This window comes from Leucopleurus acutus (genome assembly GCF_964270905.1).
Source record: "Leucopleurus acutus genome assembly, chromosome: 7".
NCBI classification, from domain to species: domain Eukaryota; kingdom Metazoa; phylum Chordata; class Mammalia; order Artiodactyla; family Delphinidae; genus Leucopleurus; species Leucopleurus acutus.
This window is the reverse complement of record NC_139150.1, coordinates 87,298,570-87,359,517: the sequence shown is the minus strand read 5'-3', so window position 1 is coordinate 87,359,517 and position 60,948 is coordinate 87,298,570. Positions and strand designations below refer to the sequence as shown.

Genomic DNA, 60,948 nt, shown 5'->3' with positions numbered 1-60,948 from the left:
GCTGCCATTTTTCTTTGTCCAGCCTTTATCTTTCTTTATGTCCACTTCTTCACCAACTCCCCTGTGTCACAAAAGCCCAACAGTGCTGTAAAGATATTAGAAACAATATTTTATTCCGAAGCCTGTGAATCAGAGGATTGTGTAAAGAAGTTACTCCAATCTGAATGCCTCGACACAGTGACGCGTTGGAATGTGCCCAGTGACTCCAGAAGGGGACTGACTGACACTCCTCCGGAGGAGTCACGCTCGCGCCTGGAGGCTGTGAGGGCCCCAACCAGGTCCCAAACAGCATCTGCTGCAGTGCCATCATGGGGGAGGTTCTGGCACAGTTCTTCATTTTTGTAGGGCTGCTGGTGTGCCTGGTCCACCTGGTGAAATGCGTGAGATTCTCCAAATGTATTTTCCTGCACTTCTGGAAAGTTTCACCAAGGTCTTTCTTGAAGTCCATGGGACAGTGGGCAGGTAAAGAAAGTTTTCCATCTCTTGTTTTTTTTGTTGTTCTTGCTTATTATCACTTAGGTCTCAAAAGATATATTGCATCTTTTCCTTTTCAGAGCAAAGATGTAATTCCTTTGGGTTATTTTCATTTGGGAGACTGGAAAGCACGAATGAAATTAGGATTGTCTGAGAAATGAGATGTGGGGCATCAGGAGGATAATTAGGGAACAATGTGACTCAGTCCTTGCCTGGGTGCTTCTCCTCTCATTCTCACTAGTTGGGTTTTCTTATTTTTGGAGTTTCTGATGATACAAGTAATAGATGCTGCAGAAAATTATGTATCCTCTTCTTCAGATTTTCAAAAGCCCAGGGTGCTTCCATTTTCTTAAAGGGTGTTTCAACCTTCTGAAGTCCAATAATTTAAATTCATTTTATTAAAAAAAAATTTCTCTGAGTCCTTTCAAGAAGTGAGGGTAATACAAAATCAAGGCAATAAAGATCTCTGTGGAGACATGTTTTTAAAATGGTTATATATGGAATCTGGGTCTGGTTTGTGTCCCAAGTAGACTGATTAATTGCTGCCTCTCAATGGGATTTAGCTCCTGGAACTGCCATGCAGAATTTCAGCTCCATATTGAGTTTAAGGTGAAGGACGTGAGGCTATGGTTTCGGCATCTCCTTGAACGAAATGCTAAGTTTGCATCTCAAAGTTGGTGTTATGTGCTGGTGTCAGTCTATCAATAACCAATACTGTGGTCGGGCTGGCCCTTGTGGTTCTTACTGTGATTGCAAGGTGGTTTTCAGCAATAACCATCAGGACACTTTAAAAAAATAAAAGGTTTATTACTTTCAGGACCTGGAAATTATGTAGGACACCTGGTGCCACATAGCAAGGTCATGGGCGCAAAGAGAGAGAGAGAGAGAGAGTGAATGGGCCTGGAGTTCTGCTTTTATTTTATTCTGGGGTGGGGGCCTAGGGTTTCACATGCTCACTCTTTAATGGTGAATTTAAAACATAAAAGCAGGAATTTAAAGCACAGGAAGAGAAAAAACAAGTGGTCCAAATGGTCAGTTATTGAAATCAATCAAGATTTTTAAAACAAAGGAACCTCATTTGGGGGAGATGGCCTGGCTCTTTACATGATCGTGTGGCCAGCATAGCTTTTATTAGAAATCACCATCTTTAAAGTTGATGCCTCTTTGAAGCTGATGCCTCACTGGCAATCAAAGTCAGGCACTTGCATTACAAAAAAAGAGCGAAAACAAAACCCAAAACCCACTGTCAGGTTTTACACTACAGCTGGGCACCAAGAAATCCAATGATTTAAAAAAAAATAAGAATTTGTGTGGCTTTAGAAATACAATGCCAGGCTAAATAGGAAAGATTGTAAACAAGCTTATAGGGCTGCCAGGTAAAATACAGGATACTCAGTTATATTTGAATTTCAGATAAATAAAGAATCATTTTTCAGTATATGACACCCCCAATATTATGTGCGACATTCTTATACGAAAAAATTATTTGTTGTTTACCTGAAATTCAAGTTTAACTAGGCATCCTGTATCCTTATTTTCCAAAGCTAAAAAAATGACTATATGAAAATTGTTTGGCATGAATAAAATGTGTTTTTAACTGTTGCTTGTTAATCTGGGGGGAGAGAGAGAGAGAGAGAGAGAGAATATGTGTGTGTGAGCACTCCCTCTCAGGGCAGTATGATGTCTCCAGTGAACTTGCTAAGCAGTTTGAACTTGAATGTTCTGGATCCAAATACTCTGCATCACACAGATCCAAATGCCTGTGCTCTGAGGGGCTTAGAACTCTGCCCATCAGTGTACGGCAAAGCCCTTCTGAGGACACACATTCTAAAAGAAGTGCATGTGTGGTCGTATGTGGTTGATTTCCTAATTTTGTCACTGGTATTCTTTTTTTTTTTGGCTATGCTGGGTCTTCCTTGCTGTGTGCAGGCTTTCTCTAGTTGCTGCGAGTGGGGACTACTCTTTCATTGCGGTGCGCGGGCTTCTCATTGTGGTGACTTCTCTTATTGCGGAGCACGGGCTCTAGGCATGCGGGCCTCAGTTGTTGCGGCACGTGGGCTCAGTAGTTGTGGCTCGTGGGCTCTAGAGCGCAGGCTCAGTAGTTGTGGTGCACGGGCTCAGTTGCTCCGCGGCATGTGGGATCTTCCCGGACCAGGGCTCGAACCTGTGTCCCCTGCATTGGCAGGTGGATTCTTAACCACTGCGCCACCAGGGGAGTCCCATCACTGATATTCTTTATAGATTTGTGACCCTAAAGTCAGAGCCTGGGTTCAAATCCTGTAGTCATCATTTTTAGCAGTGTGGCCTTGATTGGGTTAAGAACTTTCTCTCCCTTAGCTTCCTCAAATATAAACTAAGGAAAATGATGTTCCCTGAATTATAGGCTTGTTTTGAATATCAGATGAGATGTGGCTGTGGGGTTGCCCATCCACATGCTCTTTCTGCATTTCTGTAAGCCGGACATGGAAGAGCTTTATTGGACCTACAATGCCTATTCCACTTTCTCCCTGAATTCCAGCAGCCTCATCTGTCACCCTCACCTAGACAAACTGATGCCTTCACATTCCCACCACCCGCCATGGAGAAGCTGCTAGTGGGAGCCCTGGTGCTCTGGGGTGTCAGAGCCAGAACCTCATTTCTGGCTTGGAAGCTGTGTTCCGAGGCCTGACCTAGACACTGGGGCAGAGGCAGCACTGAAGACTTTGCTACGCACCGCGGAGGGGGTGGAGGTGGCCAGGAACCTCAGGAGCCAGCTTCCTCCCCTCTTCTCCCTCCAGTCCATCTCATGCTGTGTAATTTAACTTGTAAATAATAAGGTCTAAGTGACTAAAAACAAAACCCAAAAATATAATGCACGGCAGAAAGTAAACGCTCAGTAGGTACCAGCCACTTATTGACGTTATCTTGACTATAGTTCAGGCCTTGTACTGGGTGAATTTGAGGATGCCTGTGATGGAGGGGAAGGTGAGGCAGAAGCCAACAACCCTGAGCAAAGTACCTCTGCAGAGTAAAACAAGTCATATACGCGGAGTCACTTAAAAGTACCCAAATAAACAAGTAAAATCACTGGTAATTATTACAATGAGGGTGCTTCTGCCTGAAGCATTGCCTGAAGTTTTTTAGCTTGGTCTGCTCTCCCTCTCAAGTAAACTAAATGTATACATAGCTTTTGTACACACTTTTGGAAAGCATATCCTCCGATTGTTGGTGCAAAGGTAAACTGCAGATATGTATGTACTGAATTGTACTGTGTTTTGAAATTGTGACATTCACACGAATGAAGTTTACCCTAGAGCTCAGTCATTAAATATGTATGTGTTGTTGGCTATAAAAGGACTAGAAGGCCCATCTCATTGTTATCTATTAATCAATAGATCCAGTGAGCACAAGTTCTTTAGGTTCCTTCATGTCACTGCATCCTCTTTTTGTATTTCTGTATTTTCGTCTTTGTTAAGTTCTCTATCTTCAATGGGCTTTGATTGCTGCTGTCCTGTGAGAGTGAGGATAGGAAGTGGGGAGAACTCAGCTTTTAGTAGGAACCTTGAAATGTCCTTACAGTGATAACTGGGTGTGTGGGTAGAGAGATAATAGCATACACTGCTTGTCCTTGATGAATTAAGGCTTAGAAATGTCTAAACCCTTCTGGGGTCTGAATAAAATGTTCGCTGGCTAATGTTCTTTGTTTCATTTTGGAGCATGTTTTTCATAGCCTCACCAACCCTTCCCCCCAGACCCCATCCAAAAAAAGAAAAAACAGGTTCATTTTGAACATTTAGTGAAGGGAGTCAAGGCTGGAAACTTCACAGTTGAGCGGAGTAGGGCTGGAGAGCAGAAGGGCAGTGCTTTGGAATATTGTGTCCTAGAGAGTAGGCCTGCACAAGAACATGTAGCCAGCAAGAAAGAGGTTTAAAGATTAATTCTATCCTTTAAAACCATTTCTGCTTTTTGCAGTGATCACTGGAGCAGGAGATGGGATTGGGAAAGCTTATTCATTCGAGGTAAGTTGTGTCCCTGGAGACTTTCTCCTCCCCTTTTATTAAACACATCATAGTCACATGACTCCCACCCCAAACACTAGTTTTCTGATTATAAAAGCAATGGACATTCCCTTATGAAGGAAACTATTTTCCATAAAAAAGGAAATTTAAAAATCATAATCTCACCGCCTGGCTACCTTTTAAAAAAAATACAATGATATTCAAAGGTGGCAGTATCTCCCCTTAGGAGTTGTTTTAGGAATTTATGGGAATTTATTTCCTAGGGTAATTGTACCATAAGCATTTATATACTTAAAGCAATAAAAAAATTATAAACTACTTTCCTTTTATTTACCCTTTACATTATAGCTAGGGCATATGTTGATTTAAAAATCATTCGTGTAGGTAGGAGATATATATATATATATATATATATATATATATATATATATATATAAAACTTTCACTTCAAGAAGATTAATGGGCATTAAAAAATATAATATAAAGAGAGAATCTGATAGGGCTGAGAGTCACTGGAGTGTGATTAGAGTCCTTGAGTGTTTCCTTACAGGGTTTTTGTTTCTCTGTAGATAGATAGATAGATAGATAGATAGATAGATAGTAGGTAGTTACAATTTTCTAAAAATGTGTTTACAGCATATGTAGTTTTGTACGCCATTATTATTAGTATTATTACAAGTTCGACATTTTCACTAATGAAGTATTGTTTCCTGGAATTCCTATATATTTTCTTTCTTCCTTGTGCCTATTATACTAACCTCTAGCACCATGTAAAATACAATAGAAGAAATAGAATCCTAGAAATTATGAGGACGGCTATTAAAAATCAACACCTTAAAAACATAATGAAAAGCACTTCAATTATGAAAACTACATTCAACAATAGTGTAGTACTCATGTGTTTTCTTGTTCCTAAAGGCCTGTGTCATGAGAGAGGTCAAATCACCTTCTGTGAAATGAACATTGCAAGGTATATTGGAGATACCTGATAGATACTTCTGGTTTTCTTTTTAGTTAACAGAGCTGAACTATACCACTTAAAAGCTCCTAGTGCTGGTCTTTTGGGTCTACCCCCATCCTCCATGCTCTGAAGATAATTTCTTTGGTACTGACATTCTACTTCAACTCTGTTTTTGTTTTTTTCTTCCAGCTAAAGAGTTCATCTTTGCTCTTATCCTAATTTGTATATAGCAACTTTCTGATGATCAGTAGTGCCCAACACTCAGTACATGAGTGGTTATATTTGAGTGTTGAGGTTGGAGAGACCATGTGCCAAACCCTTTCCAAAGTCTTGTATCTTCCATACCCCAAATCAGAAGGAAAACTTTTCTAGCTATTTGTGTTAAAACTATATCACCTCTTATATAACTGTTTTTTCACCTTAGACCAGTTTTCTGGAAAGGGTCTTATCTTTCATCCACAAGATCCAAGGCCTTACCTCTCAGTTCTCTGGAGAACTCAGGTTATTTCTTTATGATTTTCCAGATTCTTTCCTCAAATTCATGCTGACCTGATATACCTATGGCCCCCTTGATATCTTAAGACTCAGACACTTTTCTTTCTTCTTAGAGGAGACCCATGTGCGGATTCCCCTTGGCAATTCATTTCCTTACTCTTTCCAAAAGCAATGGCCTGCGAGTCAGGAGCTATGAGTTCCAGTCCTCATTCAGACACTAACTGTCTGCAGATTTTGGACAAGTTACACATCCTTTCTGGGCTTCCAGGTCTTTATGAGCACAAAAGATGTCTCCTAAGAGCCTTCAAATTCTAAACTCTGTTTCTCTTCTAGACTAATTCTTGCTTTGCTCTTCTTGTAGAATCTTATTCTTTGTTTCCTTTTGTTCTTTTCTAAGGCTGTGTTAAACAATTTTCTGGGATCCCTACCTTTCTTTCATGCAGGATTCCCTCTCTCCCAGAGAGCCTGCTCTTGTCTCCCTGCTAATTGCTGCTTCAAGGAAAGCAGTTCAGAGTCTGGAATGCTATGGATTGTAATGGTTAAGAATTCGAGGTTGGGAATGGATCAGATGTCTGTTCAAACTCTGCCTCCAATATGCTCACTGCAGAGTTTCCACATCAATAAACTGGAGGTGATGATAATTCCATCTGGGCTTTTGTAAAAGTTAAACGGGATGAGACGGGCAAAATGCTTTGCATAGAGTAAGCTCTCCAAGTTTAGCCACTATTATTATTGGATATTTAATCTGTGTTTTCTTTCCCATATATTGCTTTTCTCTTTCTCTTTTTGAGAAAGAATATGTGTTGTACTTACCCATATTTTTACTCTTTCTATTGTTCTTTCTTCTTCCCTGATGTTCCAAGATTTTTTCTTTTGTTATTTCCTGTCTGTTTAGAGAAGTTCCTTTAGTTGTTCTTCTACAGTAGCGCTCTGCAGGTGACAAATTCTTTGTTTTCCTTCATCAGAGACTGTCTCCATTTCCCCTTCATTCCTGAAGGATAATTTTGCTGAATATAGGATTTATAGTTGACAATCCTTTCCTTTCAGCACTTGAAAAATGTTGTGCCACTTCCTTCTGGCCTCTATGATTTCTGATGAGTCTGATGTTATTCAAATCATTTTCCCCTATAGGTAAGGTGTTGTTTCTCTTTCATTGCTTTCAAGATTTTTTTCTTTGTATTCAGTTTTCAGGAGTTTAGTTATGTTTCTTGGTGTGGGTTTCTTTGGGTTTATCTTGTTTGAGATTCACTCAGTCTCTTGAATCAGTAGGTTTATACCTTTCACAAATTTGGAAATTTTTCATTCATTCTTTCTTCAAATATTCTTTCTGCCTAGCTGCCTAGCCCTCTTCTCTTCTTCTGGGACTCTAATGACACAAATGCAAGACCTTTTTTATAGTCTAGTGGGTCTCTGAGATGCTGTTCATGTTTTTTCAGTGTATTTTTTCTCTGTTTAGATTGGGTAATTCCTGTTGTTTTATCTTTAAGTTCATGGATTCTTTCCTTGGTCTCTCCATTCTGCTATTGAGCCCATCTGTTGAGTTTTTAATTTCACTTTCTGTATTTTTCAGTTCTAAAATTTCCATTTCATTTTTCTTTATATCTTCTATTTCTTTGCTGAAATGTCCTATTTTTCATTTGTTTTAATTGTGTTTGTGATTGCTCTCTGAAGCATTTTTACGATAGCTGCTTTAAAATTCTAGTCAGATAATTCTAACATCTGTGTCATCTTGATGTTAGCATTTGTCCATTGTTTTTATCTTACTCAGATTGAGATCTTCCTTATTCTTGGTGTGATGAGTGTTTTTTTTTTAATTGAATCTTGGACATTTTTGGTTTTATGTTATGAGACTCTGGATCATATTTAAATCTTTTGGTTTAGGTCTGTACTGACATTGCTTCAACAGGGGGAGGAGAGGGTGCTTTTTCCTACCAGGTGAGGTAGAAGCCCAGGTTTACTACTTGGCCTCCTTTGGGGGCTGCTGCCTCCTTGTTACTGCTGGATGGGTGTAGGAGTTCTGGCTTCTCATAAGCCACTCTGGATTTTCGGGGCAAGAGTGCATCCTTACTGCTCCCCACAAGCAGTACTTGGAGGAGGTGGTCTCACTATCACTGCGGTGATGGTATAAGTCCTGAATCTCCACTAGGCTTCCTCTGTCATCATCCCAGGGGAAGGAAGAGGGGAGAGAGCAGAAGGGGTGCTCTGGCACTGTCAGGTGGAAGTGGAAGTTCAGGTCTCTGCTGACATGGTGGGTGGGGTGGCTGGGATGAAAGTTCCAGCTCCCTGCTCATCCTTCTCTGATGCCAACCTGGCAGGGGGTTGGAGTCCTTGTTAGGACTCAGCCTCACCAGAGTGGAAGTGTCAGCTCCCCACTCAGGCTTTGGAGGCAGGGGCGGCAATAGGAACATAGATTTTATTTTTTTGAGTTGTTTGTCTGGAGTACGTCAGTTATTGTCTAAAGTTTTCTGCCTTGCTAGGCTGCCAGTTTTTGGTTCTTTGGTTAGAGAGAGAGCAGCCATTCTTCTTTTAGCACAGTGCCTGGCAGGGAATTCCGGGAGAGGGCGTGCTTCTGGGGCTTAATTCCCTGAAGGGGGGTGGTGACAAAACCCATGTATGGAGCCTGTCAGCCTGGACATTCTAGAAAGAAGATTGAGCCCTGCTCAAAAGGACAAAGGGAACATGCTGGCCCAGACAACCAAGTGTTCTCCATGCCCCCGTCCTGGCTCAGACCACTTCACATGGAACCTTTAAAAAGTCTATGGCTCTTGGGCTTCCCTGGTGGCGCAGTGGTTGAGAGTCCACCTGCCGATGCAGGGGACACGGGATCGTGCCCCGGTCCGGGAAGATCCCACAGTCCGCGGAGTAGCTGGGCCCGTGAGCCATGGCTGCTGAGCCCGTGCGTCCGGAGCCTGTGCTCCACAACGGGAGAGGCCACAGCAGTGAGAGGCCTGCGTACCGCGAAAAAAAAAAAAAGTCTATGGCTCTTGAGATAAATGGCACAATTCAGGAGAGGCTGGAAGCACACAAGGCAGAGAGCATCCTTTGTGTTGAAAATGCAAATTGTTTTCCATTTAATGGACAATCTCCCCCTCTGGAGGCTGATGAAGTGAATTGTGAGACGAAGGTGCTTAATTCTTTAGCCATCCTTTGATAGATTCCCAGACTGAAAATGAGGGCTGGAGGTGGGGGTGGGGAATTTTCCAGGAGAGAAAGAGAAGACTTCATGATATCACTGGCCTTAAAATGGGACAGTTCTTATTGTTTTATCTTTTAATTTTCTATTTATTTTTAAAGTTTTAAGATAGACTTTACTTTTTAGAGCAGTTTTAGATTGACCACAAAATCTTGCAGAAGGTACAGCGAGTTCCCATATACCTCTGTCCGCACACACACCCCAGAGTGGGAAGTTTGCTACAGTGAACATACACTGGCACGTCATTATCACCCAGAGTCCATAGTTCACCTTGGGGTTCACTCTTCTTGGTTTAGTTTTTCCGTGGTGGTTGTTTTTCAGGGGAAAGTGTGTTACGGGCCCAGCTGAAGATGAGTTTCTCTTAGAGAACCTGCTTCCCACCTTCTCCTTTGCTCAGTCTGGTCTGAATGAAGCTTTCTTTACCTAGGGTCAGTCAAAATTGACACAAAAGTCTTTGAGACATTTTCTGTGGCTTATTACTTTTCCATAACTGTGTTCCAGCCAAAATGTCTGAGTAAACTTCTTTTTATGTCATTTAAAAATATACTAGGAAATCAACTATTTAAAGGAACAACAGATGCAGAGTATCACCCCTAATTATATTCTATATATGTCTAGATATTGATTGATTGTCTTTTTACAAAGTGAAACCTCACTAGATAGGATCCAGGCCCGGGGTGGGACTTGTTATAATACTTTATGGCTGAAGATCAGCTGTTAGATTGAATATAATTTACTTTAAAATACTTCAGCATGCATGATATGATATGCACGTGAATCACTTTTTTAATTTTAAACAGCTTCTTGAGATATAATTCATGTACCATAAAATTCACCTGTTTTAAGTGTATGGTACAATGAGTTTTAGTAAATTAACCAAGGTTTTCACCATCATCACCATCCAGTTTTAGCACATTTCCATCATCCTAATAAGATCCTAATGAGATCACTCACAACTGGTCACAGTCAATCCCCCATTCCCATCCCTAGTCCTAGGCTGCCACTAATCTTTTCTGAACACTTCATAGGAATGCCACCACACAATATGTAGTCTTTAGTGCCTGACTTCCTTCATTTAGCACAGGATTTTTGAGGTTCATCCATGTTGTAGCATGTGTCAGTGGTTCTTTCATTTTTATTGCAGAATAATATTCCATTGTATGGATATACCACAATTTGTTTATTCATTTACCAGCTGATGAATGTTTGGGTTGTTCCCATGTTTTGGCTATATACTATGCTGCTGTGAACATTCTTATGTGCTTGTTTTCATGGACATGTGTTTCCATTTCTCCTTTTTTTTGGCTGCATCAGGTCTTCGTTGCTGTGCGCGGGCTTTCTGTAGTTGCGGCGAGCGGGGGCTACTCTTAGTTGTGGTGCACAGGCTTCTCATTGCCGTGGCTTCTCTTGTTGGGGACCACGGGCTCTAGGCGCACGGGCTTCAGTAGTTGTGGCACAAGGGCTCAGTAGTTGTGGTGCACGGGTTTAGTTCCTCCACGGCATGTGGGATCTTCCCAGACCAGGGCTCGAACCCATGTCCCCTGCATTGGCAGGCAGATTCTTAACCACTGCACCACCAGGGAAGTCCCTCCATTTCTCTTGGGTAGATTACCTAGGAATGGAATACAGCACCACACCTAGAGGTGGTGTGTGTTGAGTTTCTTCTACTTGCCCCTCGGGATTCACCCTCTGCCCTTCTTCACCCTGCTATGTGCCCTAGGAGGCTACCCTGCACCAAGGGCCTCAGATGGCTTCTGGTTTCAGTGGGGTTTGGTGGGGCTTGGGGGATAGTGGCAACAGGTAAGAGAGAGAGAGAGGAGTGTGAGGTTGGGTTCCTTTCTGCTCTCTCCCCGTGGGCTGGCTGTATCCCTCTGCTGAAGGCCGCAGCTCTGTCAGGCAGCCCTCTCCACCCTCTGGTTCTGGTAACTGTTCATCCCCCAACCCTTTCAGGTTCACAGGTGACAACAGCTCTGCCCTTATTAGCTCCAGAATCTCGTGGGTCCTCTACACATTAGTCACACTTTGTAAATCATCCTTTTATTAATCTCTCTTCTAGTTACCCAATTTGAGTGTGCTGTTTTTGCCAGGACCTTGGCTAAATCCAGGTTTTAGTTAATTTTTAAAGATGCTAAATTAGAGCTCCTCAATATCTGTGCTTTAGCTAACCTGACTTTCATGAGAGGGTTTGCCCCTTAGCCTAAGAGACGTTATAAATAATTTTCCTGAGGAAGTGCCTTCCAAGATATGTGGATTAGCTAGAAATATTGTACAGGTACTTCTGCCCTCCTGTGAGCAAGGATGTAAAATCTGTGCGCGTCGCAGAGTGGTGTTCTTGGCCTTTAAATGATTTGGTCCCATGTTCTGCTGATAGTGGGGGATTCTCTCACCCTACCCTGCTAGAAGTTTGACTGCCCCCTGCCCCCAGAACATCATCATATCTGCCTGGGATGAGCCTTCCCAGAGTGCCTAAGGGACAGAAAGCTGGGACTCCACTGAGCTATAAGAATAGGTTCATGACTATCTTGACACCAGCTTACTAATGAATGTTTCTGTTGGTAGGATTTGGTCTGAGGCTTGTTTAAATCTTATAACACAACATCTGCTGGCTGGTTGTTGGGGAGGAGATCTGTAGCCAAAATCTATCTCTAATTACTGGAGGCAACAAGAAAACCCAGTGATTATGAACAACCAAACAGGCTTAGGTCAGAGAAAGACATAATATTTAATGCCTCCCAGGGTTCCAGCCATTCAGGGTTCTAGTCAGCTCTGCCCAGTCCTTAGGAGCATGTGCAGCTGCTCTGGTCTGTACAAAAAGCAGCCCAGCTGGCCCCAAGCAGCGCCAGCCCCTCTGGCCTCCCAGCTCATCTCAGTCCCAGCTAAGCACAATACAGCCCCATACAGCATCTACTCACTTCACATCCCCAATTCTCTTTTAAAAAGCACTGTTACCTAATTTTCCTGTATTTATTTAGCTTCCTTTAGCTTCGTTTTTAAAATTAAACTTTTAATTTTGAGATAATTATAGATTCATATGCAGTTGTAAGAAAGAATACAGAGAGATCCCATGTACCCTTTACCCAATCTTGCAAAGCTATTCTACAACATCACACTCAGGATATCAACATAGATACAGTCAAGATACAGAACATTTCCATCACCACAAGGATCCCTTGTGTGGCCGTTTTATAAACACCCCCACTCCCTCCTTCCTTCTTTCCTCCCTCCCTCCCTCCCTACCTCCCTCCCTTCCTCCCTTCCTTCCTTCCTTCCTTCCTTCCCTCCTTCTTTCTTTCATTATTTCTTTCTTGACGTATAGTTGATTTACAATGTTGTGTTACTTTCTGCTGTTTAGCAAAATGATTCAGTTATACATATATATACATCATTTTTATATTCTTTTCCATTATGGTTTATTACAGGATATTGTTTCCAGTTTTGGGCAATACTTATAAAGCTTCTATAAACATTTGTATATAAGTTTTGTGTGAACGTAAGACTATTTTTTCTGGAATAATTGCTCAGGAGTACAATTGCTGGCTGGTATGATAGTTGCATGTTTAGTTTTTTAAGAAACTGCTAAACTGTCCCCCAGATTGTTTGTACCATTCTCACCAGCACTGTATGTGTGGTCCATTTTCTCCACATCTTCACCAGCATTTGGTGTTGCTATGTTTTATGTTAGCCATTCTGAGAGCTGTGTAGTAATATCTCATTGGGGTGTTAATTTGCACTTCCCTGATGGCTAATGATGTTTATGTATACATTTTTAATTCAAAGAAGTATAAGGAAGAAAACAGCAAAAAGGCCATCATCTCTTTGCCCAGGTAATTCCTGTTAAAGATAAAATAATACAGGCATAAAATGAGAAAACTCAAGCAGCACAGAAAAGCATACAAAGGGAAATAAAGACCTCTCCTCCCTCACCCCTGCCCTTACCTGGCCCTTCTCTGTAAAGGTCACCAGTGCTCACAATGTCTTGAGATTCTTTTCAGAAAAGGTAAAGGAAAACCATGGCTATATTCATACTTACCTGTTGACATGGATGTTGATAGTACAGAGTAACTTCAGCGTAACAATCCAGAGACTTTCCTGATTAGTGGGTGGCTCTGTCCAGTTCCTTCTGTCTTGCTTCTTGTCTATCTTATAAGCCTTTGCACTACTCTTCAAGGTTGGAGCTGGGTCATAAGCATGTCTGTGCCCTGCAGCCCACTGCCAGCACTCAGTCCTATGGCCAGACATAGGGCAAGAAAGGCCAGGAGTGTCATCTAGTCACATGCCCAGGAAGAAGGAAAGTAATTTATAGTCTCCTAGCAGAATTTACACCTGTATGTTTAGTTTTTGCCCACATGAGCACAGATGGGATCCTGCTTCACACAACCATAAACCCTCTTCTAAACTTTGCTTTGTCCATTAAATTATGTAATATGGAGATCTTGCCACAGCAAAGGCATACAGATGGCCTTCATTCTTTTTAATGGTTTCAGGGTTATCCTATCCCAGGGATGTACTATGTCTCTTTTATCGGCCTCTTAGGGATGGGCACTAGGGTTACTTTTGGTTTTTGTTGTTACAAATAATGTTTCAAGACACACCCTTGAAGATAAACTTACACATATCCAAGTATACATCCCTATCAGTAAGATGGCTGGCTTAATGGGTATGTGCATTTAAATACTGGATACCATCGCCAGATGGTCCTCTATATGATTGAACCAATTTTAACCCATCTTATATTACTATAAATTTTAATACTTATATACATATATATGTAAACATTATAAAACTTACTTTTTGTCACTTTAATATATATAAACATGCATTCTTGGCTATTAATGCCCACAGAATGCTAGAAGCAAAATATATGACTAAAGATTGTCTGGTTTAATTGCTCCATATCTGGGCAATTCTAGTGCCACCCCCAACGTCTGGGATGGTATGGATGCTACAAGCTCCAGTGTGACAGGCAAGGCAGTTAGAATGCTTCTCAAGACAGCGCTCCTGTCAGTTACAGGTAATGACACAGTGTGGCCCCTTGCATTATAATCCCTTGCCTTAGCCCAACCCAAGAAAAACCAACTGCTTTGCTCTATTCTTGAATATTATCACAAATTTGCTGTCAATATATGATGGTGTCTTATGCCATTTCAGCAAGGAAATTCTTCTTCCTAATGTCTAAATTACCCTAGTCTAAATTACTCCAGCTGCACTCTAAGCTTATTCTCTTTCATCTTCCCATAAATGAAAGCATCAGCTTTTAATTATTTTTATGTTTCCTTGAATTCACTGCTTTGTTCCTGTGTGTCTTCACTTCAACCCTATACTTTCTGAACCAGGCTTTGAGTATCCTCAATTCATTGTAGTATGTCATGGTTGTGTGTGCGCACGCGCACGTGTGTGTGTGTGTGTGAGACAGAGAGAGAGAGATGTATCAAACAAGAGTGTACATAATATCTAAGTGTGGTTACGAAAAAAATTAAAATGAGTACAGTGTCTCTTATCACCAAACTCAAGAAATAGGGCATCACCAGTTTCCTTGAAGTTTGTCATATAGGCACATGTCATGCCTTTGTGTTTCCCCTCCTCACTCCCACAGATGTAAGCACTATTAAGAACGTTGTGTTAATAATTTCCTTACTTTAAAAAAGTTGTTACACATGCGTGTATCCCTCAACAACATTTGGTTGCATCACTTGTTTTGAACTTAATATAAATTGATTCATATGTCTTCTGTAATCTGCTTCTTACTGATCAGTATTGTGCTTTTGAAATTCATCCATGCTGATGTGTGTAGAACCTGGTTCATTCATTTTCAGTATTGTATAGTATTCCATTATATAAATTGACCCAATTTTGTTATCCATAGTAATTTAATTCACAATGGCAACAGATAAACATAGGATATTGGTGGCAGGAACAGCTAAGTTTCCCCCCAAATCCCTATTCTCCCATTGTATAAAGTTGTAGCTAGTAAGTGGCTATCCAGCCAGGGAACTTCCCAGATTCCCTTACATATAGCTGGGACTATGTGACATTTTTCCAATGAAATCAGGCAGAAACGATGTGTGTCATTTCTTGGTCAAGGTGGTTGGGGGAGGGGATATATCTTCTCTACCCTCTTCTGATCCTTGCACTGGCTGGATATCAACAGCTAGGGCAATCTTAGAAACCTGGTGTTGAAGGTGGAAATGCCTTTCTCAGCTGTGGGTCATGAAGGGCTGTGTGGAATAGAGTCTGTTATACAAGACAAAAACCAAACTTCATTACGTGAAGCCACTGAAATTTTGGAGTTATTTGTTACAGCAGCTTAAGTTATCCCAACTAATGCAAACTAACAAGAAATGTCCAAGATTTACATGAAGAAACTTCTAAAAGTTTTAGAAGAATGCATAAGATCTGAATAAATGGCATAGTACGGATAACTGATTAATGCAAAGATGCAACTTTTCCCTTAAATATCTCTAATTTCAATATAAAATGTTAAAAAATATAATCTTATCATTTACTTGGAAAATTAAACTAAGAAGATAACACAAGAACATTTTGAAAGAAAATAATAAATCATAGGGACTTCCTGTATGAGACACCAGATATCAAAGCCTATTATAAGATTATCAGAAGTGGCACTGGCACAGAAGTTAACAAATAGGCCAGTGGAATAGAACAGATAGATTAGAGACAGATCCACGTACATATGAGAATTTGGCATAAACATTTCACATCAGGAAAAGATGAACAAATAGAAAATTGTTGCCAAAACAATGAGCCACCCATTTTGAAAAAAATAATGCTAGATGATTTCAACCTCACACTATTCTCAAAAATAAACAACAACAACAAAAAATTAAAAAACTACAAGTGTTACAGGAAAATGTATTTATGTCCTTGAAGTTAGGGAAAATCATAAAGGAAATTCTAAAAAAAAATAAGGAAAATATTCACAAACTTGGTAACATTAAAATTAATATTATGTAATGTATGGAAAGAACACCATAAACAAAGGAGAAAATAATTACTGCATATATAGTAGGCAAATAATTAATACCAAGTATATGTAAAAATAAAGCTCCTACAAACTTATAAAAAAATGACAACCCAACAGTAGAATGGGCAACGGGTATATTCTGGTTATATCCAGGCAAAACTATAATTCAGAAAGATACATGTACCTCTATGTTCATAGCAACACTATTCACAATAGCCAAGACATGGAAACAACCTGAATGTCCATCAACACATGAATGGATAAAGAAGGTGTGGTACATATATACAATGGAATACTACACAGCCATAAAAAAGAACAAAATAATGCCATTTGCAGCAACATGGATGTGTCTAGAGTTGCAACATACTAAGTGAAGTAAGTCAGAAAACGACAAATATCATAGCATATCACTTGTATGTCTAGAGTTGCAACATACTAAGTGAAGTAAGTCAGAAAATGACAAATATCACACGACATCACTTGTATGTGGAATCTAAAATATGATACAATGAACCTATCTATGAAACAGAAACAATCAGGGGCATAGAGAACAGAGCCGTGGTTGCCAAGGGGGAGGGGGTTAGGAGAGGGATGGATTGGGAGGTTGGGGTTAGCAGATGTATGCTTTTATATACAGAATGGATAAACAAGGTCCTGCTGTATAGTACAGAGAACTATATTCAATATTCTATGATACGTACCATGTCTTCTTTATCCATTCCTCTGTCAATGGGCATATATACAATGGAATATTACTCAACCATAAAAAAGAACGAAATAGTGCCATTTGCAGCAACACTGATGGACCTAGAGATTGTCATACTGAGTAAAGTAAGTCTGACAGAGAAAGACAAATATCATGTGATATCATTTATATGTGGAATCTAAAAAAAATGGTATGAATGGACTTATTTACAAAATAGAAATAGAGTCACAGATTTAGAAAACAGACTTATGGCTACCAGGGGAGAAAGGAGGGTAGGGAGGGATAAATTGGGAGATTGGGATTGACATACACACATTACTATATATAAGATAGGTAACTAATAACGACCTACTGTATAGCACAGGGAACTCTACTCAATACTCTGTAATGACCTATATGGAAAAAGAATCTAAAAAAAATAGTGGATATATGTATATGTATAACTGATTCACTTGCTGTACAGCAGAAACTAACACAACATTGTAAATCAACTATACTCCAATAAAAATAAAAAAAAATAAACATACTGGGAAAATTTAAAAAAGAAGATGCACTTAAAAGTTCATTGATGATGAATGAATAAACAAAATGTGGTGTATGCATACAATGCAGTATTATTCAGCCTTGAAAAGGAAGGAAATTCTGACACATGTTACAATGTGGATGAACCTTGAGTACATTATGCTTAGTGAAATAAACCAGTCACAAAAAGAGAAAAAAAAAACAAAGGAACAAAATATTCTGTGATAAACCATAATGGAAAAGAATATAAAAAAGAATTTATATATGTATAACTGAATCACTTTGCTGTACAGCAGAAATTAGCACAATGTTGTAAATCAACTATACTTCAACAAAAAATTTAATAAAAAAGGGTATATGCTGGTAATTCACATATAAACATACAAAAAAATCAGTCCCACTGATAGTTGGAAAAGTGCAAAGCAAAACAGTAGAGAGATGTAATTTCTTGACTTTTAGGTTGAAAAATTTGCTAATATAATATATGGGCCAGAGTGTGGAGAAGTAGAAACTGTATTTTTGATGGTACAGTTTTAAGGGAGGATATTTTGCCAATACTGTGAAAATTTAAAAAGCATGTACCTTTTAACACAGCATTTCCACTTCTCCTTGGCTATCTACTCTAGGAATTAATTCACTTGTATATACAAAGAGCAGTATTGAAGGGTTTTCACTGTAGCAATATTGGTAATAGGAAAACTTCAAAACAACTTAAATGCTCACCCAAAAGTGAACTATAGAGCACTATGAAGCAATAAAAATGTGGCTCAGCATGGACTGACGTAGAAATAGATACAATACTTAGAGATAAGACACATCATTAAGTTAAAAAGACAAGCTTATAATGCCATTTATAAAGTGTGAAAAGAAAGAAATCCCACAAAACAAACTTCTATTTCTGTATGTACTTATAGATGCATGTAGATGCAGAGAGAAAGTTAGAAAGGAGGATCAATACCAAACTAAAGACAGCGGGAGCCTAGCGGTGGTGGGGAAATGGAACCGTGGGTGTGGCTTAGTGACAGCTTTTACAGTGAGAATGTGCTTGTGCATTTAATAGTATAATTTAATAAATCAAAATAGAAAAAGATGTAAATACTGAGGCTTCAGCTCCAGAGATTCTTAATTGGATGGTTGTGGTGGGAATTGGTGTTTATTTTTGACGTCTTCCTGAATGATTCTGATACCACAGGTTTGAATATTGGCTATTGGAGACCATATGGTAAAGTCTTCAGTTCAGCTTCTTATGTGTTTTCTATAATAGAACTCCTTGTTAAAATCTGGCATAGTGCTTGTTTTGGCAACATATACAATAAAACTGAAGTGATAGGGCTTCCCCGGTGGCGCAGTGGTTGAGAGTCCGCCTGCCGATGCAGGGGACACGGGTTCGTGCCCTGGTCCGGGAAGATCCCACATGCTGCGGAGCAGCTGGGCCCGTGAGCCATGGCCGCTGAGCCTGTGCGTCCGGAGCCTGTGCTCCGCAAGGGGAGAGGCCACAACAGTGAGAGGCCCGTGTACCGCAAAAAAACAACAACAACAACAAAAAAAAAAATGAAGTGATACAGTGAAGATTAGCATGGGCCCTGTGTGAGGATGACACACAAATTGTGAAACATTCCATAATTGTCAGACATTCCCTATAGGTAAATTTTATGTCCTGTGTATTTTACCACAATTTAAAAATATAACAGTTTCATTTAATTAAAACCATAGAGAAGGATTTCAGTTAACTGGGACCTTTGTCACTAACTCAAATGTTGTCTGTCTCTGTTTATTTTATTTTATTTTTTTAAATTTTTTTTGTCTTTTTTTTTTAACATCTTTATTGGGGTATAATTGCTTTACAATGGTGTGTTAGTTTCTGCTTTATAACAAAGTGAATCAGTTATACATATACAAATGTTCCCATATCTCTTCCCTCTTGCGTCTCCCTCCCTCCCACCCTCCCTATCCCACCCCTCCAGGCGGTCACAAAGCACCGAGCTGATCTCCCTGTGCTATGTGGCTGCTTCCCACTAGCTATCTATTTTACGTGTCTCTGTTTAAATGAACATTGGTTTTTCCATTTGTCTTCAGGCAAAGCTCTATCTTTTCTCACCTGTAGCATTTTTAGGTGTGAGGAGTCTGGGCCTGTCCATGACAGCTCAGCACACTGCGTTTACCTGTCTCCTATGCTATGTTCAAGCACACCACTTCTGCACACTGTCGCTCGGCTCCCATGAGTCGAAACAGTGTCCAATCTGAAGAGAGTTCCTTCTGATCTCAGGGAAGCATCCGTTTACCCTCCAGTTTCCTATTCCATTTTCTGTCCTGTTGGGAGCCAGAAAACAGAAAGAAAGGGCTCAGGTCCATGACTGTGCCCAAGTGAAGAGAACCACAGGAAGAACGTTCTTGTGAATAGGAGGCAGCTCACAAGGTCGCTGCAGAAATATTGTTTTTTATTATGGGATGCTACTCTAGACCCTGTTACATAAATTATAGTATAAAATCCTCCAAATTCTGAATTCCACCACACATCTGATCATAGGTGGTTTAGATAGGAGGGCATTCAGATTGTGGATCTGTGCAAAAAAACACTTAGAATAATAATTCCTGGCACATAATAAACACATGCAAATAAACTACTGTTATGTCACATTTAGCCTGGCCCAGTGTGGCTGTTTTACTCATAACCCAGAAACCTTTGTCACATTCTGCATATTTCAACTCAGGAGAAGCATGCACATCACCCTGTGACCAACTGAGTGATGCCCCAACTCACCTTTAATGTAACAAGCCTTCCCTGTCTGCTTATCACCTCCTTTTTGGTTTTCCCGTCTCTACCCTCAGTTAGCAAGACAGGGACTCAATGTTGTGCTTATCAGCCGGACACCGGAAAAACTACAGGCCATTGCTGCGGAGATTGGTGAGTGACCCCAAGAAATAAGGGAGATGTTTGTAGAGCCCACCAGCCAAGTCTGCTCCTGTCCTGCCCATAGAGACATCTGTCAGCATCCCTACGTCTGCTCTCTGGAGGCTGGGGTACCAGCCTCCTTAGGGGAGCCCAGTTTACAAAGTTAAGTGCAGGATATAAGTGGCTTTAGTTCACTTCAGTTTAGTTCACCAGGGGTTCTTCAGGCTGCATGAAGCAGGGGCAGACTCACCCCACAAACAGGTCTACTCTCTTCTTTGGTCTAGCGTCTCCATATCTAGAATCAGACTCCCTCATCCAGAGGCCTCAGCTGTCTGATTGCTTCTGCTACTCCCTTCAAAAGCAGGATCTGGGCTTCCCTGGTGGCGCAGTGGTTGAGAGTCTGCCTGCTGATGCAGGGGACACAGCTTCGTGCCCCGGTCCGGGAAGATCCCGCATGCCACGGAGCGGCTGGGCCCGTGAGCCATGGCCGCTGAGCCTGCCCGTCTGGAGCCTGTGCTCCGCAACGGGAGAGGCCACAACAGTGAGAGGCCCACGTACCACACACACACACACACACACACACACACACACACACACAAAGAAAAGCAGCATCTGTGTTTGGGACTTCACTTCCCTATGTCTATGCTGTGCTCCTTGCAGTAGGGTGAGGGACAATGCTTACTGCTAGTTGTTAGATTAAAAAAAAAAGATTTGATCCAGGGCTGCCACGTATGGTTTTGAAAGTTGTACACTATACAACCCCAAGAGACAGCATTTATATTATAAAGCTTTATTATTGTGATCCACTCTGACATGTTCTTAGTTAATAATGATCATCCTATCCCTTTCTGGGCATTTGCATTTTAATAATAATTACTAATTTAGTAATTGATAAATTCCTGAACTCAAAGGAATGAGTTTTCAACTATGAAGACTCGTGAAGACCATAGCAAGCTGTCTGGGGGAGAGCCTTATTTCTCTGGAGAGAATTTGGGCTAAGAGAAGGCTGTGGGAGGTGTGGGGTTGAGCAGTCGCAACGAGGAGGCTCAGTGCCCTTGAACCAGTGAATTCTGCTTTTGTTTTCTGTCTGGATATCAGAAATAACTTTGACCCAGGACTAGGACATTCTTCAGTGTTTCCCTTACAGTGCTAAAGTGTACTTTTTATCGTCCTTTTGAAAAACAAGTAGTGTCTTTGAACTGCCCCAAACTTTGCCTTAAGATCACTTGCCCCAGAAATATTGGGTCTAATTCCAGAGCTAAGCAGGCAGCAGCTGGTGAGATCTGCCCGTTGCTTTTATATCTAAGAAAGAGCTCCTGCACAAGGCAAGTTCACATAAAACAGTGGAAAGAGGATCAAACTTGGAGGGAGCAGAGTTTGGGTGCCCTTGGTCAAGCTAGTAAGCTTCTCTGAGCCTTAATTTTCTCCCCTGAAAAATGGAGAAAATACCTACTTTACAATGTTGTTGAGAGGATTAAAAAATATATTGTGAGGGCTTCCCTGGTGGTGCAGTGGTTGAGAGTCCGCCTGCCGATGCAGGGGACACGGGTTCATGCCCCGGTCCGGGAAGATCCCACATGCCGCGGAGCGGCTGGGCCCGTGAGCCATGGCCGCTGAGCCTGCACGTCCGGAGCCTGTGCTCCGCAACAGGAGAGGCCACAGCAGTGAGAGGCCCGTGTACTGAAAAAAAAAAAAAAAAATATATATATATATAGTGCATGTAAATGTTTTATAAATGCTAAATCGTTGGACAAATACAAAGGGTTTCTGAGTGTATGTGACGAGGACCTGACACTCACCGAGCAGAGGCATTGCACTTTGCTCTTACAGCCCTTATTCCAGGGGTCTGAAACTTGAGCATGCACCACGGTCACCCCTAGCACATGTGAAAACAGATCACCAGGCCATCTCCCAGGGTTTCCCGGTTCAGTAGGTCTGGGGTGGAGCCTGAGATTTTGTGTTTCTAACAAGTTCTCAGTGATGCTGATGCTGTGGTCTGTGGACCTTGCTTTGAGAATCACTGCATTAAGTCTGTTATAATGTCTTTACTTGTCACTGTAGTAACTCTTAGTATCACACAGAAACCATCATTCACAAATCTTTTAACGCATCCCAGCATTTATCCGAGGCTATTTCTTGTTTCTAATTAAGGTGATGGGCTTGTGCTCTTAAGTGTCTATTCAGGTAGTATAGGAGCATTGGGAGGACATGGGCAAGAGGGGGATTTCTGTTCATTAAAAAATAACTGTTGTCTCTAATGCAGAGTGGACGATAGGAAGTAGTGTGAAGATTATACAAGCAGATTTTACCAAAGATGACATCTATGAGTATATTAAAGAAAAACTTAAAGACTTAGAAATTGGAATTTTAGGTAAGTAAATTATAAAATGCAAAGCTTGTTGTAATAAACCAGTGAAACAATTATCTTAGTGATACTTGATTATTCAATAGTAGCTTAAACTTACCCCATGACTATAAGCTGTAGCATTAAACCAAATATTAAAGTTCAGTTCTTCAAGAGGAATTACTGGATTAACAAATTTGTATATGACTTTGGAATGTAGCAAATCTACATATTTCAATCTTCCCAACCATATTTCCTAGTATTAAAATATTTTTCTTTCACTGAACTGATATTGACATTTGGCAGGAAGAGGAAAACTTTGGTCTAAAGGAATTAGTTTAGCAAACAAACATCGCTGCAATTGAAATAGTGAGTCAGTGTGGTTATCTGAGGACTGATTTTCTCATTTGGGAAATGAGATACAATTTTTTTCTGAGATAATGTATAGACAATCTGTTTTGTACCACATCACAGTACCGTGTTTGTATTGTACATAGAAAGAAGATTTTGATTTCTAGAATAATTACATTTTTACTGATAAAAGTGTAAAACATGTTGCAGGAAAACTGGAAAGAACAGATGAGCATGTAAAAGAGCTATGAATTTCTTGAAATCCTGACAGCCTGAGATAGCATCTTGGTATATATCCTTCCAGATACATACACACATATTTTCAAAATCAGGATTAAACGTATGTACTGTTTTGCAACATTAAAAAAAATCATACATCACTAATGTTCTCCCAGGTTTTTAAAACTCTGAGCAGTCACAGTTTTGAATGACTCCATTGCATCCCACCCCCATGATTCATTTTATGTGCATCGTATTATAGGACCACAATTTCTTTCTCTCCAATTTCCTCACTGTTACCAAATGATGTTGCAACGCACAACCTTGTCTATAAATCTTTTGTACACGTTTCCTTGGAAAACTTCCCAAGAATTCCTGGGTTGAATATGACAATTTTTAAGGCTTTCAATAGACATGTGCCATGGGCTCTTCTGACATCTTTTTGTTTTGCCTCTTTTGGTCAGTCAACAATGTCGGCATGCTTCCAAACCTTCTCCCGCGTCATTTCCTTAACACGCCGGATGACATCCAGGTAGGCCTATACTCTTCCGTGGATGTTTTCCTCTCACGTGGTCCTGAGCACCCTGGCTGGGTAATCACCAGGGTCAGGAGGGGGTAATGGGATTGTATTCTGTATTCCAGGTGGATGACTGGAGGTCTTCCTTTCTTTTCGCCTGAGTACTTGATACACAGTCAAGGGTACTGCTGTTCATGACTATCTCTAGGATAAGGACATCTTCCCTTTTCTCCACACACCAAAATTTACCTGTGCCAGTCTTTCGGGGATCTGCACTTTGCTTTCTAAGGGGGTAATTCTGCCTAACAAATTCATAGCTTTGTATTCATGGCTTTCTTTGTCTTCCCAGGTAATAAGATTCATTCCACTTTCAGTGTGATAGAAGCCCCTCGCACAGACTCTGCGGTTGGGGTTGTTGTCAGTTCAGCCAGCTTGACTCGGACCCATGACTGCCCTTGCTGGCCATGAGCAAATTTACTACGCATTTAACAGTCTTTGAAGGCACTATATTTTGACACTTCCTCAGGCCCTGACCTTTGAAGTAGTGGGGTTATAACAATTCTGAACAGGCTAGCATGCTTCTATTCCCTGATCCCGCAAGTATCCCTAAGGTTCTGTGTAGGCCCCACGTCTACTGCGTGGACAAATAATGCCAGGTTCCTTGGACCCTGCTGAACATCCTCACCGGCCACACGTCTAACTCCACGGTCCCTGTTTCTGGCACAAGTTGGTGTCTCTCCATTAAGCGGGTTCCGTTCTTGCTTCTCTTTATTTACGTCTGCATTTGTACTTGTCTATGTGTCTGACCCTCTTTTCCTCTGTCTGTCTTGGGTGATTCTAGCAGTTTCTTTAACTGCCCTCTGTAGCCCGGAACCCGTATACCTTGTGTTATACAACCATTCACCTTTCTAATGTCTATGCTATTGTCTTCTAGATCACATATACTAACCTCCCTTCCTTCAGCTGGAAATTAACCATCTCCCTTTGAAAAACTGTTTCCGTATTCCTGCTGAATTTTTCAAGGAAACTCTTAATTGTTTTTGTTTTTGTTTTTGTTTTTGTTTTTGCGGTACGCGGGCCTCTCACTGTTGTGGCCTCTCCCGTTGCGGAGCACAGGCTCCGGACGCGCAGGCTCAGCGGCCATGGCTCGCGGGCCCAGCCGCTCCGCGGCACGTGGGATCTTCCCGGACCGGGGCACGAACCCGTGTCCCCTGCATCGGCAGGCGGACTCTCAACCACTGCGCCACCAGGGAAGCCCGGAAACTCTTAATTGACTTCTATTCAAGATCACATTCTTATAGAATCATAGTGTGGATGTCAGATGTTTCCCTGTTCTAGTGCATTCTGAATATCAACTAGGAGCCTAATTTGCAGGCTGCGGCAACCACTCAGACACACACTTTTGCCCGCTTCCTGGTTGTTTAGCCCTGAACACTTTTCAAGAGAAGTTCTCAAATGATCTGGCTGATTCATGATTGTGATTATTTATTACAGAGCCTCGTCCACTGTAACATCACCTCGGTAGTGAAGGTACGTGATCAATGTATGTGCTCAGTGCATTAAAATGTAGTGGCTGTTGGATTTGGCAACTCAGGAGAATTGGCCCCTTCCCTGCAGATGCAGAATTCTTTAAAATTGAACTGTACTTTAGAATTGAAATGAGAGACCATGTAGTAGCCTTTTAATTGTCTTGTCTGTTTTCATCAAGAAAATACAGTGGCTTCACTCTCCCTGGCATCTGAATCCTTTTTCTGCATTCAGTTTTGTCACATGTCAGAACATATTAGGCCTGATGATGATGAAACTTATTCAGGATTCCAAAGCGACTTAAAAAAAAATAGTATCTTCTTGTGATTTGAGTCTTTGTAAATGGAGGAAAGATCACTCAGTGTGGAAAAAGGACAGAGGGTGTGGTTTGGATTTTATAGACTCTTGTTGTTCAAAAACTATTTGTTGAAGTGAAGTTCAAGTTCATATGTATTCTGATCCCAGATCAGTTACTGGACAGCATTGGGCCTGCTGTTTAGCCCCTTTGGACTTCAGATTCTTCATCTGCTATTAAAAGAGTATTGAACTAATTGATGTGTCAGGTGCCATTCAGCACTCAGGTCCTTTTATTAGAATTAACTGCATACGCATTTATAGGCGTGAGTACCCCAGAGCTATCCTATGCTGTGTCTTTGTGTGAATAAGAAAAAGGGAGACAAATTGTCTGTGCAGACAATTTGGAGAAAGGTGCTGCTTAAGAGTGGACATAGCCCCATGCTTGGTGAGTAGATGATGCTTTCGTGTGAACACAATATTTCCCTTCCCTCTGAATGATGAGAGCCCCCTAAATGGCTTGTGAGTGAACCCTGGGCTTTCAACGCACACTCACCCCCACAGCTGGGCACCTTGCTCGGTACCCAAAGTTCACAGCTGTGCCTGGCAGCCCTCATAATCACTCTGGATGGTCCAATGGAACGTCGGCAATGACTCAGGTAGGACTGATTTCATGGAACCGGGACCCTTATTGGGGAGCAGCGGGGGGCTATCTCGTCTTCACAGCATGGACTGGCGGGGAGAACTGGTTTCCCAGAGGAAAATAGGTTCCTATCAACATCAAAAGAGGGGATGGATGCTGAACAGACCAAAAAAAAATGTTTTTCATGTGGCTAGAGTTGAGCTGACAAAAATTATTTTCACCATTGGTTGTTTTTTTTGTTTTTGTAAGTATACTGGTATCTTATAGTTTCCTGCTCAGTTTTTATTGGTACATACATTCTTTTCATGCTGAGCAATCAATGGCTTTTTAAAATCCCCAGCTGATGTAATTGAAGGTTTTATACGTTCCACTGTCGTCTGCAGCCTTACCACTAAAATCTTTCACATTAATGGATACATTGATCTTTCAGTCTTGGTTCATTTGATCACAGGGTTTCCCAAATGTATTTGACAACCCTCTGACTCTTTTAGCAGAGAAATGCTTTGATTTTCAAAAAAATTATTTTATATCTTGGTAGACACTAACTTCCTTAAGTAACAAAGAAAACAAATTGAAGTTTAGCTTCTAAGTATGCAATGCCCAAATTGGCCACGCTGGTTGGAAGCATGACTAGTATCATTTAATTATTCCAAAGGAACCATCTGGAAACACTAGAGTTCTCTATCAAGCGCAGAGATGGGAGAATGAGCTTGAGGGCAAAGGGAACGTGGGATAAGAGACTAAATACTGGAACCTTTGAGACAGGGACCCACAAAGTCCAGTGTTGTATCTCTCATTGGAATCATTCACCCAGTCAGGCTTTTGGGAGACTGAGAAATGCTGTTCAACAATGCTCCAACTATATCCTTAATGAAGCTGGGAGAAGCAAGGAAAGGGTGTTGACATGATCTACTCCTCATGCTTCTCTCACCTCCCTCAAAATCCAGGGTTTCAGAAGGCAGTCCAGTCTAGGAAGCCCTCACCACTCCCACCCCTGCCGCTTCTCCAGAGCAGTGAAAACATTATCTGGAGGCTCCCAGGGATGAGCTTAGGGGCCTTCCTAGGAAATGCAGGGCCCCAGACAGCATGAAAAATTAGACAAACTTGTCTTCTGGTCCCCAGTGTCCTCTATTTCTCTGCCTCTCCCCATCTGTTTGGATGCTCTCTGTCTCAAACCTGCTCCCAAGACAGGGCCTGATTCCACTCAATTGTACTTTCAAGAACATTCCAGTCCATGGGTTTGCCTCTTTCTTAATTCTTAAAATGGGTGCCTTAAAATTATGACATGAAAAGCTTGCTTAATGAAATATTTAAGCTCCAGAACTGGCAGGGAAGACTGTTTCCAGGGACAGTAGGTTGGGGTGGGGAAGGGAGTTTTCAACGCTGTTGTAATTCCAACAGACCAGCAGACATGTTGTGTCTAGGGAGCTACTTCACAGACCCCCTGCAGGCCGCCAATGAGGCTGCTGTTGAACTGAAGAGATGTCCTTCTCCATCTCATACCTTGTATGTGAGACACTCATGGACACTTGTTAGGTCTCCTGGCAGTCCCCTAATTCTAACTCCTGTGTGAGTTTTGTAATGGCCAAACTACTTTTGCCTCTCTCCCAGAATGAAGGGTATCTGGGGAGCCTCAGTGTTGGTCCCACAGACATAAGCCAATTTCCATAGTTTTTCACTCCCTTCATTTTCCAGGAAGACTTCAGTTTTATGAAGAAGAAACCAGAGGCCTCTGAACTGTTTGCCATTTGTCTAAGTTGCCTTTTATGGGTTCCAGCCAGACTCTAGTGTTGTCAGAATTACTTCCAATGAGTGTCAGCAGAGTTTCAAGGCCATCTGAGAAGATGAACCTGTTTCTCCAGTTTCCTCCAGCACCTACTTGCTAAGTCCCCACGGCACATTGCTACATAGTTCCTTTGTCAGGGCTTAACTTTGCCCTTCTCTTATAGATGACGCAGCTGATTCTGAAACACATGGAATCAAGGTAAGGTCTTTCCTTGGGAAAGCCATAGTCTGCCTGGCCTGGCAATCAGCTGACTTGGGGACCAGGGGCATAGGGTTCATCTGCTACTGCTTTAACAAATGATAAAACGATGATGAAAAGACATGGAGATTATGGTTGTACCAGGCCAGCCTTGCAAGCAGATAAGCATATTTGCAGGTCAAATGTAGCATATACTGGAGGGAGGAAGAGAACAGCAGTTTCAGCAGACATTGTGTTCGAAAAATTAACTCACAGTGAGTATAAAAGAAACTTCAGAAGTTGGCCGGAGACCAAGACCATCTCTTTGTTATTATGCATTTCAGCTCTTGTCAGAATGAATACTCCAGTTTGGGGGTAAAAATCACCACCCCATCAGTGTCTCTATTTATTCCATGTTTTAAATCACCCTATTACAATGCCCATTTGGGAGCTGGTTTTTCTCAGGTGGTATTCACTAAAAGCAAATGGTCAATAGTTTTATCTTACCTAGAGAAAGAAGGGGCTTGGCCTTGGATTCCAATTTGCAGTTTCTTAATTTTTCTGGATTGAATCCATCTAGTTGGGAAGGATTAAGGATATTGAATTTCAAAAGGGTAAGTAAGAACCCCAGAGACTTGTGTAGGAGTGCCTGTGTGAGCAGATGATGGACTGTCAAATTCCACCCAAGACAGGATTCTGCATATGACATCTGTCCTGTTGTGGGTCATCTTTATGAGTCAGAAGGGACCTTGAGCTCATGTGGTCACAATTGAGAGAGAAGGATCACTTCCCCCTTGAGTCTTGTCTGAGCCGAGTTGGTTCTCTGCATTTTGGGGGTGGATCTTTGCTGTAGCAGAGCCCCTGTTTCCATTCACAAGCTCTTGAAGTCCACTGACTGCCGAGTGGCATCACGGTGTGGTGTAGTTCATGACTGAGGTGAAGTTCCACTCACAGTTCTTGGAGGCAGAACACTTAGCACACATGGAAACCTAGAGAGGATGGAAGTTTCCCAGCGTTCCCATGAGCCCCTTTATTTTCTTCCTTCTCAAGGTGTAATCAGGCAGCAGAGCAATTGAAACTTTGTTTCTTGCCCTTTAGGCGGAAAGGTCTCATCTTGAACATATCTTCCGGGGCGGCCCTCTTTCCCTGGCCTCTGTACTCTACATATTCGGCTTCCAAGGTGAGTGACAGATGTAGTCCAAGCCTCCTTCTCCTTCTTCCTTTTGTTTTTCCCATTTAGCATTTTCCTTTGGATCATCTGGCAAGGTGATGGATGGATTTGCCTAGAGACACTCTTCTAGGTACAGGGAGGAGCGAGTCAGCCAGTATCTGGGTGCAAATTAGAAAAAGATGCTGCCCCTGGGCTGATGAAGCCTCGCAGAAGCACAGCCGGGCAAGCGCAGTCCCCATGGAATTCCGGCTCCCACTCACTTCCTTGCCTGGGAGCCCTGCGCTCCTCTGGCCAGCAAGTAACATTGTAGTTTCCCTCCATCCCAGAGGCCTCATCAGGTGTCCTCTTGCCGTAGCCATAAAACAAATCTTTGGAGCTGTGGGTGCTCTAGACAAGGCAGAGCTTCCCCCGGGTAGGGTATCTATACGCAGTGGCCCATATGTATTTATTACAAAACTTATGTTCCTTCTCATTGCGGGAGCTCTTCCCAGACCAAGAAATGAAGTTCTAACTCCCATCAAGACAAACTGCTGCATTTTAAGGTGAAGAAGATAAGCTCCCTGTGGTGTCCTTTGAAATCTGAGTGAATTGGCTCCGACAGAGAATCAAGTCCTTAGGTGTTTCTCCTTCTTGCTCCAGGCTTTTGTGTGCACATTTTCCAAGGCACTGCAAGCAGAATATAAAGAGAAAGGAATCATTATCCAGGTAAGGTCAACAGTTCTGAGTCCTTGGGAATGGGAACTCTGGACCCCCATGGTGCCTGGGCCACTGCTTCCTGCAGGACAGGCTGTGCATGTGTGACCAGGAGAGGGGGTCTGGATGACACCATGTGAATTCCTATGACCATACAGGTGGCAGTGGAGCCACCGTGGTTCTGCCTGCTGCTGCCCTCACCATGCCCTGGGTGCTGGAGAAGGAAATGGGGTGGGATGAGTGAGTGCTCAGAAACACTTGCTACCCAATGCTGCATCAGGACAGAAATAGGTTCTTGTCTAAGCATCCTTTACTCTCCGACCTAGATAGAGGAGACAGGCTCATGTGGGAGGAATTGTGGAGAAGGAACAAAAGAAAACTGAGCACTTGGTCAATGTTGGAAGAGGGGAGAGGGTGCTTCGCCTGGGGGCTGTTCCTCTGTGATGGAACATAGAGATCTCCACACCCTGGTTCTTGAGCACTTGGGGAAGAGGTGCTCTGCTCTCCATTTCCCCTACAATGACAGAGTGGTCATGGAGTTGACCTTGTCCTAACTGTAAACAAAGCTGGGTTGTCACTGCTGTCTGTAGGCTGAGCAATATGACGTGCTTCCTTCAGCAACACAATTCACTCTAAGTGGTTTCTGGAACCTGGAATAAACAGTTTACAGAGGTTTTTGGTTAACTGTTTGGGAAGAAGTTCTATGACGTACTATTAGGAATGAAAAAGGCACACTCAGTTATATTTTTAAAATTACTGCTGCACATACTGATTTTCAATGAAAATACCCAGGTGAGAGTATCTCAGTATAAATTAACCAGCTATAGGATGAAGCTTATTCAACAGGCAGATGTGAGTTAATAGCAGGAGCTTTGTAAATAACATCATCTTCCCAGTTGTAGTGAGTGATTGTAACAGACTTGTCAATAGACTACAGTCCCATTCTCTGCCCTGCTGAACTAAAGTCTCACCTAAAAGAGATTCTTCCCTTCTATCCGTTCTCCAACTCCCAGCTGAGGACGGATTCCTTTTGCAACAGCTCTACCTTATATATGCTAAGTTTTCTGCAGTAAAAGAGAATCCCTAAAATCTCATTTTTTGTGCTACACATTCACTGTGTAGCACATTCACTGTGAACTGTCAGAGGGAATTAGCTCGCTGTAGTGACGCAGGGACCCAGGCTGATGGAGCAGCCGCCATCTTGGATATTGTCAGTTGACGTGTCAAAGAAAAAGTGGTAGGAGTTCAAGAGACTTGCTTTGATAATTAGAGGCTCTGACAACTACTGAGCCTGTACTTTAGAGCCCACGAGCCACAACTACTGAAGCCTGCATGCTGCAACTACTGAAGCCCATGCACCTAGAGCCCGTGCTCCACAACAAAGAGAAGCCACTGCAATGAGAAGCCCGTGCACTGCAATGAAGAGTAGCCCCTGTTCGCTGCAACTAGAGAAAGCCTGTGCACAACAACAAAGACCTAACAGAGCCAAAAAAAAGTCACATGTCACTTTTGCTCATACTCATTGGTCAGATCTGGTCACATGGTCCCACCCAACCATAGGGACCCAGAAAGTGCAATTCTATCATGCGTCTGGAAGAAAGAAGAACTAGAAATATTTGGTGAACAACACTAACTATTAGTGTTGAGTATCAAGTCTTAGCATCATCTCGATCTTGATAATTGTGGGCCAGAGATGCTGTAGCTGCTAAGTTAGTGGGTTCTGTGGGGCAGAAGGTGTGGGAGGAGGTGAGGAAGGGGGAGGGAGCCCCTTCCCTCATGCAGAAGCCTCAGAGCTGCTCCAAGTCCTGGAAGAGACACTGTGACATTCTGAAAACCAACTGGTCTCTCCAAACACGCATGTAATTGGTGCTCAATAAATATTTGTAAAATTCCTGAGGAAGTATGGACTGTACTCTTGGGTTTGATTTTCAGATCCCAGTGCTGCCATCTATCATCTGAGTGTTTTGGACAGCTTGCTTAAACTCTGTGAGTTTGTTTCCCCATTTGTAAAAAGGGGTTTATAATAGCTGCTTCTCTGGGTTACTGTGAAGATCTAATGAATAAATAAGTATGCAAATTTAACCAATATTTATTGAGCCCTTGTTTTATACATAAAGGTGTTTTGTCAACCAAAACTCACTGCAAGAATGGAAACACTTTTTATTATTTCCCTATCTGAAAACTGGGTTTGAAAATACAGGCTTCTTATATTTTTCTAAGAATACACTTTGAGCTCTTTGGAAGAAAAGTGTTATGCAAATTAATAAGTGCATTCATTTCCATGAGAACCAATTGAATTGAATTGACTGACATACATTGGATTAAATTATGAAACAACGTAATTTCAAGTATGATGAGGAAAAAAAATGTGATGTGACAAAAATTTCAAAGGTGATGTGAAGAAAAAGAAAACAAGCATGGATTTTTTTTTTTTTTCCCTAAAGATGCCAAGGTCTCTGTGTCTGGGAATAAAGTAAGAAACCCCATTATGAAACCTCATGCCAGGCCACAAGGTGGTGAGACCACCAGTGGAAACATGGTATTGGGTTTTCAGGGTACAGTGTGCTGTTGTTTATTTGTCTTACCATGACAGGAAAGATTATGAGGTATGTGCCACTCCTGGCTCCTAACCGAAGTGTGAAAGTGGGAATCTAAAATACTTGAAAGTGCTCCAATTTGGTTATATGTGTTAGAAATAAATTTCTGTGATAGGGTTGCCAGGTAAAACACAGGACATCCAGTTAAATTTGAATTTCAGATAACAAATAATCTTTTGAGAATAAGTGTGTCCCATGCAATACTTGGGATATAATTAAACTGAAAAATTTTTCCATTGTTTGTCTTCAAATATAACTGGGTGTCCTGCATTTTCACTTTCTAAGTTGGGGAACCGTGCTGTAAGACAGAGCTCTTCATTCACCCTGTGTGCATTTGAACCACTTGGTGTTGTGTGGCTAAGGCCTCATCTTGAGTTAGTTGCCACGTTAAGCCAGAAACTGACCTTTCTGATTCCCAGCTCTGTGCTCGTTCTATACCTTTAACTGTTCTATTATCGTATAGTATCCTGAGACTTTTTAGGGGGAGAACAGAGTTGGAACATGAAGGGATGGTAAAATGGGTATTAGTTTCTCAGGGCTGGGCAGATTGCTCCTGTGTTACGGTCTTTATTTCCCATTGCAGGTGCTCACCCCGTATGCTGTTTCAACCCCGATGACAAAGTATCTAAATACCAACATGATAACCAAGACTGCTGATGAGTTTGTTAAAGAATCACTGAATTATGTCACGATTGGAGACGAAACCTGTGGCTGCCTCGCCCATGAAATCTTGGTAATCGATAACTTCTCCTTTCTTGAAGCAAGGGAGGACAGACAAGCAGGGGGCCCTAGCAGGGCTTAGCCAGCTCTCCCTTGCTGTTGGAGCGTTCAGCCGTTCTCTGTCACGCAAGGATAGATGCCAGAGGGATACTGCTGAGGGTAGTCCAGCCTGTGAAAAGGTGTATCTAGCAAGGGGAAGGAGAAGCTGAAGCGCTGGGTGCCCAGCCTATAGATAACTCTGAAGTTGGCAAATCTCACCCTTGGCCGCCTCACCTCTGCCCTCAGAAAGTAAGGCGGCTCCCAGAGCCTTGTGAAGGTCAGGCCAAAACACAGGGTGCTTCCCTGTCGGGGCTGTCGATGTCCTTGGCCCTCTGTGCCAGTAGATGTTTCACTCTCCAGGAAAAACCCCCAAATAAAACAAAACACCTTGATTTGTAGCGTTTGCTGATTCCCATGACTGATGTTACGTTACCAGTGTGTTGTCACTGCACATGAATTCAGGAGGAGGGTTCACAATTGGCTCTCGTGAGAAAGTACAAGCTGGTTCCTGTCCACCACGGACTCCATCAAACATGGAAATAAAGTCTGAAGTATATGGCATGAGGAGTTCTTACCATCCCCGGGCTGCTTTTAGGAAAAAACACAAACGTGAAACAAAGGTAGACTTGAGTTTCGCACTAATACCGAAAACAAACAAACAGTGTCAGGGTAGTTCTGTTTCCATCATCACCAAAGAATTTTAGACAGATCTTTACTTTCCCTTCATATGGCAACTTGCTCCTCTGCCTCATATGTTTTTCTACCTTGGGAATGAGGCTTCTTTATTTCTCTCTTTCTCTTTCTGATGCTAGAGAGATTCATGGGTCAATGCACTAAATCCTCCCAAAGCATTCAGCTGTCTCCTGGGACTCAGTACTGAGACTCCGGCAAGAGACACTGAATTGTCTTAGCTGATTACTTGCTACTTTTACTGGAGAATCTCAACAACGTGCAGAATCGCCATTTGAACGCACAGTGCAAAGTGGACAAGCAGAAAGAATATAAGATCTTTACTTTGCCTATTGCTGATCTGGTTTCTCTTCAGACCACTACTTGCTGCATGGCACGAAAACAAATTAGTGGAATGTCTAATGAGTTTAAACTTAGTTTGATCTGATCATCTAAACTGTCCATTTAGGAAATAGGCTGTCTATTATTTAGAGGAAAATGTTCGGTCTTGCCTGAGTGTCCCTTCTTCTGGCCTCTCTCACTAAAATGACACTGGGAAAGAGTCCCTATGAATTCCTGCTGGTCCTTAAGTGTGTGTGGCTGGTGTCCTTAATCTATCTGATGGTTGCTCACCTTGCTGGTTTATGTCTGTGGGGGGTGTGGGGATAACTCCTTCTGTCCTTTTGGCTAGGCCAATGCATTCCCCAGCTACTGATGGCTGAACATGCCTGAATCTCTGCTACCTCCCTCATCCAGCCAGAGGCCAGCTGTCCATCTGCAGCTTTGGTTCACAGAGGCCCTCTGGCTCTCTACTCTGCATCAGCACCAATTTGAACCTGAGGGATGCTGGAAAAGCAAGTCTCAGCACTTACCTCGCTGAGATAATATTCTGTGGCTGCACTCCAGAAGAGTGGAGGCAGTAAACCCTCCTTTGCTACCATTACTTATTTATCACACTTCCCTATCCTTCACCCCAGGCCCCCAGCCCTCCAGCGTAAGCTCAGAGGACACACATATCAGAGGACACACATCTGGCCACGTCTTCCTCTTTCTCTCTTGTACCTCCCACCATCTCCAGGGCAGAAAAAGTACAGGCTTTTTGTATGCTTTCCCAGGGTCACATCCTGTTTATCTCAGAGGGATTTAGGTAGTTCCAGTGGATAAGACATCCTCTTCTCCCCTTAGCAGAACTCTATACTTTTAGTCCTCCAGGATATTGATGTTTTAAATGGAATCCATTAGCATTTAGAAAATGTTTTCTGGAGACAATAGCATGGCTTGCAAGACAATTGTCTTGCTACATACATACTGTAATCCAATTCTAGATGTCAAAAGTTGAATTTTTTTTTTTTTACTTTTCTCTTTGATTTCTTATGTAACAAATTCTAACCTCTACTGGTAAACAGATGCCAAAAACAGTAAGAAAAAGTCTTTGTGCCTGGTGAAGCAAAAGAGAAAACAAAGGAAAACACATCAATCATTAAAACCATTAAAACCAATTTTGAATGTGCCAGGGTTTAGAAAGATCGTTGAATCTAAAGTTATGGGTAATCAAGTGGAATCAACCAGTAAACAAGCAAGTCTTCTATTTCAAAGAGGTGAGGCAAAGACAGGATGCTCTCTACCCTCAAGGAGTTTTGGGGTAGCAGTTGAGGTGGGACTGGAGCCTCTACCTAAGAATCCATGTGGAACTTGGGGCTTCATAGTTACCTCATTTAATTCTCCTAAACATCTTGTGAGACAGGACACTTGGCTCCCCTTTTACATTGAGGAAACCAAAGCTCAGAGCTGGATCAGATCAGATGAAGCTTAGATGGATCAGATGGCCCAAGACCACCTGGCTGGTAAAAATGATGCAAGGGTTTAAGTCCATTTTTGCCTGATGCCAAACCTTTTCTGTTTCCTTCTACATGGCGTCTCCAGGTTGGAAGAAGGTAGATAAAGATGGGGATGGGAGAGGGGGCCTTTTAGAACATTTTCTCGGGACCTGGGATTTCAGTTTATTTTATTTATGGCTGACTTCAGTAAGCCAAAACATTTAGTTCAAGACAAAGCTAATGGAAGGGCTTGATTTTGCTGCAAAATAAAAAAGCTCTGTCTGGGAGAAAAATGAAGTTCCTGAAGAAGATGTTGCATTGATTCATAGACTTGGCCAGTGGAAGAAGAGCTCTACTCTGGTTCCCAGGAACCACCTTTAGTTTCCTGCTTTGGGATACCTCAGAGGATTGCAAAAATCTGAAGGTTCAAGCTGCCTACAAGGCTCAAGTTTTCCTCTAGTTGAACTTCTGTTGTTTTGTAGGTAGACTGAGGAATGTTGGATTAACCGAATCACACTGTGGACAAAATGATTACATCTGGGGGCCTGGACCTGCCTTATAGGACACAAGTGTAATTTGAGGGCAAGAACCTTCCAAGGTCTGTGCCTCTTGCCTTTAAAGCATTAGGCATTTGTGCCTCAACTTGAGGCTTCCCCCCCTTTTCAAAGCAAATACTCCATGATAATAATTTACACCTTGCTATGACTCATTTCCGTTCATTAACTCTTTAAAAGAATTTTTTTCTTCCAGTTTTATTGAGATATAATTGACATACAGCCTTCTATAAGTTTAAGGTGTACATCAAAATGATCTGACTTACATGACATGGTTACCACAGTAAGTTCAGTGAACATTCATCATCTCACATGGATACAAAATTAAGGAAATAAAAAAATTTTTTCGTTTGATAAGACCTCGTAGGATTTACTCTCTTAACAACTTTCATATATAACATACAACAGTGTTAACTCTATTTATCTTAACAACTACTTAAAAGATTTGGGACTTAACTTCCGTCATCAGATATACATTTTTAAAGATGATGAATATAAATTGAGTTGTTTTCTTGCAACTTCCTTGCTCTTCTTTTCTCCCAGACACTTATGTTTTTGTCTCTTAAAGGCAAGCATTCTGAGCCTGATCCCGTCATGGGCCTTCTACAGCAGTGTGTTTCAGAAGATGCTCCTGACTCGCTACATGGACTACCTCAAGCAGAATGCCAACATCACATAGTCCTGGTGGGCTGATGTGCCACCCAGCATTGCTTTCTTCACCAAGTTCTGCACTGGCCACAGAGGACCCAGGAACAGACCAGTACCTGTCACCTCCCTGAAGCTGGAGGGCCCATGTCACAGACCCAGTACTTAAAATTCAACTTTGTTTTGCAATTTTACTCAAGTCTGGAGATCTTTGGGAGAGCTGTGATGTAAAAACATGTGTTGTGCAATGGGGTTTTAATAGTTAGAGAAGGTGAGGGTGTCTATAGGTAAAACTGGAAAATTTTCTGTATGGGATTATAATATAATGTGGTGAGAAGAAAGCCTCTGATTCTTTGAATATTGGGGACAATTATACCTAGTAATCTACTTTTATAGCTATATTAAAGAATGTTTGAAATTACTAAACTTTATCAAGACTGCTGTAGTCCTAGGGCGCTCACTGGTTCTCAAACTGGCTTCCTCAGAGACCCAGGAAACTGTCTAGGAGAAGGGGTGGGGGAACAGCTACATCAGGACAGTTTCTGGGGACCCCTCATTTCAGCTAATGCAGCACCAGATTTTTCTATTTCAATTTTATTTGGGGTTCTATGGAAGACTGTGTTTATAAAAATAAAAACAGAAAATATGTTGCTAAAAGTAGTTTCAAAAACCATTGCTCTAATACAGGAGTTGGTATCTGTAGAAATGAGTTTTTACAGGCCTCCAGCCCTTGGGTTGCTGGACCGAGGGCTTTAATTGTTAATGCATATGAGGTGGTGTGTTAGGGAACTACTGTCCTTCAACTCTTGAGGGAGTTGGGGGAGGATCATGCCAGCTGGTGACCCTGCATTGTCTGGCATTGGTCAAGAGTGCTTCCCCAAGACATCATCATGTTCTAGGCACTGCCAATGCTTCGTGGCACTTATCTTTTCTGAGAAGGTCATTTGCATTTAGATTGCATTTAGCAGCAAAGATTATGTGCTGCTGCTCTAGTTTTAAAAGGATTCTGGGATATTTGGTTGGAATTTATGGGACATTTTTATGTTCTGGAGGAAAGCAGAGGATAGAACATTTAAAACCTTGGTAAGCTTAGAAAGTGGGCTATAATATCATAGCTCTTATTAGACCTTCTCTGAGGAAAAGACTGGGAAAATTTGACCATTTTAAAGTATAGATATCTACTTATATTTTCTCAGTTATGGGTAACAATAACAACTATAATACAGGACGCTTTTATGTACTGATTATTAACCTGGTGTCTTTCAGTCCTAAGCTCCACCTTTTATGCTCTGATCTATGGCGATGGTCTGGGGAAGCTTCAAACTCGAGTCCTAAGCCACTCACACCAGCTGGCTTTGGGTTAGATTCTGCCTAGGGGAGGCAAATTTGGGAGAGTAAAAGGAGGTAGAAGGGGCTAGGGGAATTTCTTCGTGTTTGTACTTCTGTTGCCATCACTCTGCAGAGAGAACAGCTTTAGCCAGACTCAGCACCAATCAAGAGGCAGCCTGTAAGGATCTGAGCACCAGCCCCACAAAGCCCTCTTTAGGTATCTGAGCATTACCATGCAGGGGTCCCCCTCTAAGCATCCAGTTCCCAGAAGCACCACCTCCTCCTTTTTGTTCCACCAGCCCTGCAGTTACTGATATCTGGGTTACTTAGTATCCTCTTTGTGCTCTTTCAGCCTTTCAACTTTGGTGTTACCAATTCCCTCTCTGAAATTCCCTCTGTTTGAAATACTCAGCGTGCTTTTGTTTTGGTTTTGTTTTTTGTGACTGGACGTAACTGAGCCTGGACCTGACATAGTCTGTCACATTGATTATTTTGCTCGATCTCTGAAGCAGCCTGGATGGGTGGAATCTCCATTTTACAATGAAGAATCAAAAACTCCTTATCAGTCAGTATCCCAAGAGGAAACAAAAGACATGTTTGAGCAAGTCGAGGAATTAATTGCAAATGTGTGGGAAGGGTGTAGGTAAGTCATCAGAGCTAGTGCTGGAGGGGCGCTTTTTCTACCCCAAGGCCTGAAGGGGCTGGGAAAGGACCAAATACTAGGAGAGAGAGAGAGAGAGAGAGAAAGGGAACTGTGTAAGAAGCACTGCCTCAGAGGAACTGCAATCTTTGGCTGAGAGATGCTGCCAGGTGGCGGCCACTCTATAGAGAGGCAGAGGGAAATTGCGATACTGTGGTTTAGAATGAGAAATATGTATTTCTTTTTCGTTCCCATTCTTCGGAATTTCCTAAGTGATAAGAGCAACAAATGTGTCAATTGTTATTCATAATGAGCCCCTTTCAACTGCACTTGAGTTTAAGTTAATGAGGTGGCTTTTAGAAAGCCCCTAAAGATGACAGTTGGTTGCCAGGGGAACCAATCATGTGATTAGAGTTGGAACTTTTAGCCCCACTCTTCAACCTTTGGGGAGGGAAGAAGGGTGGAGATTGAGTTCAATCACCAATGGCCAATGAGTTAATCAATCATGCCTCTCGTGAAGCCTCCATAAAATATGAACTATAACTATGGGGTTTAGAGAACTTCCGGGTTAGTGAACGTGTGGAGGTGCTGGGAAGGTGTTGTGCCCAGAGGGCATGGAAGCTCTACACCCCTTCACACATACTTTAACCTATGCAGCTCTTTCTTCTGGCTGTTCCTGAGTTGTATTCCTTTATACATAAACTGGAAATCTAGTAAGTAAACTGGTTTCCTCAGTTCTGTGAGCCATTCTAGCAAATGATCAAACCTGAGGAGGGGTTGTGGGAACTTCTGATTTACAGCCAGTCGGTCAGAAGCCCAGATAACAGCCTGGACTTGCAATTGACATATGAAATGGGAGCAGTCTTGAGGGACTGAGCCCTTAACCTGTGGGATCTGATGCTCTCTTCAGGTAGATAGTGTCAGAATTGAGTTGAATTGTAGGACATCCAGCGGGTGTCCAAGAATTGCTTGCTGTGGGAAAATCTCCCTGCATAGTCGGTGATCAGAATTACTTGAGAGTAGACAGAGGGTTGAGTGGAAAAACAGGGGTGTTTTACCTTTACTGGAATGATACCCAAACTTCATTCTCCTGCTGTCTTCTGGGCCTCCTGCTGGTGCCTCCCATTGGTCACATCCAACTGGAAGCTCACTGATGTAAATCATAAGTTTAATCTCCTGAGATACCAAGTTTGGGGTGGGGAGGGGGAAGGGTAGAGGCTGGATCTGGAGAAAAGGGATGCAACATAAGCCCCACATATTAGGTGATTTGTCCAAGTCGTACCATTAATAGTTGGTAGCACCTGGATTGGGACATTGGGCTTCTTTCTTACTACACTTCACTCTGTGTTTCAAAAGGGGTAAAACTTTAAGCCCAAAGAGTAAGTATCTCATTGTGGAATTTATGATATCAGCAAAGTGGGGGGTATTTTACAGACATTAAAGGCTAATCTACTTAAACGTGAGACAATCACGGTTGCTTGCTGTACCAGTTATTATTGCTGTATAATAAGTGATGCCCAACTTAGTAGCATAAAATGACAACAATTTTCTTGTGCTTACAGATTTTGTGCGTCAGAAAGGGCACAGTGGGAAGGTTTGTTTTGCTCCATGATATCTGGGGGCTCAGCTGGGAAGACTCAATGACTGGAAATGATTCAGCTTCCGGAGCTAGAATCATCTGAAGGGTTGCTTAGTTACGTGTCTGGCAATGGATGGGAGTTGCTGCCTGGGACCCCAGATGGGGCTGCAGGATGGAAACCTACGCATGGCTTCTCTAAATGCAGCTTGGTTTTCCTCACAGCATGGTGGCTGGGTTCCAAGAATGAGCATCCCAGAGAAAACTAGGAGGAAGCCATACTGTTTATATGACTTAACCTTGGAAGTCACATGGCATCATTTGAAAGCCCTCCCAGATTCAATGGGAGGGAACACAAATGCCACCTCTTGATGGGAGAAGTATCACACGTAATAGGAAATATTGTTGTGACCATCTCTGGAAAATACAACGAGCCACACTAATTAATGCTTGTTTGTCCTGGCCTATATCAATTATGGAGAGTTACTTGGCATTTCAACTACTGATGGAGCAACTCATAAAAGTGTAGATACTGTGTTTCAAAACCTTTACTTCAATCTCTGGTAAATTTGCCTTTGGGGAAGAACTTCTACAACCAACAGCTTAGGTGAGAAAAGGAATGCAGTTCAGCTAATAAAGCCTGGGGCAGATGTTAGAGATACATTTTTAGTTGTGTGATATAGGGGTTTTTCCAATGTATTAATTCTGGGTAGATTTGAATGATTGATTATCTAACAAGCTTTTTGAGGGTCTTTAAGAGAGCATTTCCTCATAGGAAAAGCCCTAAGATGTTGGACTGGATGAAATGAGGGTAGAAAAATTCTGTATTTTAAGATCTTTATTCCCATCACCACTAGCACTAGATAATAACTAACATTTGTTGAGTACTAATACTGTGTCAGGGACTATGTAAATCCTTCCTATATAATAACTTAGGAAGTAGGTAGGAAATCATATTATTATTGCCTTCATTTTACAGATGAGGAAACTGAGGCACAGAAAAGTTGAGTAACTCATACCGATTCACCTGACCAGTGAGTGACAGAGCTGGGATATGAACGTGTGTCCTCTTCTAGCATCTGTAGGCTAAAGCACTATAGTATAGCCCTAACTGTCTGGATAAGGTTCTTTAATTGGGAGTAATGGCAAGGGGTGAACACTATTGTCCCCAACTTTGTATTTTTCACTTTCACATGTCCTGGAGAGAGGGGAGGAATTGGGCTTTGCAACCAGGCCCACGTGTCTCGATTTCAACACTGACCATTTTCCAAATTCACCATCATCTGGGAATCATTTGGGAACAGCGAGGCTTGCCAAACTTCACAGAACTTTTGTTTCTGCTGAGGAGTACTGAGCTCTTGTTCCTTGCCTGATTCTCTTCTTTTTGTTTGGAGGTCTTGGGAGCCTGAGGAACGGCATCAGCAGCTGGTCATTCTTCCAGCCTTCCATCTGTATTACCTCCCTGGATACCAAAGGCGGAAGAATCCCTCTGACAACACTTGGAGCAGGAAAATGAGGTGATTATGGGCTGCTGCTCCGAAAAAGTTGGGAGCTGTTGCTGGGGCAGTTCCCTGAGGCATCATCCATTTCTTGTTCTTGTGGGATGGGAACCAGAACGCCCCACTTCAAAAAGACTTTTTTAGCCAGAGCTTGCCAGAGAAAGCTGAAGACGGTCATCCCAAGGTCAGCATGATTTTAATCATGTTTGTCTGCTTCCGATGCCAAAAAAGATGATTATTCTCATTGTAGTTTATCCACTGTGCTTAGGGTGCAGTCTGTTTTAACTTGTGACTGCCCTCTAATGGTCTAGGACAGAGATTGTTGGGTTTGTTTTTTTTTTTTAATATATATAAACCTATAGGAGTTTAGAACAGAATTCAATTTGGGGAAAGAAATCTCTCAAATTATTTTTACTTCTTTTTTTTTTAATTAAGGTATACTTGACATATAACATAATATTAGTTTCAAGTGTACAACATAATTCGATACATGTATATAAAATGATCAGCACAATAAGTTTAGTTAACATCCATCATCACACGTTTACAAAAGTTTTTTCTTGTGATGAGAACTTTTAAGATCTACTCTCTTAACCCCTTTCAAATATACAACACAGTATTGTTACCTTTAGTCACCATGCTGCACATTACATCACCAGGACTTGCTTATTTCATAACCTTTTGACCACTCTCACCCCCCCCCACCCCACACCATGCCTCTGCTAACCATCAATCTGCTCTCTGTATCTATGAATTTGGGTTTTTAAAAAAGATTCCACATATACAGGAGATCATACTGTATTTGTCTTTTCTGTCTGACTTGTTTATCTTAGCATAATGCCCTCAAGGTCCAGCCTTCAATTCTTTCTTTTTTTGAGCTACTTTTGTGAGTGTGTGTGTTTGTGTATCTGTGTACGGCATCATCAAGAGAGAAAGAGGAGAGAAGAGGAGAGAAACTGTTTCAGTTTCACACACTCTGACAAGATGGCTGACAATGGGCCAAGGCACTTAGCCTCTTCAGTAAAATTACCTCAGCAGTAAAGTTAGAAGTTTTTATCACATGATCTATAATTTTCAATTCAGCTCTTATAGTCTATGCATCTCAAGTAAGTTTTGCAAATAAACTTTCTCAATCCTTAAAAAATAATTTTCCTGATTATAAAATACATGTAGTGTAGGAAATATAGAAACTATAGAAGAAAGAGAAGAAAATAAAAAGCACCATTCATCCTACCACCCAATATTAGCCATTCTTCATTGATTATGGATTTTCTTTTATAAATTTTCTCTGTGTGTGTGTCTAAGTGCAGATTTTATATTCTGCCTCTCCCCTTAAGATTATAGCATGAGATTTCTTTGTGTTAATCAGTATTCAGAAAATGATTTACAATGGTTACTTAAATGACTCAACATCGTTTATTTTACCATCTTTTTTTTTTGCTTTGCATTTAGGTATTTTCTTACTTTTAAAATCTTAAAAATAACTTACACCTATATGCATCCTTTTTTTTTTTTTTTTTCAGTATGCAGGCTTCTCACTGCTGTGGCCCCTCCCGTTGCGGCATGTGGGATCTTCCTGGACCGGGGCATGAACCCGTGTCCCCTGCATCGGCAGGCAGACTCTCAACCACTGCACCACCAGGGAAGCCCCACCAGTATACATCCTTTATATGCATCTTTTTTACAGTTGTTGATGTTGATGTTTTGAGTATTTTTATAATGGCTTTACTAATTCACATACTATACAATTCACCCATTTAAAGCATACACTTTGATTGTTTTTATTATATTCAAAAAGTTGTGCAGCCATTGGCACAGTTAATTTTAGAACAATTTTTTTACATTTCATCACCCCACATAGGAACACCATGCCCATCAGCAGACACTCCCCATTCCACATGCCCCCTCCCCAGCCACACGCAACCACTAATCCACTTTCTGTCTCTACGGATTTGCCTATTTTGGACTTTTAGTATAACTGGAGTCATATAATATGTGAGTTTTTTTTATTGGTTTCTTTCACTTAGCATAATGTTTTCAAGGTTTATCCATGTTGTAGCAGATATCAGTACTTCATTACTTTTTAATATTGAATAATATTCTAGTGTATGAATAATATCACATTGTGTCAGTTGATCAGTTGATGGACATTTAGGTTATTTCTACTTTTTAGCTATTAGAAATAATGCTACTATGAACATTTGCATACAAATTTTTGTGTGGACATATATTTTCATTTCTCTTGGGTATATACCTAGGAGTGGAATTGCTGGGTGGTGTGGTGACTCTATGTTTGACCTTTTGAGGAACTGCCACACTGTTTTCCAAAGTGGTGATACCATTTTTACATTACCACCAGCAGTGTATGAGGGTTCCAATTCCTCTACATCCTCACCAGCACTTGTTATTGTCTATCTTTTAAATTATAGCCTCCTAGTGGATATGAAGTGATACCTCACTGTGGTTTTGATTTTCATTTCCTTGGTGGCTAATGATGTTGAGAATCTTTTTAAGTCCTTATTGACCCTTCATTTTCTTTGGAGAAATATATACTCAGATTGTTTGCCCATTTTTTTTTAATTTAACAACTTTATTGGAGTATAATTGCTTTACAATGGTGTGTTAGTTTCTGCTTTATAACAAAGTGAATCAGCTATACATATACATATATCCCCATATCTCTTCCCTCTTGCATCTCCCTTCCTCCCATCCTCCCTATCCGACCCCTCTAGGTGTTCACAAAGCACTGAGCTTATCTCCCTGTGCTATGCGGCTGCTTCCCACTAGCTATCTATTTTACATTTGATAGTGTATATATGTCCATGACACTCTCTCACTTTGTCCCAGCTTACCCTTCCCCCTCCCTGTGTCCTCAAGTTCATTCTCGAGTAGGTCTGCATCTTTACTCCCATCTTGCTCCTAGGTTCTTCATGACCATTTTTTTTTAGATTCCATATATATGTGTTAGCATACAGTATTTGTTTTACTCTTCCTGACTTACTTCACTCTGTATGACAGACTCTAGGTCCATCCAACTCATTACAAATAAATAAAATTTCATTTCTTTTTATGGCTGAGTAATATTCCATTGTATATATGTGCCACATCTTCTTTATCTATTCATCTGTTGATGGACACCTAGGTTGCTTCCATGTCCTGGCTATGGTAAATAGACCTGCAATGAACATTGTGGTACATGACTCTTTTTGAATTATGGGTTTCTCAGGGTACAGGCCCAGTAGTAGGATTGCTGGGTCTTATGGTAGTTCTATTTGTAGTTTTTTAAGGAACCTCCATACTGTTCTCCATAGTGGCTGTATCAATTTACATTCCCACCAACAGTGCAAGAGTGTTCCCTTTTCTCCACACCCTCTCCAGCATTTATTATTTCTAGATTTTTTGATGATGGCCATTCTGACTGGTGTGAAATGATATCTCATTGTAGTTTTGATTTGCATTTCTCTAATGATTAATGATGTTGAGCATTCTTTCATGTGTTTGTAGGCAATCTGTATATCTTCTTTGGAGAAATGTCTATTTAGGTCTCTGCCTATTTTTGGATTGGGTTGTTTGTTTTTTTGATATTGAGCTGCATGAGCTGCTTGTAAATTTTGGAGATTAATCCTTGGTCAGTTGCTTTGTTTGCAAATATTTTCTCCCATTCTGAGGGTTTCCTTTGGTCTTGTTTATGGTTTCCTTTGCTGTGCAAAAGCTTTTAAGTTTCATCAGGTCCCATTTGTTTATTTGTGTTTTTATTTCCACTTCTCTAGGACGTGGGTCAAAAAGGATCTTGCTGTGATTTATGTCATAGAGTGTTCTGTCTATGTTTTCCTCTAAGTGTTTGATAGCGTCTGGCCTTACATTTAGGTATTTAATCCATTTTGAGTTTATTTTTGTGTATGGTGTTAGGCAGTGTTCTAATTTCATTCTTTTACATGTAGCTGTCCAGTTTTCAGAGCACCACTTATTAAAGAGGCTGTCTTTTATCCATTGTATATTTTGCCTCCATTATCAAAGATAAGTTGACCATATGTGCATGGGTTTATCTCTGGGATTTCTATCCTGTTCCATTGATCTATATTTCTGTTTTTGTGCCAGTACCATACTGTCTTGATTACTGTAGCTTTGTAGTATAGTCTGAAGTCAGGGAGCCTGATTCCTCCAGCTCCATTTTTCTTTCTCAATATTGCTTTGGCTATTCGGGGTCTTTTGTATTTCCATACAAATTGTGAAATTTTTTTTCTAGTTCTGTGCCAAGTGCCAGTGGTAGTTTGATAGGGATTGCATTGAATCTGTAGATTGCTTTGGGTAGTATAGTCATTTTCACAATGTTGATTATTCCAATCCAAAAACATGGTATATCTCTCCATCTGTTGGTATGTTTAATTTCTTTCATCAGTGTCTTATAGTTTTCTGCATACAGGTCTTTTGTCTACCTAGGTAGGTTTATTCCTAGATATTTTATTCTTTTTGTTGCAGTAGTAAATGGGAGTGTTTTCTTGATTTCACTTTCAGATTTTTCATCATTAGTGTATAGGAATGCCAGAGATTTCTGTGCATTAATTTTGTATCCTTCTACTTTACTAAATTCATTGATTAGCTATAGTATCTTTCTGGTAGCATCTTTAGGATTATCCATGTAGAGTATCATGTCATCTGCAAAGAGTGAAAGCTTTACTTCTTTTCTGATTTGGATTCCTTTTATTTCTTTTTCTTCTCTGATTGCTGTGGCTAAAACTTCCAAAACTATGTGGAATAATAGTGGTGAGCAAGCTTGTCTTGTTCCTGATCTTAGTGGAAATGGTTTCAGTTTTTCACCACTGAGGACGATGTTGGCTGTGGGTTTGTCATATATGGCCTTTATTATGTTGAGGTAAGTTCCCTCTCTGCCCACTTTCTGGAGGGTACTTTTTAAATCACAAATGGGTGATGAATTTTGTCAAAAGCTTTCTCTGCATCTATTGAGATGATCATATGGTTTTTCTCCTTCAATTTGTTAATATAGTGTATCACATTGATTGATTTGCATATTTGAAGAATCCTTGCATTCCTGGGATAAACCCCACTTGATCATGGTGTATGATCCTTTTAATGTACTGTTGGATTCTGTTTGCTAGTATTTTGTTGAGGATTGTTGCATCTATATTCATCAGTGATATTGGCCTGTAGTTTTCTTTCCTTGTGACATCTTTGTCTGGTTTTGGTATCAGGGTGATGGTGGCCCCATAGAATGAGTTTGGGAGTGTTTCTCCCTCTGCTATATTTTGGAAGATTTTGAGAAGAATAGGTGTTAGCTCTTCTCTAAATGTTTGATAGAATTCGCCTGTGAAGGCATCTAGTCTTGGGGTTTTGTTTGTTGGAAGATTTTTAATCACAGTTTCAATTTCAGTGCTTGTGATTGGTCTCTTCATATTTTCTATTTCATCCTGGGTCAGTTTCGGAAGGTTGTGCATTTCTAAGAATTTGTCCATTTCTTCCAGGTTGTCCAATTTATTGGCATATAGTTGCTTGTTGTAATCTCTCATGATCCTTTGAATTTCTGCAGTATCAGTTGTTACTTCTCCTTTTTCATTTCTAATTCTATTGATTTGAGTCTTCTCCCTTTGTTTTCTTGATGAGTCTGGCTAATGGTTTATCAATTTTGTTTTTCTTCTCAAAGAACCAGCTTTTAGTTTTATTGATCTTTGCTATTGTTTCCTTCATTTCTTTTTTATTTATTTCTGATCTGATCTTTATGATTTCTTTCCTTCTGCTAACTTTGGGGTTTTTTGTTATTCTCTCTCTAATTGCTTTAGGTGTAAGGTTAGGTTGTTTATTTGAGATGTTTCCTGTTTCTTAAGGAAGGATTGTATTGCTATAAACTTCCCTCTTAGAACTGCTTTTGCTGCATCCCATAGGTTTTGGGTCATCGTGTCTTCATTGTCATTTGTTTCTAGGTTTTTTTTGATTTCCTCTTTGATTTCTTCAGTGATCTCTTGGCTATTAAGTAGTGTATTGTTTAGCCTCCATGTGTTTGTATTTTTTACAGATTTCTTTCCTGCAACTGATATCTAGTCTCATAGCATTGTGGTCAGAAAAGATACTTGATCCGATTTCAATTTTCTTAAATTTACCAAGGCTTGATTTGTGAACCAAGATATGATCTATCCTGGAGGATGTTCCATGAGCACTTGAGAAGAAAGTGTATTCTGTTGTTTTTGGATGGAATGTCCTATAAATATCAATTAAGTCCATATTGTTTAATGTATCATTTAAAGCTTGTGTTTCCTTATTTATTTTCATTTTGGATGATCTGTCCATTGGTGAAAGTGGGGTGTTAAATTCCCCTATGATTGTGTTTCCCCTTTTATGGCTGTTAGTATTTGCCTTATGTATTGAGGTGCTCCTATGTTGGTTGCATAAATATTTACAATTGTTATATATTCTTCTTGGATTGATCCCTTGATCATTATGTAGTGTCCTTCTTTGTCTCTTGTAATAGTCTTTGTTTTAAAGTCTATCTTGTCTGATATGAGAATTGCTACTCCAGGTTTCTTTTGATTTCCATTTTCATGGAATATCTTTTTCCATCCCCTCACTTTCAGTCTGTATGTGTTCCTAGGTCTGAAATGGGTCTCTTGTAGACAGCATATATATGGGTCTTGTTTTTGTATCCATTCAGCCAGTTTATGTCTTTTGGTTGGAGCATTTAATCCATTTACATTTACAGTCATTATCAATATGTAGGTTCCTATTACCATTTTCTTAACTGTTTTGGATTTTTTTGTGTAGGTCTTTTCCTTCTCTTGTGTTTCCTGTCTAGAGAAGTGCCTTTAGCATTTGTTGTAAAGGTGTTTTTGTGGTGCTGAATTCTCTTAGCTTTTGCTTGTCTGTAAAGGTTTTAATTTCTCCATCAAATCTGAATGAGATCCTTGCTGGGTAGAGTATTCTTGGTTGTAGATTTTTCCCTTTCATAACTTTAAATATGTCCTGCCACTCCCTTCTGGCTTGCAGAGTTTCTGCTGAAATATCAGCTGTTAACCCTATGGGGATTCCCTTTTATGTTATTTGTTGTTTTTCCCTTGCTGCTTTTAATATGTTTTCTTTGTATTTAATTTTTGATAGTTTGATTACTATGTGTCTTGTCGTGTTTCTTGTTGGATTTATCCTGTATGGGATTCTCTGTGCTTCCTGGAATTGATTAACTATTTCCTTTCCCATATTAGGGAAGTTTTCAGCTATAATCTCTTCAAATATTTTCTCATTCCCTTTCTTTTTCTCTTCTTCTTCTGGGACCCCTATCATTCGAATGTTGGTGCATTTAATGTTGTCCCAGAGGTCTCTGAGACTGTCCTCAGTTCTTTTCATTCTTTTTTCTTTATTCTGCCCTGCAGTAGTTATTTCCACTATTTTATCTTCCAGGTCACTTATCCGTTCTTCTGCCTCAGCTATTCTGCTATTGATCCCTTCGAGAGAATTTTTAATTTCATTTATTGCATTGTTCATCATTGTTTGTTTGCTCTTTAGTTCTTCTAGGTGCTTGTTAAACGTTTCTTGTATTTTTTCCATTCTGTTTCCAAGATTTGGATCATCTTTACTATCATTATTCTGAATTCTTTTTCAGGTAGACTGCCTATTTCCTCTTCATTTGTTAGGTCTGGTGTGTTTTTACTTTGCTCCTTCATCTGCTGTGTGTTTCTCTGTCTTCTCATTTTGCTTAACTTACTGAGTTTTGTGTCTCCTTTTGCAGGCTCCAGGTTCATAGTTCCTGTTATTTTTTGTGTCTACCCTCAGTGGGTAAGGTTGGTTCAGTGGGTTGTGTTGGCTTCCTGGTGGTGGGGACTAGTGCCTGTGTTCTGGTGGATGAGGCTGGATCTTGTCTTTCTGGTGGGCAGGTCCACATCTTGTGGTGTGTTTTGGGGTGTCTGTGGCCTTATAATGATTTTAGGCAACCTCTCTGCTAATGGGTGGGGTTGTGTTCCTGTGTTGCTAGTTGTTTGCCATAGGGTGTCCAGCACTGCAGCTTGCTGGTCGTTGAATGGAGCTGGGTCTTTGTGTTGAGATGGAGATCTCCTGTAGATTTTCGCCGTTTGATATTACGTGTAGCTGGGAGGTCTCGGTGGACCAATGTCCTGAACTTGGCTCTTCCACCTCAGAGGCACAGCCCTGAGACCTGGGTGGAGCACCAAGAGCCTATCATCCACATGGCTCAGATAAAATGGAGAAAAAATGAAAGAAAGAATGAAAAAGATAAAATGAAATGAATTGACATAAAGTTATTAAAATAAAAAAATTATTTAAAAAAATTAAAAGTAATGAAAAAGAAAGAAAGAAGAGAGCAACGAAACCAAAAAAGAAATCCACCAATGATAAAAAGTGCTAAAAACTATAGTAAGAAAAAAAGAAAGAAAGAAAAAGAAAAACGGACAGACAGAACCCTAGGACAAATGGTAAAAGTAAAGCTATACAGGCAAAATCACACACAGAAGCATACACACACACACTCACAAAAAGAGAAAAAGGGAAGAAAATATATATATCGTAGTTCCCAGAGTCCACCTCCTCAATTTGGGATGATTCATTGTCTATTCATGTATTCCAAAGATTCAGGGTACCTCAAGTTGACTGTGGGGATTTAATCCGCTGCTCCTGAGGCTGCTGGGAGACATTTCCCTTTCTCTTTGTTCGCACAGCTCCTGGGGTTCAGCTTTGGATTTGGCCCTGCCTCTCCATGTAGGTCGCCTGAGGTCGCCATGTTCTTCGCTCAGACAGGACGGTTTTAAAGGAGCCGCTGATTCGGGGGCTTTGGCTCACTCGGGCCGGGGGGAGGGAGGGGTACGGATGCGGGGTGAGCCTGTGGCCGCAGAGGCCAGCATGACATTGCACCAGCCTGAGGAACGCTGTGCGTTCTTCCGGAGAAGTTGTCCCTGGATCACGGGACCCTGGCAGTGGCGGGCTGCACAGGCTCCCGGGAGGGGAGGTGTGGAGAGTGACCTGTGCTTGCACACAGGCTTCTTGGTGGCTGCAGCAGCAGCCTTAGCATCTCATGCCCGTCACTGGGGTCTGCGCTGATAGCTGCGGCTTGCGCCCGTCTCTGGAGCTCCTTTACGCGGCGCTCTTAATCCCCTCTCCTCGCACACCAGGAAACAAAGAGGCAAGAAAAAGTCTCTTGCCTCTTTGGCAGTTCCAGACCTTTTCCCGGACTCCCTCCTGGCTAGCTGTGGCACACTAGCCCCCTTTAGGCTGTGTCCACGCAGCCAACCCCAGTCCTCTCCCTGGGATCCGACCAAAGCACGAGCCTCAGCTCCCAGCCCCCGTCCCCCCGCGGCGGATGAGCAGACAAGCCCCTCGGGCTGGTGAGTGCTGGGCGGCACCGATCCTCTGTGCGGGAATCTCTTCGCTTTTCCCTCTGCAGCCGTGTTGCTGCGCTCTCCTCCGTGGCTCCGAAGCTTCCCCCTCCGCCACCCCCAGTCTCCGCCCGCGAAGGGGCTTCCTAGTGTGTGGACACCTTTCCTCCTTCACAGCTCCCTCCCACTGGTGCAGGTCCCATCCCTATTGTTTTGTCTCTGTTTCTTCTGTTTTTCTTTTGCCCTACCCAGGTACGTGGGGAGTTTCTTGCCTTTTGGGAGGTCTGAGGTCTTCTGCCAGCGTTCAGTAGATGTTCTGTAGGAGTTGTTCCACGTGTAGATGTATTTCTGGTGTATCTGTGGGGAGGAACGTGATCTCCACGTCTTACTCTTATGTCATATTGAAGCTTCTTTTTTGTTTGCCCATTTTTAAATGAGGTTGTCTTTTTTATTCATATGTGTATAACTTTACTGATTATTTTTTTGAAGTAGCGTTTCTGGAGGAAAAGGTCTAAACATTAAAAAAAAACTCCTAATGCTTATTTCTAAGTCATTTGTAGAAAAGTTGTATAAATTTATACCTTCATCTTTAGCAGTGGTTCTCAACCGTGGGTGTGATTTTCTACCCCAGGGACCTTTTGCAATATTTGGAGACATTTTTGGTTGCCTGAAGTCAGGGAAGGAGGATACCCCTGCTATATCTCATGAGTAGAAGGCAGGGGTGCTTCTAAGCATCCTAACAGTGCACGGTATAGCCCCCTCCCTCCACCCAAGACAGAATTACCTGGCCCCAAATGTCAATAGTGCTGATGCTGAGGAACTCTGATCTTTGGTTTAGGAGGGTGTCTATCTCAATGTACCCAGGTTCCTGCCAGCTTATTACTACTAGATTTCTAAGGTGTCCAAGACGGTGGCTGAATCTCCAGCCATCACATCCACACTTAGGTAGCAAAATGGAAGAAAGGGATGACAAAAAAGGAACAAGTGTATGCCAGTTTTGTTTTAAGGAAGATTCCTAGAAGCTGTCACATGATATATTCTTTTCTTTCTCATGGGCAGACCTTAGTTTCAGGGCCACACTTATCTACAAGAGAGGCTGGCGTTCTGTGACATCACATGAAAATCTCAAGACTTGTATTACCGTGAGAAAAGGGTAACCGAAATGGAGAGACAACAGCAGTCTGTGCACAGTTTTTGCCCTCTTTTTACAGGTAAGGATATGGAAGCTCAGGGACATACATAAATGTCAGACCTGAGATTTGACCCTAGCTCTGTCTGATAACAAAATTCATGTTTTTTTTTTCTGTTATATCATATCACTTTCACTTAAAGTTTTAATGATGTATCAAGGCATGAATCAATTATAAAACAAGGCATATATTTTTAAAGTGTTAGAATATGTGTCAGAGAGCAGTAGGCCCCCAGTTCTGGCTGTGGTTTTAAAAGCTCCCCTGTGCCAGCCTCATGCCGGTGCTGTGACTCAGCCTTTGGAGAGAGCACATAGGAATCTGTGCAGCAGAGGCCCCTGTCTGGGGCAGGGAGTTGGGCAGCTCATCAAAAAAGTTGGTTAGACCTGGAGGATAACACATACCTTAAACATTTTAACTTAAAAAATTATTATGGAAAATTCCAAACACACACAAAAGCAATCACAATAGTTTAAGGTACCCTCATTATACTTTTCAACAGTTATCAACATTTTGCTCTTCTTGCTTCATCTATAACTTTATTTTCTTCCCAGCCCCTACTTGAGTTTTAAAATTCCATTTTCTTTAGGTTAAATTTACATAATTAAAATATACAGATCTTAACTGTACAATTTTGAAAATGGCAGGTGTGTGATCCACAATCTTATCAAGATATCAAACATTTTCATTACCCCAGAAAGTTTCCGGAATTCCATCACTATAGATTAGTTTTGTCTGTGCTAGAATTTTATATAAGTGAAATCATACAGTCTGGGTTCCTTTGTGTCTGGCTTCTTTAACTCAGTATCATGTCTGTGAGGTTCACCCGTGTTATCTCACTCACTCCTTTTTACTTTTGAGTATTATTTCATGTAGGAACATATCACAATTTGTTTATCCACTCTTCTCTTGACAGACATTTGGTTTTCCAGTTTGGGTTATCATGACAAATGCTGCTATGAACATCTTTGCCTAAGTACTTTTGTGAACATATGTTTTCATTTCTCCTCGGTTTATGTCCAGGAGTGAATTTATTGGGTCAAAGGGTTGCTGTATTAAACATTTTATTTTAACTTAAAACATATAAAAGTGTATTCCTTTGCCAATCTTTTGATGTAGGGCCAAGTCCTTTCTTTTAAATATGGGTCCACTGATTGGAATTGCAACTTTACTTTCTTACATAAATCACACAATATAATGCGTCAATTACAGCATATATATTTTATTTCTTTAAAGGGAAATGAGAACTTGACATTTAAAAGCAATCTGAATGCAGAATCCTTTTGGAGTTTCAAAATCCCCCCAACGATATTTTACAGTTACCCACAACGAATTCTACTGTAGTAATTTTTACTGATTTCCTCTTATTGAGTCTTTTCAAAGCATTAACCTTAGTTTCATAATAATAATAATTCTCTTTCTTTTATACCAAGATTTTGTTGGTTTATATAATTTTTAATTCAATAGCATAATTATAATAATAAATACAACTGACATAAACAGGTTTGGGAACAACACAATGCGTCTTCATAAGCACTAAACTCAACTGGTAGGAAGAAATGAAAGGGTACATAACAGAGAGGAGCTTTATACTTGGTAGTAAATGTTTAGTAAGCATACTCACTGATTTGCAGTCAGTATGTTTTTCAGAGAGAACTAAGAGTACCCGTTTGCTCTGGTTACTATTGCTGTGTAATGAATACCCCACAACTTAGCATAAAACTATTATGCTCGTGGATTTTGCAGGTTTTGAGTTCAGACAGGATATAGCGGAAAAGACTTTTATCTGCTTCAAGATGCATGAAGCCTCACCTGGACGGTTTGACGGATGGAAGTGACAGCGTCTAGCAATTGGCTGGGACGTCGGCTGGGGCTGTAAGTTGAAGCCTCCCCATGTGGCTTGAGCTTCCTCACAGCACAGAGATCTTGCTTGGCAACTTAGGGTTTCAACAGTGTCCCAGTGAATTTGTAGAATAGGCATTGCTTTTTGTTTTCGTGTTTTTTGATCTAGTGTAGAGTTACTTTTGTTCATTACAAATAGATGATATTGAACGCCTCTTTATGGACTTCTTTGACCATCTATATATCTTCTTTGGTGCAGTGTCTGTTCCAGTCTTTTACCCATTTTCTAACTGGATTTTTTTCTTATTATAGAGTCTAGAGAGTTTTCTATGTAGTCTGCGTGCAAGTCTGACATTTGCAGCTGTGACTTGCAACCCCGTTCCCCAAGTCTGTGTCTTGTCTTTTAATCCTCTTAACAGGGTCTTTTGCAGAGCAAGTATTTTTAATTTTGGTGAAGTCCAATGGATCAAAACTTTCTTTTGTGAATTGTGCCTTTGGTGTCATATCTAAAAATTTTATGCCTAATCCTAGGTCACAAACTTTCCTTTAGAAGTTTTGCAGTTTTACATCTCAATTTATGGTCTATTTTCAGTTAATTTTTGTATGATGTGTGAAGTTTAGGTTGAAATTCATGTTTTTGCCTATGAATGTCCAATTGTTCAAATACCATTTGTTGAAAAGACCCTTTTCCATTGAGTTGCTATTGCATCTTTGTCAAAAATCAGTTTGCCATCCTTCTGTGGATCTGTTTCTGAAAATTTTATTCTGTTTCATTGATTTATGTGTCTATGCCTCTGCCAATACCACATTATCTTTGTTGCTATAGCCATAGTAAGTCTTTTTTTTCTTTTCTTTTTTTGTCTGTGGTGTGCAGGCTTCTCTCTAGTTGTGGCTTGCAGATTTTTCTCCCCCTAGATGTGGCATGCAGGCTCCAGGGTGCATGGGCTCTGTAGTTTGCGGCACATGGGCTCTCTCCTTGAGGTGCACGAGCTCAGTAGTTGTGGCGTGCGGGCTTAGTTGCCCCAAGGCATGTGGGATCTTAGTTCCCTGACCAGGGATCGAACCCACATCCCCTGCATTGGAAAGCAGATTCTTTACCACTGGACTACCAGGGAAGTCCCCAATTAAGTCTTAAAATCAGGTAATACTTAAAAAAATCATTTTAGTGATTTAGTTACTTTGCCTCTTCATATAAATTTTAGATTTAGCTTGTCTGTATCTACAAAGAATCCTGTTAGGATTTTTTAATAGGAATTGTGTTAAACTCGTAGATCAGTTTAAGAGTTGACATCTTTACTGAGTTGAGTCTTAATAATCTATGAACATGTTATGTCTTTCCAATTATTTAGATCTTCTTTGATTTCTTTCATTACAGTTGGGCAGTTTTCAGCATACAGATCCTGTACATTTGTTTTTAGATTTATACCTAACTCTCTCCTTCTTTCTCTTTTCCCTCCACCAATTATAAATGGTCTTATGTTTGAATTTGTTTCCAATCATCCATTGCTAGTATAGAGAAATGCAATTAATTTTTGTGTGCCGATCTTGTATCCTGTAGATTTGCCAAAGCCACTTATTGGTACTAATAATGTTTTTGTAGATTCTTTGGTATTTTCTACAAAGACAGTCATGTCATTTGGAAATAACAGTTTTATTTCTTCTTTTCTAGTCTGTATGACTTTCTTTTTCTTGCATTATTGTACTGTCTAGGACTTCTGATACTATACTGAATAGGAGTGATGAAAACAGACATCCTTGCCTTGTTTCTGATCTTAGGTGGAAAATTCAGTCTTTATCATTAAGTAAAATGTTAGCTGTGGGTATATAACATCTTTTCTGATGTCTGCATAACATTCTGGTACATTTAGCCAATGCTTCTTTTGGCATTTAGCTTGTTTTTTATTTTTTGCTATTATAAACAATATTTCAATAAATATTCTTACTGCAAAAGCTTTATGCATTTCATAGTTGCACCCTCCTAAATGTTCACACTCTCTATTTTCCTCCTTTTACTATGGATGAAAGGTCCCTGCTCTTATCCAAGACCACTGGTCCTCTGGTTTCCCTCCCACCTTTCCTATAATTATCTCCACTCCTTTCTTTACCATCAGTTAATCTCCCACTCCTGGATCACTCTCATCAGTATACAAACAAGCTCTAGCATGTGCCATTAAAAAATGTTTCTTCCTTGTCTCTATGTCATCCTTTGGCTGCTGCCTCCTCTCTCTGTCCCCTTTCACAGAACTTCTCAAAAGAGTTTTCCTTTGTCACTGTCTCCGCTTCCTCACCTCACATTTTCCCTTCAACCCATTCCAATCAGCCTTTGTTCTCACCTCTCCAATGAGACTATGCGTGTCAAGGACAGCATTGACCCTTATGTTGCTAATCCAGTGTTCAGTTTCTTATTGTGATGGTCACCCATATACTCTCCTCGGAACACTTTCTTTATGTGACTTTATGACACCACACCCTAGTTTTCTTTTACCTCCCTGGTTGCTCCAGCACATGGCTGCTAATTAATCCTCCCACCAGCCATGGCATCAGGATTGTGTTCATTTAGTAAAATGAACCAGGAAATTTTTCAATTGTTTTTATCCTACAGAACAGTTTAAAAACCAAAGGCATTTTCAATTCCTTGAAGGTTTGAAAGAACTTGCCTCTGAAACTGTCTGGGCCAGCATATGTTTTTTGGAGACGGTTCTTAGCTAATAACACTCAGCTTGTTCTATTGCTGTTGACTCATCAACATTTTCCTCGTTTTCTTTTGCCCGATTGTCCCCTGCTTGTTCGATAATGACTTAAAGCGTGGACTGCTAGATTAGAAGACTTTATTTATTCTTTTTACATTTAATAGTCCTTATTCTTTTCATTCTAATTCATTTTATTTCAGATAGGTCTAGGGGATGTTGTTGTATAAGGAGAATGAGGACATTTGTAAGGTTAAGCAGTGAATTTGCCCCACACAGACTGTAGAATTAAGGGAAATAAGACAGTTGAAGCGTCTCCGTGGTCTTCTTCTCTCCTCTTCCACCTGGCACAAGTTGCAGAATTGTTCAAAGTGACCCTAAGACTCTGCTCTGCTTTGCCTGGAGAATGAGCTCTCTGGGATCTTTCCTCTCCTGGCAGGAGGTGCTGCATCAAACTTAGTCTCCCACAGGATCCTTAGCCCCTTCCCCTCTACTGGTTGGAATGGCTACAACTTCCCAAGGTCCCTAGGTGTTGGGCAGTTGGCTTTCCCATATAACTCTGGCACCCAAATCCATACTGGTGCCCAAGTGGTTTGCACATCCCTTTGTTGAGCTGGTTCCTCTTATGCTTTCCCTATAACAGAGGGCAACGAGGTGGGAGACCTTCCCCTGGAATGCAAACCCACACCACGTCTCCAGCAGAGAGCGTGGCCCTGGAACTCACCTCATGGGAACAATGCTGCTCTTTCCTATTGAGTTTCCCCAGCGGTATGGGCTCAGTTGTGTCTCCCACATTTCATATGTGGAAGTCTTAATCCCTAGGAACTCAGAATGTGACTAGAGATAAAATCTTTAAAGAGGTGATTAAACTAAAATGAGGCCATTATGGTAGGTCTTAATCCAATCTGTCTGCTGGCCTTATAGGAAGAGGAAATTTGGACACACAGAGACCCCAGGGGTACTCACAAAGAGGGAATGACCATGTGAGGACACAGGGAGAAGGTGGCCATCTTCAAGCCAAGGAGAGAGGCCTCGGTAGAAAACAAACCTGCTAACACCTTGATCTTGGACTTCTAGCTTCCAGAACTATGAGAAATAAATTTCTGTTGTTTAGTTGCCCAGTAGGTGGTATTTTGTTATGGCAGCTGAGAAGACTAAGACACCCAGTAAAGCCTGTTCCTTAGCCCATTGTATAGGGTGTGTGGAATTTATTCTAATTCTACTGCTTGACAGGTTGGTAGTGTCTGAAATGGGCCAGATTTGCATGACCTGAACCTAAACTTCTGCCTACTCCCACAGTAATGAAGCAAACCCGCTGATGCATATCAACAGATGTCAATAGAAGATGTCAATATTATGAAGGTAGGAGGAGTAGCTGAGGGAAAGGGAGCTGCTACACAAATAGCATCAGCACTTTAGGGCAACCAGCCCAAAAGATCTCATATTAAATTTATAGATAAGAAAACTGAAGCAACAGAAGTTAAGCAGACGGCCAACGTTCTACCCTAAGTGTTAGAACCGAGACCGGAACTATTACAGCATGGTCTTGAATATGAAGGTGCTTTACTGAACACCCCCAGTAGGATCATATGTGCATGCTGGGAAGTTTACTATAGCTGAGAAGGACCTGTAGAGATCTCGTCATTACCCGCCCTGCTGGGCAATGGGTGCATGTTCAACAAGACTAAGAGATAATATGGGCAGGGTCCCAACATGAACTAGCTGGGGAAGGATGTTTTATTTCCCAGATGACTCCTGGTCATGAACCACTGTGCAGTGAGTACGGGTAGGAGTGTCAACCAGCGGCCAAGGCATGAGTTGATTCCTAAAGAGGAAAAAGGACTTTGTGGCTGAGAATTTCTATTTAAGAGAAAGGCACTGGATGCGCCATTATACTTAGATTGTATGTCCCTGGGGTGGTTCAGGATGTGGAGAGATGGCGTTTTTGAAAGGCTCACTTTCTCAAACTGCCTTCTACTGTTTCCCTGTTTGGTGTTGCCTGTCAGGGAATGTGACTGTTGATTGTCCCCAAACATTTCAGAGAATTCCTGGGTGTGGACCACGGTGCTGGGTGTCAACATTGGGGTCTGCCCTGTCCTCTTTGGTCCACCTAAATCATTTGTTTCCAAACCTGACTCTGCACTAGAGTCATTAGGACAAGTTGGAAAAGTGAGATTTGCAGGCTCTACTCCTGACTTCCCGAATTAGCCTGTCTCTAAGGGGAACAGTCCAGGGATATGACGTTTGTTGCTGTTCTTTAAAATAGCTTTATTGAGTTAAAATTGACGTACGATAAACTTGTTCATATTAAAAGTGTGTAATTTGATACTGTCACCACAATCAACTACAACCGCCACAATATTGATTGCCACCTGTTAAACTGTTGTTTTAGGCCCCCCAGTCTGTGGTATTTTGTTATGGCCGCTCTAACAAACTAGGCCCCTCAAACTTCCTTGTGCCCTTTGTAATCCACCCCTCCTGCCCCACCCAACCCCAGGAAACCATTGATCTGCCTTGTCACTATAGATTAATTTGCATTTCCTAGAAATTTATATAGATGGAATCATACAGTATATATTCTTTTTTCGGTCTGGCTTCTTCCACTCAACTATTTTGAAATTCATCCACGTTGCTATGTGTATAGATCATTCGTTTTTGCTGCTGAGTAGTATTCCAGGGATTAACTGTACAACATTTTATTTATTCATTCACCTGTTCATGGGCATTTGGGTTGTTTCCAATTCAGGGCTATTACAAATGTAGGTGTTATGACCATTTATGTTCAAGTCTCTGTATGGACATATATTTTCATTTCTCTTGGGTAGGCTTGGGTAGCCTAGGAGTAGAGGGGCTGGATCATATGTTAAGTATGTGTTTAATTTTTTAAGAAACTGCCAGACTGTTTTCCAAAGTGGCTACACCATTTTATATTCCCACCATCAATGTGTGAAAGGCCAGCCGCTTCACATTCTTGCAGGATCTGAGTTTTTTACTAACCCCTTCTTCCCCCAGCAATTGTGAAGCAGCAGGCCCTCTACCACCCGAGACCGTTCTTTGGCCACTACAGATCCAAGCAATGTTTCTAGGGACCCCATCAGCTGGGAGGAGGCGGGGCGGGTTTCGACATAGAATGAAGTGTCTCAGACTGAGACATGATGAAACATCACATTACACACGAGCTTTAAGCTACTCTAAGACCCTGCTGTTTTCTCGTCAGACATCCCTAACATCTATGCCAGTAGAATCCTAGCATCAAAGCCTATCTCAAATTCTCTCTTCTCACTCAGAACCTTCTTATCACTTGGCACCTCTTCTATATGATGCCACACACAAAAATATAAGGTTTAGAGGTAGGTACGTGTGAATTTTAAATAGTATTTAGTTTCTAATACTCAGTTATCTGCAAAATGAAGATAAGAGGATGTGGCAGTTGGATTGTTGTGAAATAATGCAGCCAGGTGAAGCCTCCAGTACCTGGCTCATCACAGGCAGCCAACAAATGTCATCTCTTTCCTCTTTTCTACTCTGGACATTTATACACTTGGCTTTTTTCCCCTCAAGGGCAGAAACTGAGTCCACTCAACTTTTTTATATACACAAGACTTTGTGTGTCCACAGCATGTGCTCCATAAACATGTGCTGGGTGGAGGAATATATCTGAGGAAACTGCCTGGTCTTTCTCTCTTGGAAAGGACATTTTGGGTAACATTCGTTTGGGGGCCATCAGAGTCACCGAATGGGGTCTGCCCTCCTGGGAGTCGCAGTGTCGTGACTCTGACCCTACTCCGGAGGCTTTGTCATCTTGCTGAGATTTTCTTTTCTTTTTTTCATTCAATCAACAAGTATTTATTGTGTCTAATATATACCTGGCAGTA

The 60,948-nt window shown here is 41.2% G+C and overlaps 1 protein-coding gene across 1 annotated transcript; it reads left to right on the top strand.

Annotated features, from left to right (window-relative positions):
• Nucleotides 1-308: 308 nt before the first annotated feature.
• On the top strand, nt 309-37,021 carry HSD17B3 (hydroxysteroid 17-beta dehydrogenase 3; the record flags this gene model as incomplete). Its single annotated transcript, XM_082842610.1, has 11 exons — nt 309-462; nt 4,426-4,472; nt 20,161-20,236; nt 22,488-22,595; nt 23,603-23,670; nt 25,150-25,185; nt 28,069-28,103; nt 29,181-29,262; nt 29,893-29,958; nt 33,127-33,276; nt 36,911-37,021. 11 exons carry the CDS (start codon nt 309-311, stop codon nt 37,019-37,021), a joined length of 933 nt encoding a protein of 310 aa, XP_082698736.1.
• Between the last annotated feature and the right edge of the window lie 23,927 nt (nt 37,022-60,948).